At 35.1% G+C, this 69,703-nt stretch overlaps 8 protein-coding genes, 1 non-coding gene and 1 pseudogene across 13 annotated transcripts; 5 read left to right on the top strand and 5 right to left on the bottom strand.

The window, feature by feature from the left end:
• Window positions 1–2,499: 2,499 nt before the first annotated feature.
• LOC105125553 (probable LRR receptor-like serine/threonine-protein kinase At3g47570) lies at window positions 2,500–6,185 on the bottom strand. The gene is made up of 3 exons (XM_011026067.1): window positions 3,450–6,185; window positions 2,810–3,211; window positions 2,500–2,712 (listed from the first exon to the last, which is right to left on the bottom strand). The coding sequence occupies exons 1-2, from the start codon at window positions 6,115–6,117 to the stop codon at window positions 2,835–2,837; spliced, it is 3,045 nt and encodes a 1,014-aa protein (XP_011024369.1). The 5' UTR covers window positions 6,118–6,185; the 3' UTR covers window positions 2,500–2,712; window positions 2,810–2,834.
• A 3,086-nt stretch (window positions 6,186–9,271) lies between these two features.
• On the bottom strand, window positions 9,272–12,802 carry LOC105125554 (probable LRR receptor-like serine/threonine-protein kinase At3g47570; annotated as a pseudogene).
• An 878-nt stretch (window positions 12,803–13,680) lies between these two features.
• LOC105125550 (cysteine proteinase 15A) lies at window positions 13,681–15,538 on the bottom strand. Its single transcript, XM_011026064.1, has 4 exons — window positions 14,973–15,538; window positions 14,728–14,847; window positions 14,307–14,550; window positions 13,681–14,145 (listed from the first exon to the last, which is right to left on the bottom strand). The coding sequence occupies exons 1-4, from the start codon at window positions 15,477–15,479 to the stop codon at window positions 13,874–13,876; spliced, it is 1,143 nt and encodes a 380-aa protein (XP_011024366.1). The 5' UTR covers window positions 15,480–15,538; the 3' UTR covers window positions 13,681–13,873.
• Window positions 15,539–22,403: 6,865 nt separating this feature from the next.
• Window positions 22,404–25,932, top strand: LOC105125549 (uncharacterized). The gene is made up of 6 exons (XM_011026063.1): window positions 22,404–22,832; window positions 23,470–23,691; window positions 24,219–24,324; window positions 24,647–24,983; window positions 25,207–25,491; window positions 25,577–25,932. Exons 1-6 carry the CDS (start codon window positions 22,679–22,681, stop codon window positions 25,712–25,714), a joined length of 1,242 nt encoding a protein of 413 aa, XP_011024365.1. The 5' UTR covers window positions 22,404–22,678; the 3' UTR covers window positions 25,715–25,932.
• A 6,346-nt stretch (window positions 25,933–32,278) lies between these two features.
• On the top strand, window positions 32,279–35,938 carry LOC105125548 (probable LRR receptor-like serine/threonine-protein kinase At3g47570). Its single transcript, XM_011026062.1, has 2 exons — window positions 32,279–34,949; window positions 35,512–35,938. The coding sequence occupies exons 1-2, from the start codon at window positions 32,288–32,290 to the stop codon at window positions 35,898–35,900; spliced, it is 3,051 nt and encodes a 1,016-aa protein (XP_011024364.1). The 5' UTR covers window positions 32,279–32,287; the 3' UTR covers window positions 35,901–35,938.
• A 4,096-nt stretch (window positions 35,939–40,034) lies between these two features.
• Window positions 40,035–41,284, bottom strand: LOC105125593 (uncharacterized). Its single transcript, XM_011026106.1, has 2 exons — window positions 41,034–41,284; window positions 40,035–40,214 (listed from the first exon to the last, which is right to left on the bottom strand). Exons 1-2 carry the CDS (start codon window positions 41,268–41,270, stop codon window positions 40,035–40,037), a joined length of 417 nt encoding a protein of 138 aa, XP_011024408.1. The 5' UTR covers window positions 41,271–41,284.
• On the top strand, window positions 41,229–45,647 carry SPD1 (P-loop containing nucleoside triphosphate hydrolases superfamily protein). The gene is made up of 9 exons (XM_011026061.1): window positions 41,229–41,841; window positions 42,398–42,612; window positions 43,066–43,216; window positions 43,309–43,500; window positions 43,697–43,859; window positions 43,932–44,230; window positions 44,441–44,617; window positions 44,897–45,058; window positions 45,164–45,647. Exons 1-9 carry the CDS (start codon window positions 41,362–41,364, stop codon window positions 45,461–45,463), a joined length of 2,139 nt encoding a protein of 712 aa, XP_011024363.1. The 5' UTR covers window positions 41,229–41,361; the 3' UTR covers window positions 45,464–45,647.
• A 1,003-nt stretch (window positions 45,648–46,650) lies between these two features.
• On the top strand, window positions 46,651–51,551 carry LOC105125546 (glycine-rich RNA-binding protein RZ1C-like). Of its 2 annotated transcripts, XM_011026059.1 has the most exons (4): window positions 46,651–46,689; window positions 46,788–46,922; window positions 50,285–50,778; window positions 51,073–51,551. In XM_011026059.1, the coding sequence occupies exons 2-4, from the start codon at window positions 46,812–46,814 to the stop codon at window positions 51,308–51,310; spliced, it is 843 nt and encodes a 280-aa protein (XP_011024361.1). In that variant the 5' UTR covers window positions 46,651–46,689; window positions 46,788–46,811; the 3' UTR covers window positions 51,311–51,551. The 2 variants fall into 2 exon arrangements, with proteins under 2 accessions (XP_011024361.1, XP_011024362.1); XM_011026060.1 differs by lacking the exons at window positions 46,651–46,689; window positions 46,788–46,922 and adding an exon at window positions 47,508–49,395.
• A 6,851-nt stretch (window positions 51,552–58,402) lies between these two features.
• TRNAK-UUU (transfer RNA lysine (anticodon UUU)) lies at window positions 58,403–58,475 on the top strand. Its single transcript has one exon. It is a non-coding gene; the product is annotated as a tRNA-Lys (tRNA).
• A 414-nt stretch (window positions 58,476–58,889) lies between these two features.
• On the bottom strand, window positions 58,890–63,950 carry LOC105125545 (Pectin lyase-like superfamily protein). 4 transcript variants are annotated; one of them, XM_011026058.1, is made up of 5 exons: window positions 63,299–63,949; window positions 61,773–62,670; window positions 61,299–61,504; window positions 59,549–59,608; window positions 58,890–59,245 (listed from the first exon to the last, which is right to left on the bottom strand). In XM_011026058.1, exons 1-4 carry the CDS (start codon window positions 63,436–63,438, stop codon window positions 59,572–59,574), a joined length of 1,281 nt encoding a protein of 426 aa, XP_011024360.1. In that variant the 5' UTR covers window positions 63,439–63,949; the 3' UTR covers window positions 58,890–59,245; window positions 59,549–59,571. The 4 variants fall into 4 exon arrangements, with proteins under 4 accessions (XP_011024360.1, XP_011024358.1, XP_011024356.1 ...); XM_011026056.1 differs by lacking the exon at window positions 59,549–59,608 and adding an exon at window positions 62,938–63,067 and having other exon boundaries at window positions 63,299–63,389; XM_011026054.1 differs by lacking the exon at window positions 59,549–59,608 and having other exon boundaries at window positions 63,299–63,948.
• Window positions 63,951–69,703: the final 5,753 nt, after the last annotated feature.

Raw genomic sequence — 69,703 nt, 5'->3', positions numbered from 1 at the left:
AATAAAATTGATTTAATAAACCCACATTATAAAAAAAATATTATGCATGGCTAAATACATCATCAAAGTATAAGGAATGAACACATCACGATACAATTAAAAAATATTAAAAAAACACCAAGCAAACCCAATAATAAACTCAGGTCAATAAATCAAACACGTGAACTAGGATATAAAATTGAGATGACCCCATGAATAGAAAAGCAAAAAAAAACATTGAAAAAAAACACTTTTAAAATAGATCAAAATCGACTCAAATAAATCTTTTAAATTTATGATTAAAGTCATGATATCAGAATTACCCCATTACATGCAACCCCAGAAAAGCCAAGAAACAAGATTCTTAATCATACAAGCATTAAAAAGATAAAATTGAGATAAAAAATCATTAAAAATAACAATGGAAAATAAAATAAATAACAATTAAAAAAACTAGAACTAAATTCAATAAAAAAACATCAGTGAAATTAAATGTTTGTGGGGAAAATAAAATGTTTAGGGATAAAATTAAAAAAATAATTAAAATAACTAGGACCAAATTTGACATAAAAATTAAATGAAAAATAAATGTTTATGAATAGAATTGAAAAAAAATTAATTAAGAAAATAACTAGAAAAATAATTAAAAGAATAAGGACAAAATTTAATTAAAAACAACATAATCAAACTGCTAGGGATGAAATCAAGAATCAAATTCAATTATAAATAATCATTGTAAATAAAATAATTATAATTAAAAGGAAAAGGACTAAATCAAAAAAAAATAAAATTGAAGGGCTAATATAATTATTTGCATGGCCGTCACAGAATCCAATAAAACAGAAAAGGAAAAGAAAAGAAAATTGACATCAAATCATACTTAACTATAATACACACGTCATTCGAAAGAAAATATGATATCATGACAAATCAAATAATATGATGATATCATAATTATTATCATTGTAATCAGTTATACACGCCGTCTAAATATGATGGAGAGGTTAACATCCTAACATATGCAAGACACGTATTTATAACTTTTTGTTTTTGTATTTGTATAAAAAAAATACCCCAATGCTAAATAATAATAATGAAAAATACCATTATAAAATTACAAGTCACTTAAGTCGGATGAAAACATTGAACAACAAGGGTAATATAGTAATTATATTATTAATTAATTTGTAAAAAAAAACTCCTAGTAATAAATAACAAGAATAATAATAAAACTATTATGAAGTTATAATCAAACCCCTAGACCAATTTAAATAGTAAGGAAAATGGAGTAATTCATCTATTTATTAAATGTACCAAAAAATTTTATTGTTAAATTTTTAAAAATATTATGGTAATTGTACTATTAAAAAAATAAAAAAATATCAGTGCTCTGAACAAATAAAGAATAATAAATTGATAGTGTGAAGATTTTTGACCCATAAAATAAAGCTTTATAAATTAAAGGGTGAATGGTAAAATAATAATTTTAGTAACCTGAAATTCATTTTACTGTGGATTAAGGGACCGTAAAACACCCATGCTGTTCAGTTTTTTAGTTAATAGTTAATTGGATGTTCACCTGAACAGATTCAGCTGATGAGATATTCCTCCATAGAGTTTATTTGGCTTGCTCATGGCTGTGGTTAAATAACCTCCGAAAAGTCTGGAAGATTTAAATCCTATAAATCTTGCAACTAAAAATAATCTTCCAGTTATTAAACTTAGTTCGTTCGGCAAGTAATACATTAAATTTATGATTTAAAATCTAATTTAAACTAGATTTTAATTTTAATTAAAAAATATATCAATGCTCCTAGTTTAATTGATCCTACCAAACATAATCAATCATTTTTTTCAAAAAAATTATTTTAATAAATAAACGATTAATCCGAGTATTTTTAATAGTCATAGTTAATCTAACAACTCAATGATCTTGTATCCCGAATCCAGAGTAGGGACCGAGCCTGGAAAGTTAATTTTTTATAAAACAGTATTTTGTTAGGTTTAATGCTGCAGAAGCCTAGATGTCTATAGAGCTGGACTCCAGAATGGGCCTGACACGCCCACAGGTTTTGAACCCAGTCCACAGATTTAAACAACACAGGGTTATCGACTGCTATTAAAGTTCTTGGGCTTCAACGGGTGACCAAGAAAACCACGGATGGTGCCGGGGAGAGAGCGACGGTGAAGAGAAAAACAAGAAAGCAAATACCTGTTTGAATGAGCTCGAATGCAAACGAAACCTTTAGCAAAGAAGAGAGGTGGCTTCGTTACTGTCAATTCTGCTTTCCTCCATTTTGATCTTTTAATTATATATTAGATGTAACTAATAGCAAGAAAAATAAGGAAATGAGAGTGCAAGCCCTCACTTCTATCACACATATTCAGGTCCTTGAACGAAAAGGCACATAGAAACATGATCATCCTCATCCTCAACATAAATTTCCTCCTCACGTTGACAGAAATTGAAATGTAAGAATGGATTGTAAGAATGGTGAAGAAACCGACCTGTTTATTGCAGACAATAAATTCACAGCTGCAGGTTCAGACTTCTATTACACATAATATTAAAGTCCCCGAGGAAACAAAGATATGGAAGCATACAAAATAAGGCTAGTGTTTATAGATGGCCAGCGTGCACTTGCAGTTTTATTCTACTCCAGGAAACAGGCACCTCTGCTCCCTCTGGCCTGTTGAACAACCCTCATTTTCTACTTTGATCACCTCGGTCATCTACAGAGTGTGAAGTAGCAATCAATTTAAAGGATCATTGGTAAGTCTGGTTGTGAATAATCTTAGAATGAATATCAATACAATGACAAGGCTTTACCATCCGCTGAGACGAGGATATCACCCTATCCATGCCTCCTAGTTCCCATGAGAATGCCCCTAATTCGGTGCAGTTCAGCCACGACATTGCTAATGTTTGTCCTCTCTCTTGGCAAATCTTCCGAACACGAAACTCCTACCTCCATAATTGAAACCAAGCACTCCAGAACTTTGTCATTTCCAATATGCTTCATCCCATCAGAAGAATTAGCTTCTCTCAAAAGTATGGGATCGACAACCTCCACCACATGGTCAGGCAACGCCATTTTAACATACTTGTGCAGGTTCAGCCCCTCTTTAAACGAGCCATCTGTTGGCGTCTTTCCGGTAAGTATCTCCAACAACAGGATGCCGTAGCTGTACACATCCCCACAAGTTGACACCTCGTTTCCAATACCGTACTCTAAAATTTATACGCATGGTTGTTAACAAACCTGAAAACTAGTAATAAAATGACACTAATTTTACTGCTTCTTTAAGCATTTCAGGACGCTGAAATGTGCAGGGATGTTTATGACTTTGGCAGAAATAATTGTTATCATGTGGAAAATAGTTATATCAATTCGTCAATGCAAGCCAATGGAATATTATTCTAATCACTTAAAACTAAAATAAATCATGTAAAATCTGTCTGGCATTACCTGGGGCAGCATAGCCAACAGTGCCTTTTAAACCAATAGAGCTGTTCTGATTTGATGATAATTGAACTGAAGCTTCTGGACGGAATCTTGCTAATCCAAAGTCTCCAACATGAGCAGTCATATCACCATCAAGAAGAACATTGCTAGGCTTCAAATCACAGTGAACAACAGCCATCTGACAGTGGTAGTGCAAATAATCAAGGGCACTAGCTACATCAATTGCAATGTTTAACCTCTGAATCAGATTCAGGTTTCCTTGCTCGCGTTCCTCGTCTGATGTATGAACTGGATGCAGCCACTCTTCCAGGCTCCCATTGACCATGAATTCATAAACCAGAGCTTTAAAATCATTGCCTTGAAAATCAAGGCTTGAACATGCAGTTAAAATTTTGACAAGGTTTCGGTGCCTGATGTTTGTCAATGCTGCACACTCTGCCATATAGCTTTTGGAAGCTCCTTTGCGTAGCAGGTTGAATACTTTCACTGCGACAATCATTTCATCAGGTGCGAGAATTGCTTTGTACACAGACCCGAAACTACCTCCACCAATCAAATTGGATGAGGAAAAGCCACCAGTTGCTTGATAGAGTTCTTCGTAAGTCACTCTCCGAAATGAGACCTCCCATGAAGCTCCAGAAGCAGGCTCATTTTTTGTTTTTCTCCAGGAATAGATAAGCAGAGAAGAGATCAGAAAGAGTGCAATGATAAAGCCACATGGAATTGAAATTACCAGCTTCAACTTGGTAGAAAATTTTGGTTTTCTCAACTCATTGGACGTGCATCTGGACAAATTCAACTGAGATATTCCTCCACAAAGCTTATCGTTTCCCAAAACTGAGACTGCGCTTACATTCCCGAAAACTCCTTGTGTAGGCATCTCACCTTCGAGGTGATTAAATGAAATATCCAGACGCTGCAACAACTGGAAGTCTGCCAAAAACCTTGGAATTTGGCCAGTCAAGTTATTGTAAGAGAGATTAAGATATTGAAGTGCTCTCAAAGAACCCAAAAGCTCCGGAATAGACCCTTGCAAAAAGTTCCCCTCCAGATGCAGATATTCTAGCATAATGCAGCTTCCAAGACTTCCAGGAATTTCACCTGATAACCTGTTATGTGAAACATCTAGATATCCTAGGTTCACTAACCTGCCCACTTCAGAGGGAAGGGGGCCTATCAACTGATTATGAGATAGGTCTAAACTCACGGATAAGGAAGCCATACCAATTACTTCTTTGGTTAATGGACCACTCAAATTGTTTTGAGCAAGCTCTAAAGACATCAAATTTTGGCAGTTTGCAAGACTTGATGGGATGCCTCCTTGCAAAATATTCGCGGATAAATAAAGTTCGACCAATGAAGTAACATTGCCCAAAGATGAAGGGATACTTCCAGAGATTTTGTTTTCAATGAGGGTTAGACCGTGCAAATTTTTTAATTTACCAATGGAAGTTGGTATAACGCCAGTCAATTGATTTGTTTCCAACATCAAAGTATCCAGGCTGATGAGGTTTCCAATATCAACTGGAATGCTTCCCCGCACTTGATTTCTTCCCATGGACAATGTTGTGAACTGTGATGAGAAGTTGCTGATTATTTCTGGAAACATTCCTCCTAAATTGTTATCACTCATACCCAATTCTTCCAAATTGGTGTAGTTTGCAAGGCTCTTGAGAAAACTGAGATCACCTTCCTCCCCATTTCCAAGTTCATTGGAATCAATACCAAGATACTGTAGATGAGGCAGGTTTGCAAATGGGGGCACTATCCCAGTAAAGCTGTTGTTTCCGAAATCAATAACAGAAAGAGTTGAGGCATTGGAGATCGTTACGGGTATCGGTCCGTTGAATCGGTTGGCATAGAATACAAGCACTTCGAGGCTTGGAAGCTTTTGGCCAAAGTCAGAAGGAAGACTCCCATGAAATTGGTTAATCGCCACAGAGAAAAGTGTAAGAGAAGAGAGATTGTATATGGACGGGGGAATTGTACCACTCAGATTATTTAAGGGAACAGACAATTTTCTTAACCTTTTCAATTTCCCGATACCATAGGGAATGCTTCCTTGCAAATGATTATCCCCCACACCAATAATCTCAACAGACGAGAGATTTTCAAAAGAAAGCGGTATCTCGCCAACTAGATGATTAGTTGCTAAAAGACATGCTTGCAGATTTAATAACGACCCCAGTTCTGCAGGAATTTTGCCAATCAAGTTGTTTCCCTGTAAATCAATCAACTGAAGATTAGAGCAATTCGAGATATTGGCAGGGATTTCACCGCTGAATGTGTTGTTTTCGAGGTTCAACTGCTGTAGACGAAGCAGACGACCCAACTCCTGTGGAATATTTTGGCTGAAGCTGTTGTTGCTCAGGTCTAGTATCCTAAGAAAACTCAGGTTGCCAATGTGAGGAGAGAGGGAACCCGCCAGCTTGCAAGAGTGGAGGTCAAGTTCTACAACTCTCTGATGCCGGCGTCCACATTTAGCGCCTGACCACTCACAGAAATGCAAGGATTCATTCCACGAGCTGAGTGCACCGAGGGGGTCATCAGTAATTTGAGCCTTAAAAGCTAACAGGGAGAGCCTATCTGTTCCTCCTCCAGATAATGAGAAGGAAGAAGAGATCAGATGCATTATTTGCAGGAAAAGAAGCCAAAACATGCACGAACTCATGCTGGGTAACTTCAATTTTAATTTGATCTAGAGATTTTAGTGATGAAGATGTGGCTTGCAGAGTTCCTCTGTTGATACAAATATGTAGGAAAAGGATGGATGGAGGCTTAGGATTTGTTCGGACAGAAAACATTGTTCAGTTACGAATATTCAAAGTCATGAGCAAGTAAACTTACGAGTCAACAAAAGTAGTGCAAGTTACTTGTCTTGCGACTTGTGACTTGTGACAGGTGTTGTACAGTAAGACATGGATTGTAGTGTAAATATAAATTAGAGAACTGTGTTAGAGAATTGTCTTAGTCAAATAATAATAATAATAAAGGAGAAATTAATAAACTATTGCACGGACCGCGCTATTAATGACGCAAATCCACACTCCACGCAGGTCTCCACTTGCAGCGACTACCATCACCTTTTACTTATTTATTTATTGTTTGGGGTTGATTGCTAAATAAATTATAAGTTTATAATTTATGGGTATGTTATTTGATTTAGATATTTGATATTATTTTGTAATTGATTGAAACTTTGAAATAAACTTGGCCTTTAACATATCAAATGAAAATTAAAAATCTAATTCATTAAAAAAAAGGGGTATTCGAGCAGCCAAGAATCGTAACGTTAATTTTTATATTTAAAAAAAAAATCAAATTTTCACCGAAAGATGGGTCAAAAATCAATTTTATTCATTCTAAAAACTGAACAATATTTTGGTTTGTATTTGGTTTTAGTTTTTTTAATTCAAGTAACCGAAACCAAAATAAAAAATCAAATGCTAATACAACTCCTTATCTTTGGTAAAGATTGTATCTTTGGTTTGTGTTGCAACTTCTCAGTTGATGTCAACAACTCAGATCGCATGCATGTTCATTTGGTGGAAAACTAGAGCATGTAATGATGCAGGCGTGTTCTGTCCATTCAAAGTCGCAAGTGAACATGTAACAAAATGTCAACACAATATACAGAACTCACCTTTGAAAAGTTTGAGCCCACAGTGTGGTGGGTCGTCTTCAATTTGTTCGGTCCTAAAATGTATAGCGCGTGTGTTTTTTTTAAAGAAAAATATAATATAAATTCTATTTTAAAAATTATTTAATAATTTAAATTATTAGATTAATTTTTTTTAAATGGTATTAAAATTTTAATGATCAAACAGTCACAAATTAAAATCTTATTATTTTTTTATTTAATAAAAAATTAAATATAAAATAATACAAATCCGTAAAAATTTTAAATATAAAAAATATATATTAAAAAATAATATAAATTATATTTTAAAATTATAGTTTTTTTAACATGCTACTGTTTTTTTAGAGGTGCAGATACTTCTGGATCGTTTGGGTTTGATTTGGTATGTGCTGGCTTCTTGGTTTTTTCCAGCTACTACGTAGTGCATAATTCTGATTTTGATTACTCTTACCTGTTTATTTTGATTACGTAGTGCACAATTCATAACCTGTTTATGCTCATGGCTGTCGTTTGTAAGTAGCAAATCAACAAATAGCTAGCTAGACTTAACCAAATTTAGCAGACCAAGTTTAATCTTTATTTTCTTCTTCTTTCTTCCCTTTGGTTCGGCTTGCATGGGCTCGACCCTCCAGGATGGATGGGTTTAATAACTCTAATGGTTTCTTCTGGATTACAAATAAAAGAAAAGGTTTAGGTAAACCCCCACAAAAACAAAAAAAAAAAAAACATAGGTCAAGGTACTCCACTACTACAGTGATTGGTATGGAAAATGACTGGTCAAACCACTCTTATAAATGGTTACGGAAGCCATTGATTTTGTGTTTCAAAGATGTTTGTTAAAAAAAAATTGAAATTTTTTAATTATTTTTTATATGGTTAGATAGTTTTGATATTCTATATTAAAAATAATTTTTAAAAAATAAAAAATATTATTTTAATATATTTTTAAATAAAAAATAATTTAAAAAACTACTCCAAATAGATAATAACATCGATGATCCACCAAACGGGACTTTATTTAGATTTTTGACTTCCATACAGTAGTGAAGCCAGAGTTTTTTCAATAAAAAGATAAATTATTAACAAATATTATATTATATAGATATGCATTAGAAATCAATTCAAAATATATATACTAATTCATATCAAGTAAAATTAATTTTAAAAAATATTTTTAAATTTAAAAAATTTATATTATAATTGTTCTTTTTGAGTTTTTATATTTTAAAATAATTTCATAATAACTTAATTATCAATTTTATCAAAGATATCTTTCTCAATGTATATAACCAAATTATCATTTATTCACTTATCTTCATCTTATTCTGCAATCTACTCTTGACAATAAGAATATGTTTAATTTTTTTATTATCATTAGTATCTATATAATAATTAACACAACTACATAATAATTTATTATTAAATAAAAATCAATTGAGTTACACAATAATTCTAATTTTTTTATATGAAATTCATTGCAAATACACGTCAATTCATCAAAATCAAAACCTATTTCAATTTATATCTATATGCATATAATAAATATGTTGATTAAATTATACTTAATCATTTCTAGATATATAATTGAGGAGCAATTATTATGTGACCTCAAAAATAGAAACAGCATGTTGGATCAAATTCTTGCTCAGTGTATAACTATACAGCATATCCCATTTTAAAAAATTCTAAAATAACAAACATTAAACTAATTTGATAATTATTATAATCTAAATTATAAGTTTCTTTAAAGTTAACTTAATTTATTTTTTTAGATTGTTTTTATTTTTTTTAATTTCATCCTTTAATATTGTGTTGGTTAGAAATTAGGATATATAATTTATTTTGAATTATTTTTATATGGAATTATTATAATCTTATAATTCAGATCATGAATTTAATATATTAATTTGAGTTGATCCAAATTAATTTAATTTATTATTATCTTAATATTTTTTTTAAAAATATTATATTGAAGAAACAAAATTAATTAAATCATGTTTTCAAATATCATTCAAGTTATTTTTAAATTTGTAAAGTTAATAGAATCAATATCCACAAGGTTTAATTTTTTTCATTAAAAAGAAGTATTAGTAATATTCTAATATTTTTTATATTAAAAAAAAATGATACAGCTCGTAAAGCAACGCGGGTCAATTATCTAGTTCATGTTTATTAATAACAATTATATTACAAGTTCTCTCTTTGACTACTTATAAGCAAGTCCTTGAGCAAACACAGATTTTACAAAGTATTCTAAAGACTACAGATAAACCATAAGCATTTTCGATGTCAGTCTACATGACCGCAATTGTGAAGAAACGGGCACCTCTACTCCCTTTTGAACGGCAGCTTTTGTTCCCCCTTTTGATTGCCTCAGGCACCTAAATAGTGCATAACGGATATCGTTAATATAATAGTCTTGGTCTGAATATAGATTAGCATAACGTATCAACTGTACCTTCTGGTAAGACAACGATTTCGTGGTGTTTATGCCCTTTACCGCCTAGGAAAATGTCCCTGATTCGATGCAATTCAGCCACAACAGTGCTAATGGCCATCCTCTCTTTTGGGAGGTCTGCAGAACAAGCCACTCCTACGTTGATTATTGAAGTCAAACATTGAAGATTCTTGTGAGCTCTAGCATCTTGCTTCCTACGAGAGGCATCAGAACTTGTTTCCCCGACTTCTCTCAGAAGTATGGGATCCACAACGTCAACTACACGGTCAGGCAATGACATTTCAGCGTAAGTGTGAAGGTTCAGCTCGTCGTTAAACATGCCGTGTGTTGGTCTCTTTCCCGTGAACATCTCCAATAATAGGATTCCATAGCTGTACACATCCCCGTAAGTTGACACCCTGCGCTCCATACCATACCATACCCTGCAATCACATTCATGGTTGCAAATATCAGTGGTTGTTTATGAAATTTGGCAGGAATAAATGTAATCATGTGCCAAATATCTATATGTGACCTTAAGAATGGAACCAAAAACGAAGAATTACAATCAACCAAATAATGGGAGATTATTCTAATTTTACCTGGCGCTGCATAGCCAACGGTTCCTTTTATACCAACAGATCTACTCTGATTTGAAGATGATTGATGGGAGGCTTCTGGACTGAACCTTGCTAGTCCAAAATCACCAACATGAGAGATCATATCACCATCAAGAAGAACATTGCTAGGCTTCAGATCACAATGGACAACAGGCACTTGACAACCATGATGCAAATAGTCGAACGCAGCAGCCACATCAATTGAAATACTTAACCTCTGAATAAGGTTCAAATTTCTTGCCTCGCATGCCTCGTTTGATACATGAACTGGATGCAACCACTCTTCTAGACTCCCATTGACCATAAACTCATAAACAAGAGCCTTAAAATCATTACCTTCAAAATCAACACCAGCACATACGCCGAGGACTTTGACGAGGTTCCGGTGCTTGACGTTTATCGAGGCTGCACATTCTGTCATAAAGCTTTTGGAAGCTCCTTTACATGGCAAGTTGAATACTTTGACCGAAACAACTGCTCCATCTGATGCAAGAATTCCTCTGTACACAGACCCAAAACTGCCTGCACCAATTATATTGGATGAGGAGAACCTATCAGTTGCTTGAAAGAGTTCTCCATATGTGATTCTCCGCAATGAGATATCCCAAGAAGCTTCAGAAGCAGACTTATCTACTGTTTTCCGAAAGCAGCAGACATGTAGACAAGCGATCACACAAAATACTCCTAGACAACCACACGGAATTGCAATTAACAACATCAGCTTGGTAGAAGTTTTCGGCTTTTTTGACTCCTCCAACATGCATCTGGATAAATTGAACAGAGATATTCCTCCACAAAGCTTATTGTTTCCCAAAACTGAGACTGCACTTGCATTCCCAAAAACTCCTTGTGTAGGCATCTCGCCTTCAAGGTGATTAAATGACAGATCCAAGTGTTGCAAGAACCTGAAGTCTGCCAAAAACCTCGGAATCTGGCCTGTCAAGTTGTTGTAAGAGATATTAAGATATTTAAGTGCTCTCAAAGAGCTCATGGACTTTGGAATAGAACCTTTGAATAAGTTCCCCTCCAAAAGCAAATTTTCCAACACAACGCAGCTTCCAAGACTTCCTGGAATCTCACCTGATAAACTATTATGTGAAACATCAAGATATCCTAGGTTTACCAACATACCAACTTCGGAGGGAAGGGGGCCTATCAACTGATTTTGAGATAGGTCTAAACTCACTGACAAGGAAGGTATACCAATTACTTCCGGTGGTATGGGGCCGCTAAAATTGTTTTGAGAGAGATCCAATGACAACAAATCCTGGCAATTTCCTAGACTTGACGGGATGCTTCCTTGCAAATTATTTTTGTCCAAATAAAGCAAGACCAACGCGGTACTATTGCCAAGGGAAGATGGTATATTCCCAGCAATTTTATTTTCGCTAAGAGCCAGAGCAACTAAATTTTGTAACTTACCAATAGAGGTTGGTATGATGCCAGTCAGTTTGTTCGACTCAAAACCGAAACTCTGCAGGCTTATTAGATTTCCGATCTCATTCGGAATGCTTCCGCTTATTTGGTTGTTTCCGAATGTCATGAATCTAAGCTTTGATGAAAAGTTGCTAACTATTTCTGGCAGCGCGCCTCCTAAATAGTTATAATTCAAACCGATCATTTCCAAACTGGTGTTGTTTGCCAGGGGATAGAGAAAGTTTAGATCGTTATTCTCACCATTTCCGAGATCATTGAAATCAAGTGCCAGCAACCGTAGATTATGAAGCCCTGCTAAAGGAGGCACTTGCCCAGTAAAGCTGTTGAGTCCAAGATCAAGAAGAGAAAGATTAGAAACATTGGAGATTGTTACTGGAATCAGTCCACTGAATTGGCAGGTGTGAATTCTAAAGATTTCAAGGTTTGGAAGAGTTAGGCCTCAGTCACGAGGAAGACTCCCATGAAGTTGGTTTGCTGGCACAGAGAAATGAGTAAGGGATGAAAGATTGTATATGGAGGCAGGGATTGTACCGCTCAGGTTATTTGTGCCAAAAGAGAAGTGCTTCAATCTTTTCAATTTCCCGATACTCTTTGGAATGTCTCCTTGCAAATTATTCAGTCCTCCATGAATTTCCTCGATGTGTGAAAGATTTCCATAAGCAGGTGGAATCTCACCAAAGAGATTGTTCCTTGGGAAATGAAATGCCTTCAGCTTTGATAATGATCCAAATTCTGCAGGAAGTTTGCCAGTAAGATTGTTGCCTTCTAATTCAAGGCTCAAGAGATTTGAGCAACGCGAAATATTGGCAGGGATTTCACCACTGAACGAATTGTTTGTGAGGACCAAATCCTGTAGCCGAAACAAACTACCCAGTTCCTGAGGGATATTCTGGCCGAAACTGTTGTTTTCCAAGTTCAATGTCCTGAGGAAACTCATGTTGCCGACGTGAGGAGATAAGCTGCCCGAGAGCTTGCAAGACTGTAGGTCAAGCTGGACAACTCTCCGATGCTGAATCAAGTGTGTGGATTCATTCCATGAGCTCAGTTTACCTAAGGGGTCATCAGTAATCTGATGCTTAAAGGCTAGGAGGGAGAATAAATCTGTCTCGTTTCCTTGAGCTAAGGAGAAAGAAAAGGAGAGTTGAATTATTAGAAAGAAGAGTGGCCAGACTGTGAATGAACTCATGCCTGTAACCTCCATATTTTATGTCGCCCTAGAGCTCAGCTGTAGAAGATATGGTTAACTAACTTTGCTGTGCCGTTGGTAAATAAATAGAGGAAACGATGGATAGAAGGCTTGGACGCACTCGCAAGTTCATACATTAGTTCTCTTAAATATTTTCTTTAATGATGATGATTAGAACAAACAAATCAAGCATATAAAATACTATTCAGATTGCGTGCGCGTGGAAAAATTTAACCAGTAAGGATGCATGTCGTTTTCTTCATTCAAAAGGGCAAGTACAAAATGTCAAAAAATTCAGGATTAAGAGTTTGAAAAATTTCAGCCCGTAATGCTTCAAGTCGTACTCATTTTGATTGGCACCAGGGTGTAATATATAGTTTCCGTGAATTGATGCTGGCCATGACGTTTTTTTCCAGGTGCAAAGACTTCAAGATGACGGGTAATATTTTCTTCCTTGCAGTCAAACATCGAAAACAACTTGAAGTTTCTGAGGGTCAAATTTTATGATTGAATCAAAGAAAATCCTCTGTCCGGCCAGCAAGAAGATGGTTCTGGACAAGGAGAAGCGTGAAAAAAGAGCAAGTCAAAAATCTAGAGAGAGAAAGAGGGGACAAGATACTCCTGCACTCTAAAACCAAAGGACAATGACCTGACTAATTTCTCCCTTCTATTCTACAGTAAACTACATTGTCTTTTGTTTCCCAAGATAAATTTATAACATTGCTTGCAGTTGAAGCTGACAGCGAGATATTGCTTGGCCATTTGCCCAAAGGATCGCGTTTACTGAACAAATGTTGGCAACTGCTTAGACAATGGGTTTTTTTATCCAAACTCTATTTTTTCTCTGCGTTTCTGAAATGAAATAATATATTTTTCAACAGTTTCTTGGTAGGTCCAAAACTACTCAAGCTTAGTGAGGAAACCAATAGGCAAAGCATGGTATTTTGATTACGTAGTGCATAATCCATAACCCGTGTACACTCATGGGTATCCTTTTTAACTAGCAAAATAACAAGTAGCTAGCTAGACTTTAACTAGATTTGACAGACCAAGTTTAATCTTTATTCTTCTTCTTTCGTCACTTTGGTTCGGCTTGCACGGGTATATTTAGGCAACCTTGGTTACCACTGCAGAGACCATCTTGTCCATGCCACACATACCATGTCCCCTGCAAAGCCGGTAATATCCCTTCTCTCCCCAATGCTTTCCCCATGAGTTCTTGATGATCCAATACGGCTTGTAGCCAAATCTAAGAATGGAGTAGCCTCTTGCACCATACCCGACAAGCAGAACACCATGGTTGAGCCATTTCTTGCCGCAAATAAGTGGGCACGAGACTCCCCCGATATAAGTTTGCATGAATATTGCATTCAATCCAACTGCATTTTCCCAGATAAAATGTTTATCAGTATAGGCTATCGCTGACTACGACATACAAATGACAAATACGATGTAATGTCGCAATCGATGATATAATGTAATGGAAGACGAAACCATATGTATCCATATATGCTGCTCTTCATGATAGAAGGCAACTCACTTGCAAGAGGTCCATGGTGAACTAAATTTGCCGCAATTTGGTTCTCGTCAACAGAGATATTGGTGAAATTAGCAACTTTTACAGCTATCTTCTCAGGATCAAACTTGCATTCGCCACTTTTACCTGTATAAGGGTATGAACTCTCCTCTTGTAACCCCCCTGCTTCAATCAAATACCTGTAGGCATTGGTCATGAGTCCTCCACCGCAACCATCGTCGCATGAAGCCTTGTCTGTCTTATCACACTGCGCAAAAATCCAAGGAAATGACCAAACATATATAATAGAGCTTTCAGGCCTTGATCTATATGATAAAACCTCTTCAAATTGAGGTGATGTATGGAAACCAAAATTATTGGTGCTGGCTGTGATGGTATCTAGGTGATCAGAATAAGAGATTGAAAGGGCGAATCGGAAACTAACCACCCTGTCACAATCAACAAGCTGTTGTTCACTGAGATTGAGAAGCTTCCCTGTTGCAATAAAATTTGCTCCTTCAACGGATCCAGTGGTACTAAAAGCCCAGCATGATCCACAAGAACCCTGCATTAGACCCACAAGCACATAAACAAATGTAGAAACTATGAATTTGCACATCTCCCTAGCCCTTTCCAGCGCTGCTAAATAAAATTTAGAAAATTAGCCCTCCAATCTAGTAGAAACTGTACCTGCATCTTGACATCAGTGACAGCCCCTTTCTCTCTCCAGTCAAAACTATCAGGCAAACCACTTGCATCCATGAAAGAAACAGAACCTTTCTCCACTGGTACAGTACCTCCACCCAAAACACCAGCATACATTCTCTCGAATTCCTCCTCGGTCAAGTCCATAAACGGAGTGACCCCATGAATTGCAGTGGGGTCCAGTGCCTGATGCTCAACAGCTCTGATCAAGTTCTCGCCGAAGATCCCAAAGCGGTGCACGTACTCTTCTCTAGTTGCATATTCTTTGTTGTGCTCTTTTATAAACATCTTGAACTTCTCTTCAGTTCCCAGAAGGTTAAGACCATTTTTCATGAACTTCCTGTTGTTAAGGGTAGGATTGTCTGTGACTTGGAGGATTGTTGGGTCCTGTGGGTTGTCATAGAGATCAGTTACTGAAACTGTTACTGGTGAAAAGGTTAGGAGTAGTGTGAGGATCGCAGTGCATGTTAGAGCTGGGGTTTTATGGATCATATCTTCTTGTTGATTTCTTGATTTTCTTGCTCTTGGAGGGCTCTGGTGTAATGCAAGGAAATTTGACGTTTCTTTTTCAGTTTCTTGATGTGGCTATTCTAATTACTGTCTTATCCTTGTTAATCATGTGATATAAATGAGCAGCAAATAATAATAATATAAAAAGTACAATAAGATCTAAAAATAAAAATAAATCAAATAATTCAGTAAGTAATCTATTCAGGTGCGTTGTTATTATTTACAATTTAAGATTAATTATATCACGTTTATATCGATTTTTTAATCAATAAATTTATTTCCATCATATTTTTATAATTTGATTTATATAAAATAATTATTAGATAATATATTTATGAGTTTTTTTTACTGGGTTTTTCACAATTAGTTCTTTACAACTTAAGATTAACTATGTTAGATTATACCAATACCTGAATCAACAAAAACCCGTTTTTGCTTTAGTGACTCTATCCATGTGATGGTAATTTCTAAATAAGGTGGTGAATTTATTCTGGCTTGATGGAAATTATGGGAAAGGAGCAAGGGTGTTTGAGGAATTTAGTGAAAACGTTGTTGCATGCAAAGGTTATAGTTGCGATGGAAGACACGTAATGGGGTGCGTGTACTGTTTAGGATGGCATCAGCTTTGCTACGTCAATGGCTTGAATGGCCGCTGAACCTTGGAGGTGCCGAGTGAGAGCTTATCTCGAAGAAGTGCACCAACTTTTAAGGATCGCTGTTAAATTTGGTTTTATAAGTTGTTTCTCGGAATTCCATCTGAATTCAGTTTTAAATTGATTGAAAAAGAAATCGATTTAATGATAATCAGATTATCTAGTGCAATGTCAAGAAATTCAGAAAAACAAAATAATATTTTTTAATAAAAATATCATCCATGTTAATTTAATAACCTATGAGTTAATTCAGACCTTATTACAATATAGTTGAAAAAAAAATCCCATATGTATTAAGGTATTATATTATATTTGGGAATACGATTGAAACTATATTTTTAAAATATTTTTAAGAAATTATTTAAATTTATTTTTTTTATATTTAGATTTTTTTAATATGATGTTATCAAAAATAATTTTTAAAAAATAAAAAATATATTATTTTAATATATTCTTAAATAAATTAAATATTAATATGTTTTGAAACTAATAGTCTATCCATGGTATTATGCGCTGCAGGCAAATTCAGCCTTCTGGCTTGATCCATCAATAAAGAAGGGCCTTATTTAGTTCTTCTCTTCATCTCTGTAGACTCGGCTTTGTGAAAATCAGGAGGAGCTGGAGGTATATGCATTTTTTTATTTTCCCCACAGCTGGAGGTATTTGCAGCCAAATCTTGCGTCCAATTATCCTTCTGACCCAGTAAAAAGCAAACTGTGCACGCTGGAAGTAATGGATTTATGAGAATTTTTTTTCTTAAAGTTGATTAAGGAGTTAAATAAGACGTCTTGTTATTTGACTGTATAAATATTGCGTTTTCTATGAGGTCACAGATTAGCAGCTTGTTGGTGTGAGATGCCGATGTTGACTGGTAGCTAGAGCGTAAAGAAATTAGACAGGAGAGAGCTGGGCTATGAGAGTTTTAAAGCCCAGTACGAGGACTGGATCGGTCACCTCACTAATCCTTCATGTTAGCTGGTTTCCTTGGCGGTGTTGCGGCTCTAGCAAATTCAGCCTGCTGGCTGGACCCATTAATAGCTTTTCTTTTTCGTGCTGTCTAAGGCAGCCAGGATGTCAAGCTGTTCACTTCAGCAGTAGCAACTAGGAATTTCTCTGTGGACGTTAGCATCAATCTGTTGACTAATTAAGGAGATGCTTTTATCAGCAACTTGTTGGGGTGGGAATCATTCTTGCCTCTCCCGCAAGAAACCTGCACTGGTCAAGGAGTGCCAGCCCGTTCCGTGTGAGAAAAATAATATTGCCGACGTTGACTGGTAGAGTGTGATTTCTATTCTTGATGAGGAAGCCATGATCCAAGATCCAACGGTCCAACTCATAGGTTCTGCTTATATTATAAGATACCAGGCAACCAACCCCCCCCCCCCCCCCCGCCCCCCCCTCTGTCTGTTAAGCTAATACATAAAAATAGGTTGTCTGATTGTCCCCCATTGTAGGCAGCACCTTCTGGACTTGTTTGACTACATACCTTTTTTTTTTTCATGAACGAATGTTTGATTATAAATCCATGCTTGGTCATTATTTTATTGTACTAAAAACAGAAATACACGAGGTGCGTGGTTACTGTTCATACGAACAGTAAACCTAGCACCTCACTTTAGCGGTTGTGTGGCTCGAATTGTTAGTAGATTTATCATCATTAATATGTTAATTTAAAGGGATATTGCTGCACACCACGTCAGGAACGAGGCTTAAAGACAAAAGCGTACATGGAAATTTGGTGATAGCAAGATTCCCTCGCAGATGCCGGTTGATTTGGTTTCTGAAAGTTGGATCATGTGGTTTAATTTTTCCAGATTTTTTTTCTTGCCATGAAACTATGATCACTAACAATTTTATTTCGCTAGCTCATGGTATTTCTTTCATTTATTAGCTTGCGACGAAAATGGCATGGACGTAGCTGTTATATATAGTCTGATCTACAGATGGTTCCAGTGATATACTTGTATAGAACCTTGTGTGCGCTTCTTTTTTTTTCGAACCATCTTAAAATTTGACCAGTCAAGATCAATGATTTGGTTAGTGACTTGTTGATTTGATAAAATTTTGGATAATATTTAACTAGGTTAATTTTAATTTTTTATCAAAAAATAATATAATTTTATTTTTTAAAAAAAATTATTGATACTATGTTATTTTTTACTAAGCCAACTTGAAACCTTAATCCAATCAAATCTTGCAAGCACGGGTATATGTAATCATGCATGCAAGAGCATGGTCCTTGGAATATGCTTGTGTGTGCAGGCATGCGGACTTCTTTCCTTTTTTTCATTTTCTTCTCCTTTGCTTTTGAAATACTTATTAAAATATTGCTATGATTATAATAAAATATGAAAAATATATCACACAACTATTGAAATTACTTTTAATTTGGACCCCGAAGAACCAATTAAAAGATAGTCAACAGCTTGAAAATGTCATTGTAGCTAACAATTTCGTTGAGTGCTTCGGACTTGTTCCGCCGTGGTCGATTATAAAATTACAACATGGCAAATCAGTCAAAATGACTTGTCAAGCTGTGGAATTGCGTAATTATTTATGTGGTCGGTTTGAATTAAATCATAGGTTATAAAATAAAAAATAGAATTTAAAATCTGATAAAGGGCATCTTTCTTCCCATCTAGTTTTGTATTTCCCTGCCTATCCAGCAATTTAAATATCATTAACTAAATAGTTATTCCATTAATTGCAATTCAATGCACAAGTCATTCATGTATATTTTTTTAAAATACTCAGGCTCAACCTCCTGAAAAAAACAGGGTAACATTGCATCAGTTAGTAGTAGCCGAAGGACCAGATGGAACCCTACTCGACAGGTTGACCGTGGGGGTCATACTTTATTTTGCCCCAAAATCATACAAAGGAGTGACATGTCGCTATCTGATTGGTAAATCAATTACCTAGCAAAACGGGGGCAGTTAATAGGATATTTTAATCGAGCACGTGCGTGGACAATACAGAAGTATCCACGTGGCAGAAACCTTGCTGCGTAAGAAAACGGATGGCTGGTAGGTGACCAAATACCCACCAAATATATCGTGATACGATTCGTTTCTCGATTGTAAATATCGTATTCCAGGTTTCGCGGGAACGAGAATGTAATGAAGTTTTGGAATCTGACTGGAATATTCACATTGGTTTTCAAGGAGATAGAGCCAAGAACCGGCCGCGCCTTGCCTTACATGAGCCAGTCGGCTCCAGCATAGAAACTCGAGTCAAAATACAAAGCTTTGCCAGTTTATAAGCTTCGTCTGATACTGGTGGTTCTGTTCGGATAGTGAGTGAGTAGTTGGAAGCATGACAACCATTGTTTTTATTGGGTGTATTTTATTTTTAAAAAATATTAAATTAATTTTTTAAAATTTTTTTATGGTTTTTATTCGGTGATATTAAAAATAAAAAATCTAAAAATAATATTAATACACCAAGTAGAAAATATTTTTAAAAACACTGTATACCACACCATCAAATATAAACTTGTGGATATTGCTATTTCTCTTTTTAATTTATTTTTTATTGTTAATATAATTTGATAAAGATATAACTTTTTTACAAATATACTGGTTTTGATACAAATGAGATATTTAAAATTTGTTACGATTAAACTTAGTTTATTTATTTAAAATTCAACCATCATAATATTTATTTTAGTTGCATGTAATTTAATCAAGAATAAGCATTAAAACTAGAAAAAGGAAATCGCTACTGGTTGTTCAACCACTTCTTCCTTGCTAACCCCACACACACATATAGATAAATGGCTTGTGTCACGACACGGCCAGGTTAATTTTACGTAAGCATGGCAAATCATGTTCATACGATATTAATATTTTAAAATAAATTTTTTTGATAATTTACAGACGTCTTAGAATATTAACGTGGAAAGCAAAAAAACAAAATATATAATTTAATATTAACATTAATTTATATATATTTCAGGATTATTTTAAGATGCTGGTTTTTTTAAAAAAATAAAAAATATTATTTTAATATATTTATAAATAAAAAATATTTTTTTAAAAAATCACTATAACATTCTTAAACATCCGATTATGTGTCAGAGATTTATTATGTTTGCAATATAAGAGTTAGACCCGCCACTAACATGTGGGTGTCCGATAAATTCAAGACCGTTGGTAATTAGTTAGTTGCTTTGACAAGTATTGCCTAAAAAATGGGAATTTAAAGTTTGCTTTGACAAGTATTGCCTAAAAAATGGAAATTTAAAGTACAGGGAAATATATATATATATATATCCTAAAATAAAATGTGAATTTAGTATATCGACAATTTAGTTAATTGAGCAATTAAAAAACTATTATCACAGCACTGAAATTACAAGGAAATAATAAGAGCGCGCCTGCTCAAGAATGAGATGATTGCTTACTTCACCCGTGCGTGTAAAATCATTATATTATTCGCGCTGATCACCATTATAGAAATTGTAAAAACAATCAACGCCACAGCCCCAGCATTAAATTCAATCAATGCTATTATGCTAGCATGAGTTTATATCAAGTAAACAATAAATTAAATTCAATCTCTCTGGATGATCCTGTAAAGATCTTGCACTGCCTTTTTAATCTAGCACAACAAACACGTTGATCCGTGGATACTAATAGGAAAGAAAGATTCAATCACCTCAAAACACGCAGATTTGGCAAAGAAATTAGGGCCATGCAGTTCCTTTAAAATCAATTAAATACTGTTGACTGGATTTCAAAAAGATTTTGAAATAGTTTGAATAAAAAAAAATTAAAGGTCAGAGGATATATTTTCACCGAATATCATGAAATCCCAACTGGATCCAAAAAAAAATATCTCCGCCTGAATCGGCACGTTTATTGGACATTAATACATTGCTTAAAGTTAAATACCCTCCTTTTAACTTTGTATTTTTTTAATTTATTTTAAGATCGTAAAAAGGGATTTTCATGGTTTTAAAACGACATTGTCTTGTGAAATATTTCGATGGCACCCTGAATTGGATAATATTTGTTAGAACATGTGTTGAATTCTCATTTTTCTAATAAATTTGTTGGTAAAAAATTAAAAAAAAGGTGCAAATTTAAACCAGATATAAAAGGACAGTGCTTTTCTATATAAAAAAATAAAATAAGAAAGGGACTAAATCGTTTTTTAGATATAGAAAGGAATCTTCTAAGCAATGTAATTTAAATTTCCATTTTTCAGGCAATGCTAATCAAAGCAACTCGCTAATTACCATTGGTATCGAAATTCTCGGACACCCGCACGTCACTGGCGGGTTTGACTCTTCTGTTGCAAACATAATAAATCTCTAACTTATGATGGGGTATTTGAGAATGTTCTGGTTTTTTATTTTTAAAATATTTTTTATTTATAAATATATTAAAATAATATCTTTTTATTTTTAAAAAATAATGTTAAATATTATATCCAGCGAATGTCTCTCATCACATATGCAGTTTCAACATGTAGCAGCGGATAAAATGAAAAAAAAAAAAAAAACTCTCTTTCAGTACCTAATGTTCAGAAATTCCCAACTCTGTCTCCAATAAGTTTTTCAACTACGACGACGACAACAATAATTATACAATCACTATCTACACATCCCTAATAATACAAGGCCCACTAATTATCATGGATTATGTTATATTTGAGCGAAAATTGATGAGTAAGAAGTACCCAAAAATTCCCTATATAATTAATACTTTTGTGAAATAGTATCATATATAGTTAGGGTTTGGAATAAAAGTTTAAAATTAAAATCAGAAAAACTCCCCGAGAAAGGGATGAAAATTATTTAATCCATTTTGGTGAGTTCTAGATAACACATAGGATTGAAAACAGAAAAATTTTGTTGGGTATAATCATATTCATTAGGATTTAGGATAAAAATAATAGATACAAGCAGGGAAAAACAGAATCTACCTGGTCAATTTCTCTAGCTATTCATAGTTTGAGAGCCACAATAAAACCTTCTGAAAATTATAGCTATCATTGAAAAATGTGAAAGTATAAGAACTGAAATAATTATATTTGATAATATTGCTGTTCGACTTTAACGAGGAAACGAAAAGGGACGAGAAATTGAAACCCTATGAAAAGACAGTTGAGATATTATTTAGATTTTTATATATATACATTTTATTTTGATATATTTATATAAAAATAAATTTTAAAAAATAAAAAAATATTATTTTAATATATTCTTAAATATAAAACACTTTAAAATATAAATGTTACCGCACTAGAAACCAACATCTATTCATCAGTTCTCTTGTTGTTGAAGTACTTTGGTTTCTGCTAACTTTTTTGGGTCTCAAAAGTCTTGAATATCGCAGCAACAAAGAGAAAACACAGTAGCTAGAAACAAATACCGAAAAGGATGAGGGAAACTCCAAAATGTAAAAAAAACAAAAACAAAAGCAACCCTTCTTGTTAAATCTTGCTTTTTTTTTTCCTTCAAGGCAAAGAGAGAGAGAGAGAGAGAGAGAAGAGGGAGAATAGAGAGAGAAAGTAGTGAGAATGGGGATATTGCACGAGGATGTTGTTGTGATAAGTCAAGCGGAGAAGCCTGGAGAGCCGGCTGTGATTACTGTGAATTGTCCTGATAAAACTGGACTTGGTTGTGATTTGTGCAGGGTTATCTTGCTTTTTGGATTAAGCATCTGTAGAGAAGGTAACGCTTTTTTTTTTTTAATGTTTTTGAAATCATTAATCTTGAGTTACTTTAGTTGGGGACTGTGATTTGTAGGAAAAAGATTGCTGAGTGTTTTCTTTTTTTCTAGATTTTATTTGTAGGATTTATTTTACTGTCGGGATCTAATATTATTAATGAGAAAATAAATAACGATGGTTCTTATGTTTTTGTAAATTTGCTGTAGCTGAATGATCAATTTGGTGTTTTGATCGAATATCTGAAGGAGAACTAAATAAAAGGGAAATAATATATTTCTTGTTGGCACCCTGCCTTTATCTCTGCTTTGAAGGAGGTAGTTGGGATTTGCAGTTGAAAAAGTAGGTAGTTAATCTTACATTTTCTGTCATGCTGAAACATAAAATGTTCATATTTAGGTTGCTGATGTTTTGTCTGATATCAAAGATAAGGTTCACTGATATCAAATATAAGGTTCATGGTAAATTATACATGCATCTAACTGTTTTTTCCGTACTGTTTTTCCAATTTCATATCATTATTTGAGATAGTTAATGAAACATGAGATTGCTCCTGGAGTTTTATTGCTCGTACACGTTTTCCTTAATTTCTCCTAATCCGTAGTTGATTAGTTTTTTTGAATTGATTTTGTACGGTGAAGATGCACAAACGGACGGGAAGTGGTGCTATTTAGTGTTTTGGGTGGCGGGGAAGCCCAACACAAGGTGGAATTTGTTGAAGAAGAGGCTATTGGAGGTGTGTCCGTCATATTTTTCAACCTCAGAATTTGACTACTACAAGCCTGAGAACCAACAGCCAAAGCCGCCAGATGTATTTCTGTTGAAGTTCTGGTGCTCTTATGACCGTGAAGGCCTTTTACATGGTAACCCAAAATTTCTTTCTGGAGAAATTGTGCTAACTTTTAAATCTTCTCTGCCTACATGGGAGTTTTGCTTTATGAGTATATTATTCCTAAAAATGTATGCCTGTTGAAATCTTTTGAGAACTTCTGAGAAGGAGTCTTGCTATATGAAGTTATTGTTTCTCCATATGTATGCCTGTTTGACACCAGGAAGCATTGAGATTCATAACGTAGTTACTCTGTTCTGATAGGATGACTTTTAATTGGATGGAAAGGGAATGATTTAATGAATTCCTTCTTCCGGAAATTTTTTGCTATTGGAAATATAGGAAAGCATCGATCTTTCTCTTAATTTGCCTTAAAAAGGAAAATGACCTTGACGTTGCCCTGTACTGTAATTATGTTTGTTTCTTTTACCCCTATCTTCTATAAATGAGCATTCTTATCCATTATATGTGTTTTAGTATAGGATCACAGCATGTAGAACAATCTCCTTTTACTAATCTTTGCCAACTAGGTGTGTTTTTTATTTTTATTTTCCTTTTTAGATGTAACTGAGGTTCTATGGGAGCTGGAGCTAACTATAAAAAGAGTGAAGGTGTCCACTGCTCCAGATGGGAGAGTGCTGGACCTCCTTTTCATCACTGATAATAGGTTGGTCATTCTCCGAAACTTACTCAACTATGGTTATACATTTCTGTTTCTCTTCATTCCATTTCTGCTTCTGGAAGTGTAATATTTGTAATTATATGTTCTTATGGTTGCTTTACCTGAGGAAAAACAAGGCTACTTGGAATATGAAAACCACACTGCTATAACTTCTGAGTCCAGAAATTGTCTTCAGTAGCTGAAAAAAATGCTATCCACTCTGAATCTGCACTTATAAGTAATGGATTTGGGTGTTTGGAGAGAGAGAATCTGATGGTTTTCTTTCTTTTCACTTGCTAATCGATGGAATTTGACCATTTGTTATTAGGGAACTTCTTCACACCAAAATGAGACAGGAGGAAACAATTCATTATCTGAAGAATGTGTTAGGGAAGGCCTTGATTAGTTGTGAGATCGAATTAGCTGGGGCAGAAGTTACTGCATGTTCTCAAGGTTCATCATTTCTTCCTCCTGCAATCACAGAAGACATGTTTAATTTGGAGCTTCCCAATAAACACCGGAGTGGCTTTCTTGCTCCCAATCCTGTCTCTGTTACAGTGGACAACACCCTCAGCCCTTCGCACACTCTCATTCAAATTCTCTGCAAGGATCACAAGGGTCTCAGTTACGATATAATGAGAACACTAAAGGATTATCATATCCAGGTAAGTAATTTGAAGCATGAACTATTTATATGTACTTGGTGATTATAGCCTTTATTTAGACTAAAAAATCATCATGGTTTTGCTCATGGAACCTGGTGCAGAACTCTTAGAAAAAGGTTCTGGGTTTCATTGAGCAATGGAAGTTCCCTAATGCATCTCTTTCCTGGTGAGTCTCCCATTGGTTACCAATAATATTTATATGTGAAACATGAATTTATCTCAGATTTCTTATGGGCGTTTCTTTGCAAACCGAAAAGGAAACTGTGAGGTGGACTTGTTCTTAATGCAAGCAGATGGCAAGAAGATAGTTGACCCCAACAAACAGAATGCCTTGTGTTCTCGTCTGAGGATGGAGCTTCTGCGTCCTGTAAGACTTGCTGTGGTTAGTCGAGGTCCTGATACTGAGCTGCTTGTTGCAAACCCTGTTGAGCTGTCTGGCAGAGGCCGGCCTCTTGTCTTCCACGACATTACTCTGGCTCTCAAGACTCTAAACACCCGCATCTTCTCGGTACCATTCTTCTTCCTTTCTTTGAGGGCACACATGATTCTATCCAAGATTATTTCACACTCTGTGCCATCTTTTATTTTCTCAGGTAGAGATAGGGAGACACATGATTCACGATCGGGAATGGGAAGTGTACAGGATACTACTCGATGAAGGGGATGGCTTACCTGTGTCCCGGAACAAGATTGAGGAGGGTGTTAGAAAAGTATTGATGGGCTGGGAATAGATTGAGATGTTAACTTCAGTTAGGGCCCCTCACCGTCCCCGTACAGCTTGTCCTTTCGAGTCTCTAGTACAGCTAGGCGCTAACCGCATGCTAAATACAGATCAAGAAATTTCTCAGGAGTAATGACAAGTTCTTTTCTCTGTTGAAATGAAAAAAAAAAAAAACATGATGCAGGTGTGTTATTTTTTCTTTTAAGAAAGCTAATATCTTTTTCATGACTCCTTGTTTTTGGTCTTTGTTGTGATAAAAGCCATGCTATCATTGCCGCCATTACCCAACGGACATCACTAGCTCACCACAACCATTACTATTACAAGATTTATGACGAAAATGCTTAATGACATTACACTGCCATTTCTCAGGACACTGATCAATGGTTGATGTTAGGAACCATGTTGATGACGCTAGGTGGTTGTTGACAAGAATGTGTCCCAGAATAATGATGCCAGCAAGGTTATTCTCGCAATGCGCCGTAATATTACAGTGATCCGGTCACCAGAAATTACAGCCGCGGATAAGATATTTTTATTTTCTTATAAAAAATTTATATATATAACGCGGATAAGATATTTTTATTTTCTTATAACAAATTATATATATATATATATGTGTTTTAATGCATTTTTATAGTTTAAAAAATTTAAATAAATATTTTTATGGATACATGTAATCAATCCACAAAGAGAGATTGTTTTGGAAAATAAGATAATGCGTTAATTAATTGTTTGTGAAATGCAGTAATGATCCAGAATCGTTGGCATCCCATTAAATTGTTTTGAAAAGTGTCACATTTACTTGAGAATAATAAATCCATTTCGAAATATTTTACAGTTGATTCAGAAAAAAAAAACGCAAACAAAGTGATATTCCCAAAGCATAGTAGAATTTAGAGAGGCCACTAATGTTGAGTTCTTTAAAACAAGCATGTTGAATTTTAAAAAAAAATTGAGTTCTTTAAAACAAGCATGTTGAATTTAAAAAAAAATAATAAAAAAATTAAATTATTTTAAATTGATCTAAATAAACCCACTCATCCATAGGACTTGAGAGATGAACCAAATAAAATTTAATAAATTTGCTATAAAAGACCGGCTTCTTCCAAGTTTTCCTAGCAAAGATAATCTTTGATGCTTAAATTCAATTACTATCCGTGATTAATATTTTTTATCATTGTTTTTTTATAACTATTTTAACATTGATTCAATTTGATTCTTTTTAATTTTTTTATTAATATGATTGTTCAGTTTACATTTATCTCAACTAGTGTTATAAACTTTAAAATTAATTACTTTTAAGTTTTTAATCATCTTAAAATTTATGATAGTTAAACTAATAACTAAATTCATGACTGATTAATTAAGCTGCAGATTAAAAGTATATGGATGAGTTGGAATTGATTGAGATCCTAGCATCAGCTAGGGGCCCTCGCCATTTCTGGACAGCATATCTTATCCTTCCGATTCTCTAGTACAGCTAGGCGCTAACCGCATGCTAAACTCAGATCAAGAAGTTTCTCTAAGAGAAACGACAAATTCTCTCATCTTCTCTGTCGAAATGTAAAAAGGCACAATGCAGGTGCATTATTTTTTCGCTCAAAAAGGCTAAGATCTTCTTGACGACTTCGTGTTTTTGGTTTTTGTTTCGATAAAAAGCCGTGTAGTGTTATCACTGCCACCATCACACTACGGTCATCACCAGTTCACCACAACCGTTGCTATCACAGGATAAATTACGAAAATGCTTAATAGCGTTGATATTTCTGTTTTTATTTATCAATTTTCTCTCTGGTAGTGACAGCAGGAGTACTGGGGATCGGCTCCTTTCAAGTTCCATTTACAATGGTAATCTTATCAAGAGATGGCCCAGCAAAACAAGCAGCCCAAAGGACCACTAAAAGACAGATACATCAGAAGAAAAGAAGGGACCCACACCCCAAGAGATGGCCCAGGAAAACACTAGACTGTAATTATAAAACAACCAAATCTCCAGCCCCAGCCATTTCCTTCTCCAGAATCCCAGTAGCAATCAGCTTCATAAGAATCAAATCTGTTCTTCCCGTAGCTTAAGCAAATCGACAGCATCATAAGAAATATTCATCGATGTTTCGAAAGGAAGATTGATGTGGCCCGCTTCATACATCTGCATCATCAACTCATTCATCCACTTTAAAAAACGTTGATAAACATATCAGGTCGTGGCTCAGTGGTGTTGGCGCAACTTTTCTTTCTTCGACTTTTGGTTCGAGTCCCAGTGGGAGTGGGGCTGGAGAGCAGTTTTCTTTGTGTCTCTACTGGGTCCTCTCTATGTGGTACGCATGTCACCCTCGCGGTGTCTTACCTGTTCACTGGACTTACAAGATGTTTGATAAGCCATGAACTCGCGGTGTCTTACCTGTTCACTGGACTTGCAAGATGTTCAGTGAGCCATGAGATTAGTCATGCTGCGCACAAGCTGACCCGGACACCCACGTTAATAAAAAAAAAAACGTTGATGACATTTTTTCTTTACAAAAACAATGATTTATAAGCTTGTGAATATTCTTTTTATAATGAAATATTTATTATATTTTAATTTATTTTAAATTTAGATTTAGAAGTCTTTCTCGAATGGTGAAGTTGTATCTTAAAAAAAAATTAATTTTAAATTTAGATTTAGAAGTCTTTCTCGGATGGTGAAGTTGTATCTTAAAAAAAAAGAAAAGATAATTAAGATCTAGAATCCAGTTCTAAAAAAACTATTCTATAAGTGAATTGAAGAATTAGAAATTAAGACTTATATTTTATTAATATTCCAACAACAATCTTAATTGAATTTTGGAATCTCGTGGACTTTGATTCAACTCTGAGGCGGTCCCTTTCCATTAGGAAAACGCAGGTTGTCTTGTTTAGTGCAGATAGAAGAAAACGACTTCAAGGGCCCTCTATTCTCACGCACAGTTGACAGTTTCTGGGCCAAAACTTTCACTAGCTTTTCATTTAGGGTATAATTTGTCTGCGTTTATTTTTGAAGTCTACCCATTCCTTATATATTTGAGCATGCTAACATCCCTTCCATGTCGAAGCAGAATTGATACCACGTAAAAAAAAAAAATTATTGTAAAAACTTAAAATATGAGATAGAACTTGAGATATAATTTATACTATTTTAAAAAAATCTGTATGTATATTTGTTCACTTGATCAATGTTGCGTCTAACAAAAGGCACAAATCCATGTCCTCAAATACCCACGAATGTAGTAAAACTACAATATTGAATAATTTCAATTGACTCTATTTCTGTTTACTTCTAATTTCAAATGTCATAAAAAATTGATAGTATGACTTTAAAGCCGCGGATTTGAAGTTTGAATGCAGAGAGTCTAAAATCAAAGGCCAGGCTTATAAAAACAAACCATTTTATACGTTAACGCGTCGACAAGGCTGAAAGTCTCGTCTCTTAGGGACACTGGGTCCTATGGTGTTCTTGGAAAAGAGGATCAGATTTTTTTGGATTAAATTGTTTTGAAAATTATGAAATATTTCGAAAAAATTTCAGTTGATCTGGGAAAAAATTGCAAAATTTTAAATACCCATATATTTTGCATCCAGATGAAGAAATGGTGATATTTATTCTGCAATTCATCAGTGATATTTCCAGAATTTGAATTAGGTACGTCTGATATCATGTAAAATATTTATTGCAGTTCACACTTGCTCAACGAAAAAAAGAGTAGAAGGAAGGAAATTCTCTTACACGCATATAAACCATAGTTATAAGACCCTACTTCTGCAACCGATACAAACTACTAGTTATTGATCATCGAGAGTAACACACAGACACACTATTTGGCCTCCCAGGAAAAATCATCCACCCCTGCATCTGATTTCACCTAAGCGGTTTTTCCTTTCATGATAAAATTTATTTATTTATTTATTTTAACTAAATCACATGGATAAAAACACTTTATTACTTTTCCAATACAAAAAAAGTAAAGTAGCCATGATTTAGAAGCCGTTGTAGCAATCACCCATTTATGCAGTGCCCTTGATGATTGCCCGGAATATATGCAGCGAGACCTGGGTGGAACAGGATCCCCATTTCAGAGATCATAATCTAAGATTTTTACCTAACCAATGCTCTGCTCCTTGACCGAATGGTCTCGCTGCTAATATATTTTCAAAAGATGATGCAAAAATAATTGCAACGAAGAATATTATTATTGTCAAGTACTGATTTACTTCTTTGAGACCCCATTTGTGACAAGAAAAAAATCTGGGAATTATAGATATAGGGAGAGACATGTGATTCACGTGGGGAACGGGACGTGTACAGAATACTAGTCGATGAAGGGGAAGGTTTCCCTGTGTCCAGGGAAGATGAGAAGGGTGTTAGAAAAGGATTTGTGGTTTGGAAATAGATTGAGCTGGTAACTTTAGTTAGGGGAGCTCACCATCTCTGTAAAGCATCTTTTATCCTTGTGAGTCTCTAGTACAGCTAGGCGCTAACCGCATGTTAAATTCAGATTAAGAAATTTCTTAAGAGAAACGACAAGTTCTTTTATCTCCCCAGTCGAAATGTAAAAAAACATAATGCAGCTTTTTCTTTAAAAAAAGTCAATATCCTTTTCACGACTTCATGTTTTTGGTTTTTGTTTTGATAAAAGCCATGTTATCATTGCCGCCATCACACTACGATCATCACCTCTTCACCACAACCATGACTATCACAAGATTTTTCAACTTTTGATCAATAACGTGTGCATATTTATGACGAAAATGCTTCACGGCATGCGTTTCACGACATTGCCATTTTCTCAGGACACTGATCATTGTTTGATGTTAGGAATCTTGTTGATGAAGCCTGCTTTGGTTGTTGACAAGAATGTGTCCCAGTGTAAAGACACCAACAAGGCTGTGTCTCACAGTGTACTGTAAAATTACAGTGATCCGGCCACCAGAAATTACAGGTACTAAGGTATAAAGAAACAGATATTGCAGTAATTTCAATGAATAATTTCCCCACTTTCATTGATAAGAATTCTATCCTATATAGACAATAGTTGAGAAGCTAATTTAGGAATTATACAAATGTTAAGGCTAAATCTATGCTACTGTTACGTTGTACAGATATAGAATTCCACTTAGAATCAGCTGCAAATATAGAATTAATGACAGAATATTTGTCATGATTTTAAGCTATACATGCTTTGTTTTGGTTTGAATGTGATCCACGCATTACGCCCCTGTAAGATTGAGCTGCCATCGGGCAAGACCATTCTTGTTGCATGGTAAAGCCGTGAGCTGTCTTGACAAGGGCTTCGTTAACATATCAGCTATTGAGCTAATTGATCTCGAGTATGGACATGTCTGACTCGGATTCTGCCTTTTTCCACTAAGTCACGCACAAAGTCAAGATTGATCTGAATGTGTTTCATGCGCAAATGATTGATTGGGTCGAAACTGAGATGTGTGGCTCCGAGATTATCACATAACAGCTGGGGAGATTCATCCACCGGAAATGCTAGTTTTATTAAAAGCCACATTGTTTCGGAAACCTAGTGCCAGGTATATATTTACCCTCTGTTGATCATGCGACGGCTCTTTTTTTCTTTGAGTTCCAAGAAATAGCCTTAAAAAACTGATGTATGCAAAGGTTGATGTGCGGTAATCAATGTTTCCAGCCCAAGCATCGCCGGAGTGTGTCCTTAAGACCGGAGTTCCAACATTGATGATCTGGATTCCATGAAAAATGACCAGAGGGACACAACAAGTTGCTATTTTCTATTAATGAAGCTGAAAAATATTCTAACAACAATCTTCGTCAAAGCTCGGAATCTTATTGACTTCGAATTTAGAGTTTTCTCCTGCAACTTCACAAAAAAATACAAATTTTCAAATTAGCGCAACTGAAAAAATAATTCTTAAATTAGTATAATTGATAATGAAATAATAGCAAATGAGAAGTTGTTGTTTTTAAACTGCACGTGTGACTTAATATTAGTTTCAAAGTTGGTTTTTTATATTGTTTAAGAATTTATTTTATTAATATTTTTTCGAGTAATGAAAATTGTATTATCGAATTTCAGGTTTTTTTTAATATTTAATTTTTTTTTCTCTCCTTTCTTGGCTTTTTTTTCCATGTCATCATTTTTTCTAGCCATTAGATTATTTTTGTTTCTTTTATGTCAATAAATCTTTATAAAAATGAATAATGTTAACTTTTGTATGGTTTAATTATTCGAGAAATGCATGGAATAATGAAAATTTCTTAGTTCCGCATGTGCTACATGCGCAGCCTTCTAGTTGACATGTGCACAAAACACCTAGGTGCGCATGCGCAACTAGGAGTTTAGAAATAATACGTGTCACGTGCATAACACGCTAGGTGTCACATGCGCAACTTGCTAGTTGCTTATATTCTATATGTGCGTGTTAATTACTACGTTAGTTCAGAAAAAAAATTGATTCCGTTGTAATAGTGTGGGAAATATTTTTTCCAATGAATTTAGAGTCCATCCCCATTAACCGCTCGAGCATCGACCCAGGAAGAAGATACCCTCCACGCTTAAGTTAAGCTCTACGATTTCCATAAAAAATGGAGTTGCAATGGATACTGTCTCCGGTTTTCCTGCTAGTAGTTCAACTCCCCGTTTCCTTCTCACTGCCTATAAGAGGAAACGAGACTGATAGACTCTCCCTACTAGGTTTCAAGGCTCAGATTGCTGACCCCCTTGGCACACTGAGCTCGTGGAATGAATCCTTGCACTTCTGCGAGTGGTCAGGAGTTACATGTGGAAAGCGGCACCAAAGGGTCGTAGAGCTTGATCTACACTCCAGCCAACTGGTGGGCAGTCTATCTCCCTACATCGGGAACTTGAGTTTTCTTAGGGTGCTAAAAGTGGAATACAACAACTTCAGCCATGAGATTCCTCGAGAATTAGGTCGTTTGTCTCGCCTACAAACCTTGGTCCTTGGGAACAATTCATTCACTGGTGCAATCCCAGTGAATATCTCCCAGTGCTCGAATCTTGTGAACCTTCGTTTAGAGGGGAACAATCTTAGGGGCAAACTTCCTGCAGAGCTTGGATTCTTATCGAAGCTGCAGGTGTTTGTTTTCAGAATGAATAATCTAGAAGGTGAGATACCTTCTTCTTTTGGAAATCTTTCATCTATTGTGGAACTTAGTGGGGCAGTGAATAAATTGCAAGGAAGCATTCCAGATAGTATTGGGAATTTGAAAAGGTTGAAATTCTTTTCTTTCGGCATAAATAGTCTGAGTGGTATAATCCCTCCCTCCATGTACAATATATCTTCTCTTGTTCGTTTCTCTGTGCCCACAAACCAGTTTCAAGGGCAGCTTCCTCCGGACCTAGGCCTAACTCTTCCAAATCTTGAAGTTATTCGAATTCACACCAATCAATTCAGTGGACTGATTCCAGCAACACTCTCAAATGCCTCGGAACTTACTCATGTTCATCTTTCATCCAACAACTTCTCTGGGAAAGTGCCCAATTTAGCCATGCCTTATCTACAGTGGCTTTCGTTGCAAGCCAATTATCTCGGAGATGGCGAGGATGATGATCTGAACTTTCTCTATCCCCTCGCAAACAGCACCAATTTGGAAGCTTTGGGTATAAATGACAACAATCTAGGAGGAGTGCTGCCTGAAATAGCTAGTAACTTCTCAAGAAAGCTCAAGAAGATGATATTCGGAAGAAATCAAATACGTGGAAGCATTCCAGCTGAGATAGGAAATCTGGTAAGCTTGGATACTTTGGCTTTGGAGGCAAATCAATTGACCGGAATTATACCAAGTTCTATTGGTAAACTACAAAATTTAGGTGTTTTGTTTCTTAATGAAAACAGAATATCAGGCAGCATACCGTCTTCCTTGGGGAACATCACCTCATTGATTGAAATTGATTTAGGATACAACAATTTACAGGGAAGCATCCCACCAAGTCTTGGAAATTGCCAGAACTTGTTGACCTTGGCTCTCCCTCAAAACAATCTGAGTGGTCCGATACCGAAAGAGGTACTTGGTATTTCATCCTTGTCAGAGTTTTTGGTCCTCTTTGGGAATCAGTTGTCTGGTCCCCTTCCCTCAGAAGTGGGTAAGCTGGTGAATCTTGGAGAACTGGACATCTCCAGAAACAGGATATCAGGGGAAATTCCGAGGAGTCTTGGCAGTAGCGTGAGTTTGGAATATCTGTACTTGGATGGGAACTTCTTCCGAGGCCCCATTCCCGAGTCTCTGCGTTCCTTGAGAGCACTTCAAGATCTTAATCTCTCTTACAACAACTTGACAGGCCGAATTCCGAAGTTTTTGACAGACATTAAGTTGCGGAGTTTGGATCTATCATTTAATGACCTAGAAGGCGAGGTGCCTATGCTTGGTATCTTTGAGAATTCAAGTGCAGTTTCGATTTTGGGAAACAAGTTATGTGGTGGAATACCACAGCTGAACCTGTCCAAGTGCATCTCCGATAAGTCAACAGAGCCAAAACCTTCTACCAAGCTGATAGTGATAATCACTATTTCTTTCAGCATTCTTGGATTAATCTTGATGATATCTTTGTTATTTTTTTGTTGTTCAAGAAAAAAAGAAAATAAGCCTGCTTCAGGGAGTTCATGGGAGACCTCATTTCGAAGGGTAACATACGAAGACCTCCTTCGAGCAACTGATGGATTTTCTTCTGCAAATTTAATTGGTGCTGGTAGTTCTGGGTCTGTGTACAAAGGAGTTCTCGCGTCAGATGGAACGATTGTTGCGGTGAAAGTATTCAACTTGCTACATAAAGGAGCTTCAAAAAGCTTTGTGGCAGAATGTGTGGCCATGATAAACATCAGACACCGAAATCTCGTCAAAATTTTAACGGTATGTTCTAGCATTGATTTTCAAGGCAATGATTTCAAGGCTCTTGTTTATGAGTTCATGATCAATGGGAGTCTAGAAGAGTGGTTGCGTCCAGTTCATACATCGGAGGAAACACACAAGCCAAGAAATCTGAACCTCGTCCAGCGGCTAAACATTGCAGTTGATGTGGCTAGCGCACTTGATTATTTGCACAACGATTGTGAAATGCCTATTGTTCATTGTGATCTGAAGCCCAGCAATGTTCTTCTGGGTGGTGATATGACTGCCCATGTTAGTGACTTTGGATTAGCAAAGTTCCCTTCAGAGGACCCGAGGCAGTTACCTTCGGGTCTGACAAGCACTGTTGGAATAAGAGGCACTCTCGGATATGCAGCCCCCGGTAACATCAGAAGGATATCTCATTGTTTATAGTCTAGATTCCGGGCTCTAGTTTAAATTTAAAGCTCATTTTCTTTGTTTGTGTTTTATCTCGAAATTAAATTATGAGGTAAAGTTTGAGATATAATTTATATTAATTTTTAATATTTTTTTTGGTTGAAAACTTTTTAAATTTGAAATAAGCATATATTATCTTATGCTATTAATTAAATTTTAATTAAAAGAGAAAATGAAAATAATAAAATTCAAACTCATGACTATTTAATTATCAAAACTTTAAAATCATATAAAAAACCTCATTTCAAAAATTTAAGATATTATATAAAATTCAAAATATAATTTATATTATTTTTTAAAAATTTGTGTGCGTCTTCACTTGATCAATGTTGCGTCCAACAAAAGGCACAAATCCATGTCTTGAAATAACTATGAATGTAGTAAAACTACAATATTAAATAATTTCATCTGATTAAATTTATATTTTTAAGATTGACTCTATTTCTGTTTACTATTAATTTCAAATGTCATAAAAAACTGTGATTGACCACGCTGACAAACTGCAGAGTATGGTACGGGAACTGAGGTGTCAACTTGCGGGGATGTGTACAGCTATGGCATTCTGTTGTTGGAGATGATTACAGGAAAGAGACCTACAGATGACATGTTTAAAGATGGACTGAACCTTCACAGTTACGTTAGAATGTCATTGCCTGACTTTGTTGGGGAAGTTGCGGACCCTACACTATTTAGAGATGTTGAGGAAACAGATGCCGATGCCTCTCATATGATGAACCATATCCGAAATGACAAAATTCTAGAGTGTTTGACTTCAATTATCACCCTAGGACTTGCGTGTTCTGCAGACTCGCCAAGGGAGCGTATGGACATCAGAAATGTTGCAGCTGAATTGCATCGAATCAGGAGCAGTTTCCTGGGAACTTGGAGGCATTGAGTTTAATCAGTTTAGGAACACGCTTGTGCAGTTGTGTTGTGCTTTCAATTCTTGAAACAGACATTGCTTTCTCTGCAACTGTGTAAATGTGGGAATCAATTAGAGATTGGATCATTGCAGATTATATGATGCCAGGATCTTGCTTGCCTTGTGTCATTGATAAACAACAAAATGTTGATATTTTAAGAAATTAAGGGCTTTTTGCTCCGTATTAAGAGTAAACTTGTTGCTATGAGTAGATGAAGTTGGAGGGTCCTATCTATTGATTCTTTCTGTCGTAACAGTTTTATCAATGACTGAGCGTAATCCTGTTCTGTTTGGGTTTTGATTAAACAAAAATTTATTTTTAAGACCAAAAAAATAAAAAATTGAATCACTAGGTAGCCTTTGGATTTTGGATGCTTGGTGCCTGACTAAAGCCATGCATTGTTCTTGTACGCCTAATCCTTCATCTTTGATGCATGAGTTTTGTGGAAACATAAATATATGTTCTTTTTTTTCAGTTTAGAAATTCTATTTTTTTTATAATTATGAAGTTTTTTATATTTAAAAGTCGCAACCGCTGCTGTGTCAATAGCTGAAATGCAACATTTTCAATCTTTCGCCCTATACAAGGTTTACCCCCATGATCCCACATCTATCTGTATGCTAAGATTAAAATGACTGCAGAGGGAGGCCATTACCACAACAAATATATCTATTAGCTTTCTTGAATCCCAATCAAATAATTATTGTTTACGAAGAGCAGATCATAAGTTTGAATGCAGAGGATCCAAAATCAAAGCCACGGAGCTTGAAAAGTAAACAATTTTTTATGTAAATGAATAGTGTTGAAATAGTCTTAATCTCTTAGGCTACTTCAATTCATTAGTGATATTTCCTATGCTCAATGGACGAGGCATCAAGCATTGGAAATATTAATTTTCAATCGGATTTCCTTCAGTTCATCAGTGATAATTGCAGAAATCGCCAGAATTCATAAATATGCTCAAAACTACATTTTAGATTGATAATCATGTAAGATATTATTGCAGCTCACAGATGTTCAAGTACACATGTATTTTCAAAACCAAAAGCAATAAAATTAAGGAAATTCTCCCGAGCGTGAAGCCAAGAACTCGCTGGATTGCTTATTCATAACTTTGACTTTGAAAATTTAGTAGATGAAATTGTTTATAGAAGCAGACCTCCAAGAAAAAATCATCAACCTCGGCCACTGATTTCACCTAAGCACCCTCTGCCTTTATTATAGCATTGACGACCCGGTGGAGGTTGAACTGAACGCCTTCGAAGAGATTGAAGTCTAAGATTTTTCGCTAACCATTGCTCAGCTCCTTGATCTAATGGCCTCGCTGCCAAAGCAAGTCTAGAAAATGATACAAAAATAATTGCCACCAAGAGTATTACTGTCAAGTAATTATTATTTCGTTGAGACCCCATTTCTGGCAAGACAAAATCTGGGATTTTCAGGGAATAAGATGTTTTAGGCTTGTGTAAAGAGGTAGCTAGTTAGCAAGATGGGTGGGTGGTTATGGAGATGAAGAGGATTAGCTCTCTGCCTGTCTGGTACGGTTATGAATCATAGGCAAAAGGAGCAGATGTATCTTTATATTTGCCAAAAGGATAAGCATTTTTTTTTTATTATTATAGTTTGACTGAAAGCCGCGGATTTGAAGTTTGAAAGCGGAGAGTCTAAAAGCAAAGGCAAGGACCTTGAAAAACAAGCCATTCTGTATGTCAACTTGTGAACAAGGCTGAAAGTCTGGTTCTTTGGGACATTGAAGGTCCTATGGTGCTTTTGGAAGGTAAGAATAAGATCATATTTATTTGGTTGTTTATGAACTACAGCTCCATATTTATTTGGTTGTTTATGAACTACAGCTATGGTCTACTACAATGGCTGGTTCCCCTTTCTTGAAGAGATCGAAATTTAAATTTTTCCTCTGAATTGCTCTGTTCCTTGATCTATTGATCTCGCTGATGACATATTTTTTGAAGATGATACAAACATAATTGCAACGAAGAGTATTATTATTGTCAAGCATTGATTACTTCTTTGAGACCCCATTTGTGGCATGAAAAAAGTCCGTCTTGTAGGGAACATTCCCTGGTATATCTCAAGAGTTGGCTAGTGAGCAGGATGGGTGGGTTTGGAGAAGAAGAGATGATTATGATAATTGAGGGGGGGGGGGGGGGGGGGGGGGGGGGGGGGGGTATATATATTTTTTAAAGAGTTTTTAACCTGAAAATATATTAAAATAATATTTTTTATTTTAAAAAATCTATTTTTAATATTAATATATCACAATAATCTAAAAATACTTTAAAAAAATACAGCATTATCCTAAAAATAAACAATGCCAAGGGCACAGATGGAATCCTCTAGAATTTGGGGAGACGTGGCAAGCAATGTATAATGCATACTTTCTTGCTAGCATGCACTTCTAAGTGGTGGGGATTAAATATAAAGGGTTAGTTTAATGGTTAGAAATGTTTGTCATATTATTTTATTTTTTAGATTAAAACTTTAAATTAATATTGAGAAAGATTTATTAATTTTTTAAAATATACCATACTTTTATGAGAAAATAAATAAAATTTTGTTTTAGTTAAAACACAAACTAATTGAAAAATACCATCATGGTAGTAATAGTAATAACGGGGATTCGGTCCTTCCAATCTCTTCTAAGGCACTAAAGCTGGTCGGACACAGGAGTCCATTCTCTCCGCACCCAAAAGACTCACACACACTCACACACACACACACAGACACACAGGTTGGATACAACCACTTCCTTTTGGAGGTCGACTCAATTGTAGGATAGAGAGAAATGAATTGATGACTTTGCATCACTCTTGCCAGTTTTGCCAAGCAGCTCCATGTTCTCCTCGGCTGGCTTGTCAGTCAACCAATTAATTTTAGTCACTCGAGGAATCTAATTAAAATTTACTTTTAACCTTTAAATTTACTGTAGTTACTTTAACTAAGATCCTACATGTATTCACCTTGAAGTCCTTGCAAGTTTCATTTCATTCAATTGTCTTTGCAACTTAAAATTTATTCATTATTGGGATTTTTTACTAGAAAAAAGAGTGCATCATTTGGGAAACAGTAAGAGATGGAGGCTAAATGGAGAGGATTATTACTTCATTTCTCTTATCCTGGGGAATAACTAGATCATTTTGACGAGCTACAGGTCCAATTTACAATTAACTCTTGAGCTATTGATGGTCGGGTTGGGTAGGCCTGAAACTCTCGAGGTGGCCCAAATCGGTCGGATGAGGGCTTGAGGCCCAGATAATGAAGAGGGTGGGCAGGGGCGTCCATGTTTGTTTGTTTTAATTTTTTTATCATTTCCTGTGGGCTGTGGCCATCTTCTTCGCTGTCAGTGTCTGTTCCTTGGCCTCTTTTGAAAACCGGTCCATGGTCAAAACCTTCAAGAATACAGAATGCTTCGTTATTGTTAATATTAAGTGATGAAATACGAGAGCTATCATGTGATGATAATGGGAATTCGACTTCTGACTTAAAAAACTTACTAAATTAAATGAAATATAATACATTATTTTATAAGTAAATGTTTGATTAGTATTTAAAAAAAAAAGTGTCCAGATAAAAAATAATAATTGGTTGAAAAGACTGAAAGATGGATATAAAATAAAATTATTTTATAATAATTTTATCTCTTTTTAAAACACAAGTATAAAATGACATGTACTCTCTAGTTTTATTGTTTCTATATTTTTTTTGCTTTGAAAAATATAAAAAAATAATATATAAGATATTTTTGTTTATTTTTATTGGTATATAATTTAAAGTTTTTTTTAATGCAGGTAACATATATTATTTTATTTTTTTATTAATGTAAATACTTGAATCAGTTTTTACACATCACAACTAATTATATGATCTTAAAATTAATAATTATATAAATTTTAAATAATTATCTTACAAGGGACCACGGGATTCAACCTAAAATTATAAAACCATAAAACAAACTTTTTAATTCCAAATCCTTCTCACTGTAACAACTCCCAGATGATTACAGCATCTGCTATTGCAATTACAGAAGTTACTGAAAAGGCCATGGGAAAAAAATATAAACAACTAAAAAAAATTATTTTATGTCGCTTTTATGTTATTAGCATGGCAGTGAGTCTTTTAAACACGAACTCTGACCAGCCAGCCACCATACTTAAAAATCCCTTTGCATTAGAAAATATCTCATTGGCTGAAAAGGAATTATGCTTCAAGCAGACGGAAAATCCCCCTTGTCCTTCCCTCATGTTTTCCCTTGCCCGCTTTGAAGATTGCTGTTTGAATAAAAAGGAAAGAAAAGTCTCTCAGCACTCGCATTTAAATCCTTTTTATTTTTAAACACAGCGATTAAAATACTTCATGTGAGGCTTTATATATTCAAATAAAGTGCATATTTGATACTGTTTAACATATATTCTAGTGAGTGTTTATAAGTTTGTTAGCTTTTATTTTTTTATGTGTTTTATTTAAAAATAAATTAATTTATTTGTTTATATTTTAATATGCTAATGTTAAAAATAAAAAAAAAAATTATATATTTTTATATAAAATATAATTTGAAAAAATATAATGTACTAAAATACCAAAATACTAAAAACGCTATTTTGAACAAAAACTATTTCAAAAAAATGAATTTAATTTTGAAGCAAAGTACGATGACCCTTGCTTGTAAACAAAAAACACATCTACTTCTCCGTGGAGTTTATTATTTAATGGAAATAATAGTTTTTCTTGGTATTCTTTAATCACACAACAAGTATTCTATATTTATTTTTATGAAATTATATTTCAATATTTTTATACAGCTTATTTTATCATATATATTATTATTCTAATAATTTTTTATAGTTTTTTGGATAAAAAAATCACTTTCACAGGAAAAACGTATATATATCACATTTGTTTAAGAAATAAAAAATTACTTTATATATATAAGAATATTTTTAATAATATTTTCATGATAATTAATAATCATTTTATATCTTAAAAGTACAATTAAATAATTTAATAAAATACTAGTTAATTTAAAATATTTATAAGCATAACAAGGTAACCGATTATAAAAAACAAGATGGCTTGAAGAAGGGCCTCACCTTGAGAGTTCCATTCAACGGAGCCCAGTCTCCAAACACAACACGAAACCAACTTCCTCTCTGCCAGAACATGTGGTCCGCAGCCACCACGTGTCCCCTCATTTCTCTTACACGAGCGGTCGTTAGTTGTTCGTCCCGTAGTGTCTTTCTACCTTTGTTTGTGGACTCCACTCTCTTCTCCAATCCAAGAGGAGATCCCTTCGAATCTTCCTCCGTTACAAATCCCCCCCTCTCCATTCTGCTCCGCTTCAAAAAAAGCGAAAATCAGAAAACACCGAACAGAAAAACAAGAGACGACTCATAACAATAACAGAAACCTTGAAAGAAAATGAGATCAATGAATTCGCGTTTTTTACTCATTGATCTACAAAGCTCATGTTATTCAGCTCGGCAAATCCCACTATCAACAACCCTCACTTACCTCTCAACAATCACTTCATCATTTCGTCAAACACGTGGTGTGCAGCGTCGAATTGCCTCCTCAAAGTCACCCACACCGTCGTTTGTACGGGCTCCGGAGATACGGAGACCGGGGGATCGGTACAGGACAGGAAATGAGTCGGTGATCGATTTGGAGAATTCCGCTTCTACTTCGAGTTCAGTGAATAGTAATAGCGAGTTGGATTTGTTTCTTGAATTGTTGCCGTGGAGAATGAAGAGTGAGTTATCTCGGCACAGAGAGATTGGTGAGTTGATTGAAGTGGTAATGGATTTGGGAAGGAAGCCTATTGCCAGATTTCCATCTGGGGATTTTGTCATTTGTGAGCAGCCAGTGAGGCATGAGGATTTAAAGCATGCTATATCAAAGGTGATAATTAAGAAGGAATTTAATCGTTTGTTTTTCAAGGTTTTGATTTGATTGAATTTATACGTAAGTTTATTTATTGGTGTCTTTATTAGTTTGTCTGTTTTGAATGGAAGATTATCTAAGCAAATGATTTGATTACTTTTTTTATCGTGACATTGCTTTATTTGCTAGACTTATTTTTTTATTTCTATCCTATGGTTGCATTATTTGTGTGAATATATAATTAAATATTACCTAGTTGTGAGGTTTGACACCCTTTTAGCCTTTTTATATATGAAGCTTCTCTGTTTGTGTTATAGCTAATTAGTGACACTGTGTGCATGTGTATGCACTTTTTGTAGTGCAAATCCAAAACTGTATGTTTTAGTTAAGCTTGTGTAGAATGAAAGTGATCCAACAATGCCTTTCTGTCGAGGAATCTCAATAGTGACATTTGTGTGATTGGCTATGCTGGTTATTGATTCATCTACATGAAATATGGTGTTAGCGTTAGGATTTTGTTGGGAGGAAACTGCAGTAAAACTCTTGTCTGAAGTTAGTTGTTGTTTGTGATTAGGTTGGTGATTTTTCTGATGACAACCGTTCGGGTATTGATAGTTCTTTGCATCGTATAAGTGCCATTCGAAACCGTAAGATGCAAATTATTGGCCTTACTTGTCGGGTTGGTCGTGCTATATCTGGAAGTGCTGAAATTATCCGTGACTTGGTTGAGGGGGGGAGTTCTATCTTGGTCATAGGTCGTCCAGGAGTGGGTAAAACAACCTTAATCAGGTATTGGTGTTTTCATGTTTTTAGAATTGAGATGCTGAGATGATTTTCATTTTGGAGTATTATTTAATGGATGTTAGATTGGTACTGCTGAACACATGCATGTGTATAGTTCTTGTATAACTCTTCCATTAAAAACTATGTAATATTGAGAATTCTTTATACTAGTTATGATAATTTATCCCATTTCACTTGCCATTTTTATTTTTGTTTCCTTCAACTTTATATGTTATATCTATCATGAACTTGGATCCCCATATGTTATGCTCTGTAATGGGAAAACTGGAAAAAAGAGAATAAATGGAGATAGTCTAGTCATTCAAGTTTATAGAAACTCTTAGGATAAATTTGAGAGATTGAGAATTCAAATCTTTTGAGGTGCTGAGAATTCAAATATTTTCATATAACCCTGTGTTAATGCCTGCTTTCTTTTGTTCTTTTTTCTGGTGTGCACAGAGAAATAGCCAGAATGTTGGCAGATGACCAGCGAAAACGTGTTGTAATTGTAGATACATCAAATGAAATTGGGGGTGATGGGGATGTTCCTCATGCAGGAATAGGTTGTGCAAGGAGGATGCAAGTTCCAAATGTTAATATGCAGCATAATGTGAGCATCAAAAAGCCTCATTGCTGTGATATTGCACAAATCACTAGAAGCTTCACTTGTTTTATACCATCACTCTATGAACTTCCATGCAGATCATGATTGAAGCAGTTGAAAATCATATGCCCGAGACCATCATAATTGATGAGATTGGAACAGAGCTTGAAGCCTTAGCTGCCAGCACTATTGCTCAACGTGGAGTTCAGCTGGTTGGAACAGCCCATGGAATGACCATAGACAACATAATAAAGAATCCTTCTTTGCAGATTCTTGTTGGAGGCATAGAGGTATGATTAGACCTTTTTTATTTAATTATACAATCTCATGTTGATGTGCTTATACTTCTACCAAGATTATGCTGTCTGTTGACTGTGCCATCAACATAATTTTTACTTGGTTCCACTTTGTATGGTGTCACATACATATGGGATCCCTGTGCACAAAAGTTTCTGATTAATCTGATGTTTATTCATTTGTGTGCAGAGTGTAACTCTCGGGGATGAGGAAGCAAGGAAAAGGAAAGTGCAGAAGACAATTCTTGAGAGGAAAGGACCTCCAACATTTACATGTGCTGTTGAGATGATAACTAGAACAGAGTGTCGTGTTCATCACAGATTAGATGCTACAGTAGATGCTATATTGGCTGGTATGTCATATTTTAAATTGGGAAGCTCTTATTACACAATGTTGTACCCCCATAACTTCTTTTCTGTAATAGGAAAATCTCCTCTGTTTGAAATCCGACACGTAGATACTAAGGGTGATGATTCTCTTAAGTTAATTCCAATACTTCAAGAGAACCTTATAGAAGAAAGTGATGATTCTCTCAAGTCCATTTCAATACCTCAAGAGAACTACGTAGAAGAAACTGAGGTGATAGCTAGTGATAAAGAAAGATGTGATGAAATTGAGTCTGATGAGGAAGATGAAGATTATCGTCCAAAACGATCCAAAACATGGAAATCCAGTGGAACTGAGCGCAAGAGGAATTCACCAGTATGCGTATACACTTGCAAGGTAAACTAGTCAAAGTTTCCTTCCTGAAGTTTCTTTGCTTTGTGACTTTTTCGAAGTTGCTTTTAGGGAGTAAAAAAAAAATCAGAGCAGGTAGTTTTAATCTTTTATCAGATTTCAAAAGAATATTTCCAAGAGTGACAAACTTCCTGGTAATATCAAAATTGAAAGATGGCATTGACAATTATTCTGTTGTATTTTGTTGTGCCTTAGATTGTTGATTCTGATCTACTACAAGTGGCAAAAGTAATGGCGATAGAGAATGAGATAGATGTGACTGATGACATTGGAGCAGCAGATGCAATACTAGCATCCAGTTCAGAAATGAAGCAGAACCCATGGATCCGTGGTGTTGCTAAATACCACCATTTACCTGTATTTGTTATCAAGGTATTGCTCATCGTTTGTTCTCATTCAATTGTGAAGTAGTTATACTTGTTACAACATGATATCCTAACAACTTTGACTATTTATGTTCGAACTTGGAACAAGCTCCCATTAATGATGATATATTTACTTGCACGCCAGCTTTGCTTTAGGATCAGAAATGTTCCATAGAAGGTTACGAGTTGCGATTAAAATTTTACCCATTGAAAAAATATTGCAAGAATATTGAAATCTTCCTCTATTAACAGATGGTGTATATTTAACGTTATCATGGTTTTGCAGTCAAATACCATGGCACAAATGGTGAAGGCACTTCGTATGATTCTTGGAATGGAATCGCTTGGCTCTTCATTACAACAGCCACTCAAAAGTTCTTTCGACATAGAAATTGAAGATGATGCACCAAAAAGGAAACCTACCTTGGAAGAGATTGATGCCTTGGAGGTGCAATTCCTTTGAGCATTTTGCTTTCTGTCTTCTCAATTTGTTTCATAAAATCCAAGCATTCAGGTGTTGCATTCTTGTATGAACTCCTCTCCTCTCTTACAGGAGGTTCGCCTGGCAATTGAGTATATTGTCATCCCTGGCGGAGAGCCAGTGGAGCTTCTTCCTAGACGCTCTGAAATAATTGCTCGGCAGCTAGAGCTCGTGGAAAGCTATCAGTTAACAGCAGAAAATTCAGGCACTGAAGTTAACCCTAGGTTGCAGATTCTTCCCATGAGGACAAACAAGAAAACAACATCTAGACGTCCAAAATCTAGTTCAACTTCACAGGCAGTGACAAGCTTGGAATCATTAACTGGAAGCAGTGGCACTAGTGTCACCAGGCTGCCCCTTCTTCCTGAATAATCTACACCACCTTCCTAATTCTTACAAATTTCATTGCAACCACTGGTTGATACATGTTCATTTCCTGTACAGTCGTGTAAATTATGTATCTCTTGAGATGCAATTATTTAACGTTGTTAATGTGTAATTCTATTATTGTCACTGTTTCATCAAATGGAAAATCATAATCTCTCATTGCAATTCAGACCATATGCCATGTTGTCATTACAAAATCTATTTCACATACCCGAATCAGATGCATCTTATCTCAAGTTGACCATGTAATCGAAATTTCCTTCGAACCAACAATTATTGCTTGTTTTATATGAACAGGGTGTTTGGAAACATGATGTAAATTATATTTTTTAAAATTTTAAATTTTTTAAATATTTTTTTTTATGTATATTTTTTTATTATTTTTATATTTTAATGTTAAAAGTAGTTTATTTAAAAAAAATTATTTTAATACATCTCTCAATAAAATTTTGTTGAATTATCACTGTTACAACTTCAAATGTACTGTAAATATGAACAAAAACATTGAGTAAAAGAAGCCTATAAAAATTAATTCTTACTAAAACAAAAACGAGAAGTTCAAGAGAAATAACCTAATGTTGGAACACATGAGGGTTCGAACAGACATCAACGCTGTTCCATACACCATCATGTCTCCGTGTCAAATTCCTGCAAGAAAAAACCGCCAGTTATGACATTATTTTTTTTACAACAGGAGAAAAGGAGAAATATATTTAGATTAACTTATATCAATTTAGATGAAAATACATTTCCTAAACAATAATAATAAAGACAGAGTCCCACAACATTAATCTTATAGGTTATTGATAAATAAATTACATAATGAGATGTTAAGTTTAAATTTCAAATTCGAGAATCAGTGGAAAAACTAAACTTATCGAATTTACTTCTGTTTAGTGATGAATAATTTAAATTAGAACTAAAAGAATTTATTATTTTAAATTCAAATTCCATGTACAAAACATGAAAAAGGAGAAATTATCGTGTTTATAAATTTTATAAAGTTTGTATGAATTTAAATAAAATCTGTTTTTTTTTTATTTACATCTAACATGCTTTTATTATTATGTGGGCCATGAGTACAGGCCCGCAGTAAATTGAATATAAGCCCACGGTCCAGGGTCCATCTTTAGGAAGATGCTGATAAGGTCTCTCTCAGAAAACAAAAAAGAAGATTTTTTTAGGGTTTCCACGCGATCGCACAAAAAAAGGTAACAAATTTCTTCTCTTTCCTTCTCTTATTTCTTGTTTCTTGTTTCTCTCTTTCGCCTGTTCAATTTCTTGCCAAAAAGGGGATCGTTTTGCGCAGTTTTTATATGATATAGAGAGAGAAATGGCCGGAAAGGAAGAGAACCGGATATTTGTCGGAGGTTTGTCATGGGACATCACTGAACGGCAGCTCGAGAATGCGTTTGATCGCTTTGGAAAAATCGTTGAGAGTCAGGTACGGTTCTTTTTTGTTCTTTTCTTAAGAGATTCTGTTTGGCTGGTGAGAAAACGAGGGAAAATAAGTTGTGAAAATTTGAAATTTTATAGGTCATTTCAATTAAATAAATAAAAATCTTAAGAGAGATAAAGTGTGTTTGTCTCTGTGTTTTTTTAATTATTTATTAAAGTTTCTATTTGTTTTCTCGTTGATTTAGAGGATAATAATTATAATTTCTCTGAATTATCTTTATAGTTCCATCTTATTAATTCTTTCCCTTTGTTGTTCTTGGTTTGCTGATTTATGATCTTTTGAGATGCTGTGTGTTTAGAGATATTTTTCCACCAGAGTGGTTGCTGAAGCACAGCGACATTTGTTTGATGGGTTAGATTAGTTTGGTCGGATCCTTATTTTAATTTTGCAAGCAAGGATGTAGCAGTGGTTTCTGGATATGTGGAATTTTGAAGTTAATACACCTGGCTTTTTTTAAAAAAATGGCTATCGGGGTAAAGAGTTGTTTTTTGAGGAAGATATGTTGTTGGAAAAGGTGGGAATGAACATGATTGTGGTTTTTCTGGTTAAGTGATTGATTGGCTTTGACAGTTACAGTAGATCTGGATTCATGGATGATGTACTGAGGAGTCTACCTGAAATGTCATTTACACGAAGAGCTTTATTTATCAAGGATCACGTACATTCTCTTTCAGATGGTGTTTCCCATGCTAGTTGGACCAGAACCAGAACATCAAAAAGGTTTTGGGAGAAGATTTTTCAAGCTGGACACTTGTCTATGCGGTTCTTTCTTGGATGTTTCTTAATGGGCTTTTATGTCATGCTTTCATTCTCTGAGATGCTCGATGGTTACCTAGTGCTGTTTGATTATCACTCTATGGTATAGCATCCGGGAAATTTCTGTTAGGACTTCTATGTCATCTTGTCTCTTTGCCGTTTGACTTGACTTTTCCTCCACTGATAATCAGAAATGCTGCATCCCTTACGTTCTGACCTCTTTTGTTATGGTGCGCATGTGCAAATTTTGACTTTGATATGTAATTTGGGTGAGATACATTCATGGTTGTCCCAAGTATAGAAACCTAGTTCTGATGCATCATCATTCTTGATGCTGCAACTCATGTGAAGCAGTTAAAGCTGTCTCTTTCTGCATGGAAATGGATCCTTTTACCATGTAGTGCTGTTCGAGTTGAGGTTCCAGCTTTTCATCCTTGCATTTACTCCTCATCTTTGAACTGCATTCAGCTTCTTGCTTATTACCGATAACAAGATTTCTGTTGGTGGACTTATCCATTCAGTGTTCAGGATAATTTTTCAGACCATGGATATGGCTCGTTAACATTGATTAAATCACATACTGCATCCTGCATTCCAGCATATGTAGGTCACCCTGTTCGTGGGCTTTGTTTGTTTGTAAATCCCTTGCATTTACTTGTGTCTGTTGGAAGCCTCAGGACTCCTATATTGTATTTATTGCTTTGATGTATCGGAACTGCATTCTGCATGGAAGAGGACAGATTCAGTGCCTTCTTGGCAATACAGAATTGGGTGCCTTGTAGCTTGCCAGTGACTGTTTTGTTAATCTAAAATCTGCCTTTAACAGTTAGTAGCAGAGCTGTCTATTCTTGGAAACTGGAAATGCTTATATGTGGATCTTTTCAGACCTGCACATTGAATATATTTAGTTTTTAGCTGCTGGAGTTGTTTCCTCTCTCTCTGTCTCTCTCTCCTTGTTTTCACTGTTCTTTATCCGCTTTGTAACTCCAATGGAAGGAATGGGCATAGGCCACCTGCTGGCACAAGCACTGAAAGTTTTCAACATTAAAGCACCTGACAGTAGTCCTAGTTCTCTGGTTTACAAGGTTTCACCTGAGTGGACTTGGACAAATCCTCGACTGCATGACTGACTATTTGAAACAAGTTTAAGAAGTCCTGCTGTTTGTCCATTCATTGCATGGCAGATGCATTGACAAAAAAATGTTGTTTCTTGATTGCATGGTTGAGTTGATTCTTTTGTCAGCTTGCCAACGGAATGATGAGCTACTGAAGAAGGATCCAGAATGATGGAAATGGTCATGTCCTTCGGTTTTGGTGAAGGATTGATTAGTTTGAGATGTTTCATGGTGGATAATTTGGTTTTATGAGAGCCATTAGACTGATATGATGTTTAAATTATATTTTGGGATTTTGTTTTAGTGAGATTTGATGACCTAGGCTGGAACACGATCATATTCAGTAGAATACTTGCTGGGATAACCATATTTAGTGGGATTTTTGATGAAGATTGATCCATTCAAGTTTATGGAAGTTATGCGATGGTTATTATGGAACCCCTATCTTGGATTCTGTGGAACATAGTGGTCAGAGGTCTACTTGCTAGATATCAGTTACTGTTTTGAAGATTCTTCTGATTTCCTTAAGAACTCTTTGCAAAATCAAACATTTGGGATCCCTTACTATTCCATATAACAAAGTGAAAGTAAGTTATCTACCTGACTATCAGTCATCTTGTTCCTGATTATTTTTTCATGCAAATCAATCTCTTGCTGTTTATTTTTTGATCCCACCTTTCCCTTTTTGTTGAGAGAAGATATCACACATTTGATAGCACATTCTAAAATCAATCACCCAGTCATGTACTTTAACTTATGTGCTTTTGCATCAGTATTGCAGGTTTGCTTACAGATGGTGAACTGAAGTTATTTTTGTGTTCTGTAGTTTTAAGTTGGAGTGATATTCGTCACCCATTATTGTTACTTCCTGAACTGTTTTGTTGTCCCAAATCCACTTCCTTTTGTTGTCCCAAAATTTTTCCATAGTTGATAGTCTAATGTCAAGATTTAAGAATAAAAATGAGTACTTATGAAGTGTATTCAATGCTGGTCCTTGATCATTGTGCTGAAAGGAAAATGGACCAACATAGCGAAATAAAGGGAGTAATGTACTGTGTTGGTACAGTCCAATCTAAAAGCTCTCTCTAGTCTGATAATTGTTTTAAGAGAAATAGTATCTCCTAAATAGCATGAGACAGCATATAGGATCCTCTTATTCTCTTCATGTAATAATCCAATCGCATCAGCTGGTGTTCTCCAGCATGTTTCACCTGAATTGATTGATCTTTCATCATCTCCTGCTTCAAGTATGCACAGCTTCAGGTTTTCCTGACACTGCTAAAATGATAAAGTGAATTCACTGTATAGCAGTATATATATACATTCTAGCCCTTCATGTTCAATATGCATCAGATAAAAAGTGTTTTTGCATCATCCTTTGCATAGTATGATTATTGCACTTCAGCCACTGCCTGATTTTCTTACATTCATATAATTGCCTGCCGTATCACGTTTTCCTATTTGGTGTTTCTTCAGGTGATGTTGGAAAGAGATACAGGCCGTCCACGTGGATTTGGCTTTATTACATTTGCGGATCGTCGAGCCATGGACGATGCTATCAGAGAGATGCATGGACGGGACTTTGGCGACCGTGTCATCTCAGTGAACAAGGCCCAACCTAAAATAGGAGGAGATGATTCAGATCATGGCTACAGGGGAGGCTACTCATCTGGAAGCAGGGGAGGCTATGGGGGAGGAGACAGACCTGCTGGACAAGATGAGTGCTTCAAGTGTGGGCGTTCAGGGCATTGGGCTAGAGATTGCCCTTCAGCTGGTCGCCGAGGTGGTGGTGGAGGTTTAATCTCTTCGCGTTCTAGGTTTGGAGGGGCTGGAGACCATGGGGATCGTTTTGGAGGAGATCGTGATCGATATATGGATGACCGCTATGATGGGGGACGCTATGGTGATAGGGATCGTTTTGACAGTAGAGACAACAAGTATGGGGGCCGTGATCGTTATGCTAGCGACAGGTACCTTAAGTTTTTGAGGATTTGAAAATGCTAGAATGGTATTGTGTGCTTGGTCTCTTTATCCTTAGTATTCAAGTAATTGCTTGCTTTTATCATTCTGTCACCCCTAATATTTAATTTTGTCGTTTGCTTTAAATATGTGTGTTGGAATTCGATTGTGAGGCTTTACCCTTTTCGTATTCTAGGGACATCCCTGGACGAATTCATTTATCCAGTACCTTATGTAGCATGATGAACTAGTTATGCCTTTTACTTCTCATAAACAGTGTGGTTCTTAATTCGTAAAACATGCAGGTACCCACCAAATGGAGATCGATTTTCTGGGGATAGGTATGGTGGGTCAGATCGCTATGCACAAAATGGTTATGGCAAAGAGAAAGGCTATGATAGGGATGTTGGACCACGAGGGGGCAATGATAGGTATGGAAGTGGAGGGCCTCAACGCAATGATAGGAGTAGCTACAGAAACAGGCCAGGACCTTATGACCGCCCCAGCAGAGGTGGACACCCATCTTCTTTTGAGCGCTACTAATTGTTTGCTTGTGGTTAGTGTTATCAAACTTGTAGATCTGTGCTGTATTTTATGTAATCAGTTTGAACAATCTGTGATGTAGGATGGATGGCCTGTCTTTAATTTTTAATCTGTCAAGTCTTGTGTAGGATGTCGCAATTGTTAAAGGTATGGCCGGGTTAATAGTTGCATTCAGATCTGATTTTTTGGTTGGCTTCCATTTTGAACTTAATCGAAACCGAATGAGTGCATATGCAAACTATATCATCCTTTTACTGCTGCTTTTTTACCTGAAGGGACCAAGTTACCGTGATGCTTGTTTGCTTGGCTAATGACTGTTTGTTTTATAAAGTTTATAATATGTGTGTTAACAATAATAATAATAATAATAATGGTAAAACTACCATTTGGAGTGGTGAGCTCTTCACTGAACTCTGTATCTTGCCACAACGAGTCGGGTTTGCATCTGACTTTATTTTTCGATCAGTGGAAGCCTGATCTGATCAATGGTTATGTGGTGTATTAGTGCTTTCGGTATTCGATATTGCTTAATGTTTTTTCGCAACTGATAAAAATAGATTGGCTAGCTAAATAACATTATGTATTTTTTGCACTGGATTTCACGGGTAACTGTGTTTTAAATTTTAATTTTATAGAAACTAAAATAAATTTTTTTTAGCCGGACATTAATTCTTTTAAAAAAAAACCTCTGTAACTAGAAGTGTATTTTTAAAATTGTAAAAGTTATTACAAAGCTATATACAAAATAAAAAAGTTATTTAAAAAAAAAGAAAAGAAAACCCTTACCATGAGCTAATGATCTTTTTGGCCTTCAGAGAATTGAACTAAATTTAACAGTCATCTTAGGTTTTTAATTAGCTTAATCAGTTTATTTTTTCTATTAATTTATTTCTTTGACTTCGATTGGTTCGAGTTTCTGATAGATTGGGTCTGGTTACTATGGGTCTTACAATTACACGTATGAATGTGTGTCTGGTATCAATATCAAGATATGAATATGTTATGTTGTATTAAAAAAATTATAAATTTTCTATAAATATATCTATATAATATAAAAATATATTTGGAACCAGGTTCAATTAGGTTTTGGATTGTTTTTAATAATATCCATACTTTATTTATTACCAATTAAATAACATAACTGTTCAAAAAATATTCACTCATTCGGTTTGAATCTGAACAAGTCGTATCTATAAAATTTGGATTAAATTGACATTTTTATTGGGTAGGTTCATGGGTAATGATAGTTTTAAATTTTGTTGAAGGTATCATCTTTTTATCTTTTTTTTTAATTCAGTATTGTTTATTTTTTAATTTAAAATTATAATTTTCAGTTAATATAAAGAAAATAAAAAAATAAAAATTTTAATTTATTTTTAAATAAAGATTTTAAAAAATATTTTACACTAATAATAAAACTTACAGTACGAGGGGAAAATCCCACCGTTCTATCAATCCAAGATATTCAAACTTATCTCGTCAGTCACAATGGATTTTTGAGACTTTTTTTATTTTTTATTTTTTTGTGTACAGATCGATCGAGAGTACAGCAACTAATAGCAATAAAAAAATGGGCAAACGAATGAGTTATGCTTGCTGCATTTACAGGCCCAAAAGTTCTCTTAAAGGTGAGAAATTCACTTTCCTTATGTTCCATCGAGCACCGAAATAAGCGATTTTTTCCAGATGAAGAAGGAGAACTGGCAATTGGCATGAATTGCTGTACCGAGGGTAGCTGAAGTGTCCTTCAAATAAGATAAGATCATGGTTGCTTGTTTTTTTATTTTAAAAATATTTTATTAAAATTAATATTTTTTAATTATTTTAATATATTAATATTAAAAATATTTTTTTGAAAAATAAAAAATATTATTTTAATGTATTTCCAAACAAAAAAATTTAAAAATAATTATAATCATACTTTAAAAAACATTCTATAAAATAATGTCTACAAAAACTTAAAAATTCATTGATCTATCTATTTACCAAGACTTAGAAATTACATCAAAATTTTTATTATTATAATTTTAAAATATAGACAAACTTCTACTATCCATAAATTTATGTTATCCTAGTTTTAATGTGTCCATTGGTTGTTTGAATTATATAATTTTTTTTTAAATAAAACAAATAATTAATCTTGTTTACTCTTGCAATTCAATTCATCCCAGTAAAAACAGTCACAACCATGTTGATTTTTTTTTGTATAAAATAACATTATTTATTAAAATTAAACCATCAAATTTATGACTTGAACCAACCATGTATCAAATTTTAAGATTATAAATTTTATAATTTTTTAAATTATATAAAATTAAACCATCAAATTTATGACTTGAACCAACCATGTATCAAATTTTAAGATTATAAATTTTATAATTTTTTAAATTATATAAAATTAAACCATCAAATTTATGACTTGAACCAACCATGTATCAAATTTTAAGATTATAAATTTTATAATTTTTTAAATTATATAAAATTAAACCATCAAATTTATGACTTGAACCAACCATGTATCAAATTTTAAGACTATAAATTTTATAATTTTTTAAATTATACATTAATTTTTTTATTTTTAAAAAATAATTTTTAATTTTAATATATCAAAATAAATTTTAAAAAATTCACAAACTTTTAAAATCACTCTTTCTACACAAAAACAAACTCTTGTGACGATCAGCCATGAATAGACCTGTTTCAAATTTTAAGACATCTAGCTAACTGGTCACTCATTTTTATTCCTATTTTGCCCATGCAAAAAGGTCAAAAAAAATGAATACCATCCCTGAAAGGAAGGTCACTAGTGTAAATCAATAAATATTCCTTCCAACAATTATAACTGCCGGAGCTCAGTGACCCTCACTCACACCAGACACGCTTGTACGTTGTATACAGAACCCAAACAGTCTCTCTGTTTTTCTTTCTTCTATGCAAATCTTTTTCTCCGTATTTGTTTTTCTTAAAACGAAAAAATAAAGACAAAACCCTGACTCCTTGACATTGTCACGGCAAAATGTCGTCGAATGGGAAGGGTAAGGCCGTTGCTTCCGGCGGAGGAGAACGGAAACGTGGCAGTGGTGGTGATGACGATAAGACTGGTGGTGGAAATAAGAAGAGGAATCGCGCGGTTCTTCGAAGATGCAGCTGATTTTAGTGATCGCGACAGTGATGATAGTGATCTTAATTTCGACATTTAAGGTTTAAAAAAAATTCTCATTTCGGCTTATTTTTATGTTCGACTCTCCTGGGGTCTTGAGCTGGTAAAGCGGTGGCGTTTTTAAGGTTTTTGAATTTTGATTGGTAAAGTTTGACATTTTAGGGTTTTGACTGAAAATGAGACTGGCACTTGGTGGCTTAATGTGTTTTTTTATGGCGGTGCATGTTGAATTTTAGATAATCTTTGTTTGAGTTTTAATTTTTCAGGTAAGGTTTAGGGTTTTGAGTGGAAACGTGTGTTGTTGTTACAATTCTGAGATGGTATAATGGGGTGTTTCACCTTTATTCTTTGTTACTTGTCTTATTGGTCTTATATGAAAGTGATGTTGCTTTAAGGTTAAAATAGAGTGTTTATGTAAAATATGAAATATATGGGTGCTTTTTACCTGCTCACAGAAAATGGAAAGTGCCTGTGTTTTTAAAAAGTTGTCTGTGCAAATTGGTCCGTGTAGTTGTAAAAATGTTCATTGAGGATACCGGAGTATTTACTTGTTGGAACTTAAACGGATTTGCTTGATTTTGCCACAGATCCACTGGAAAATTTAAAGAGATAGGATTTAGGAATCAATATTACAGAAAATCCAATGGAAAGATGGAAGCAGTTAGGATTTGTTTTGCATTGCGGAGGTTCATTTTGAGATTTGTGTGCGTAAAATGAGTAGTTGTGTCACCTTTTTGGGGGGTCATACTTGTACCATGTTCCTTTTCCATTTCCAATGATACAATATCATTCAGTTTACCTTGCTTTTCTGCTTTGGATCAGGAAAGCATATTTTACTAACTTTAATCTTCTCTTAATTGTGGAGAACAGATTTTATGGATGAAGAATATGGTGTAGAGTTGAAAGTCAAGAATGATCCACCAATATCCTAAAATGTTCCAATTGTTCCCAAAGAGGAGGATATGGATGAGCAAGAATTTGATAAGATGATTGAAGAGCGTTACAAGAACAATCCTAGATTTTGCTATGCCGAAGATGCTGATGAAGCTAAAAGATCCATGGAAAGAAATTTTCTCGAGCCTTCTGCAAAGGACCCAACTGTCTGGGAAGTCAAATGCATGGTAGGATGTTCATTATATAGGCAAATAGTTTGGTTCTTGCCATTGTATTTTGAATTGCATTCCTTAACATTCTCCTGCCATTGCCTTTACATGTTTTATTTGACTGACTTCTTGGTTGTAGGTTGGACGCGAGAGGCATTCAGCTTTTTGCCTCATGCAGAAGTTTGTTGACTTGAAATCTCTGGATACCAAACTTCAGATAATATCTGCATTTGCCATTGACCATGTAAAGGGTTTTCTTTATATTGAAGCTGGCAAGCAAATTGATGTTATTGAGGCAAGGCACATTTTTTTGCATCGAATAAGCAATGAGGAATTTATCCTTTTTAGAATGTTTTTTCCAGTAAACTAATATTGTTCTAATAATTCTGATCTTAGGCATGTAAAGGGCTTTGCTGCATATATTCTAGCAGAGTGGCACAGTTCCTAAAAATGAAGTGTCTCATCTGATCTCCATCCGGAGAGGTTGTAATCAAGTTACTGAGGGCACATGGGCTCTTGTAAAGAATGGGAACTATAAGGGTGACCTGGTGCAGGTGCAGTGCGAATGAGCTTGTTAGCTGATTCCTCGCTTTGTTCTGAAATTGAATCTGTCTTCGCTCTGAATTAATTTTGTTTCTGTAGATTGTGGCTGTAAATGATGTGCGGAAAAAAGCAACAGTGAAGCTGATTCCAAGAATTGATTTTCAAGTGTTGGCACAAAAATTTGTAAGGAGACTTTTAAATAGCAGAGCTGATATCCTCTGCCTGTAATAATATAGTTTAGAATTTTGTTTGTTTTGTTTCGGGTCTTTAAGGTTAATGGTGGTTTCTTGCATTATTTTCCAATGGTAAAATAGATATAAATTTGGAGGTAGAAATGGTTCGGACAGAGGAGGTTATGGAGGTAGAGGCAAATCTGACGGGGGTGGATTTGGAGTTAGAGGTGGTTTAGACCGAGGGGGCTCTAGAGGTAGAGGGGACAGAGGCGGCTTTGGTGGTAGAGGCAGAGGAAGGAGAGATCAAAATGGTGGTTGGAGTGACAACGGTTCTGCTGAAGATAGAACCTTTGGTTGGAAGAATGGGGCAAACAATAGAAGTGGAGGATGGAAAAATAATGGTGGTGGAAGCAGTTGGAACCAAGGAGGTGATAATAAGAGCCAACATAATAGCTGGAATTCTGGTGGTGGTGGAACAAGCCATCGAGCTGGTTGTTGGAGCAGCCAAGATTCAGACTGGAACCAGTCAAGAATGGCCAAAGATAGTTGTAGTAATGACCTTGCTGGTGGTTGGAACAAGGGAACTGGTGCAAATATTGATGCTGCCTGGGGTCAAGGAAACAGCTGGAAGTCATCAAATTCTTCTGGTGGGGACTGGAATTCAAACAAAGAAATTAAAGGTTCTGATGATCAAGGAAGTGGCTGGAACAAAGGATCTGGTTCTTGTGTTCCAGGTGATGGCTGGGGGAACAAAGGAGCTGGTGCAGGAGATGCAGGGACACTGGAGGTGATGCTAAGTCCTGGAATCAATCAAGTGCTAGACTGGAATCAATCAAGTGCTTCTGGCGGAGGCCAATCATCTGGCTGGAGTCAATCAATGGAGGTAAAGGAAGGAACTAGTGCTGGTGGAGAACCAACCGGTCCATGGGGTAAAGCATCGACAAATTCTTGGAATCAATCAAGCATAGACATATAAGGTTCTGATGATCGAGGGAGTGGCTGGGGGAACAAAGGAGCATGTTTGGGAAGTGCAGGGGCAACTGGAGGTGATGCCAAGACCTGGAATCCATCCAGTGCTTCTGTTGGAGGTCAATCATCTAGTTGGAGTCAATCAACAGAGGCAAAAGGAGCTAATGCAAGTGGGGAACAAACTGATACATGGGGTAAAGCATCATTAAGTTCTTGGGGAAACAAAGAGAATGATGGAAGTTCCATAGGAGGGTGGTAATTGCTTTGCAAACTAGCAATGTTACTTATTTTTTGAAGATTAACGGTTCTGTATGTGGTAACTTATTCACCACTAGGAAGGATCCAACACCTCTTGAAACTCTGCACCAGTGTCCAATAATTCATGTATGTTTCCTTGAGGCATTTTGAATCATGGTACTCCCGAAAAGAAGCTGCTCTTGGAGCATTGATCATGGAGATGGTTTCTAGTTTATGGCAGTATGTGCATAGTTATGTTATCCTGTACGCGCGCATTATTTATATATTAGTTTGTATGTCAAGATGCTAATCCTAGTGCCAGAAAATGCCTTTGTAGGTGAAATTGCATGGGTATCCATGTTTTTATGAAGCGTTCCGCTTTGTCCACTTCAATAGACTCAACAGAAAGCAGTGGAATCAATTTTTTGAATGCTTATGTTGAACAGATGATAAAACAGGTTGTGTGAAGGAAATAAATCAACATGCGTGGCGAGCTTCATTCTTAAAGAAACTCGGTGAGCTTAATCTTCATTTATGGATGATGCAGGGACGGAATCTGCCTCCCAGGCTTGCATGTGAATCCACAATGCATATCTCGGATCCGCCAATGTTTCCATAAACCGGCCTCTTTGATTGCACTTAGCACATAGCATTGCTAATACAAGTCCCAATGATAAACATGAATGAAGAACGCCTGAATGATACAAATCTGCAAAGCAAGCACTCATGCATGAAGCAAGAGAAGAGGGAGCCCTGAAAAGGATCTCGCTATTTTCGCTAGAAAACTAGTCACGGTGCCCTGAAAAGGACTCGTAGACACGTTAGTAAAGGACTTCTTGAATCTTTGCTTTAAGAAGCTTGAACCAAAAGATATTCCATATTTTTTGTATTGCCCTCAATTCAAGTTGCCGTCTTAGCTCAGCTGGTAGAGCGCATGGCTTTTAACCATGTGGTCGTGGGTTCGATTCCCACAGACGGCGGTGATATGATTTTCTTTTTAAATTCAACTTTCATATTTCTATTTCTATGACGGTAAAGTCTCTCTCTCTCTTACATAGAGATTCTTAAAGTCATATAAAATCTGCTAGGACGGTTTGGCAAGTTTCTCCGACAAGACAGTCCCTGTTAACTCAGGAAAATTACAGACCAATGGCAAATAAAAAGACTCGACAAAAGAAAAGAGAAGGAAAAAAAAATAGCAAAAATATTCGACAAAAGATCCGAAACGCCACCTCAGCCACCTATATCCTATCTATCCGTCGCCAAAATTTTATTTCAGTCACTTCTTTAGCTGAGCAAGAAAGGACTAATCCACATGCATAGTTTGTATTCTTCATCTTGACCCAATATGACGGGGCTCGTATTAGTGAAAATTTGATGTTATATCTATACAATTGTAGCAATCAACAGGGCTTGCAATGGAATCCGACTGGATGTAATGACATTGTCCCCTTTAAATCTTTAATATTGATGATGAATTTTTCTCTCCTTAAATTTAGACGTCTATAATGATAATAATGGGAAAGATTCCAAGGCAACATGGCCGGTGCTGGTGCACAGAATTAAAATAATTAGAAGGGACAAAAAGATTATGCTGGTAGATGCTGGTGGTGGCGCACCGCTCCCGAATATCATTCCGAAGTAATCGCCATCACCACCGCTGGACCCGGACCCCTGGACGCCGGTGTTGGTTGTAGAGCTAGTCCCACCTCCGCTGAATCCCGGAGTAGAAATGCTCCCACTGTCATCTCTGTGCAAATGATTGAAAACCAACTAGTGAATACATTATTTTGAAGATCAAATGATGACATGATTCAATAGAAAATGATGCTTATTAACGAATCTAACATTAGAAGCGTTTAAAAAATTGGTGGCCCTAATGCTTGGTGGCCAAAAGGGTTGGTGTGGGGGACGTCGTATACGTGGAGACTGTTTGGGCCGTTGAAGGTCTATATGGGACAACCACAACAGAAGCGACCGCCCATGACATTAGAAAAACAACAGCAGATAATTATTATGGAGTAGACAAACTAGAACTGGAGTGGAGTCTCACGTGAGATTAAGGGGTTGTGGGGCTTAAGCTAGAGCTTCTCTTGACATGTTTGAATTGCAGCTACATTTTCCGGCAACAAAGGGAAAGGGAACACAACTCATAAAGAGGATAGCCTATTTATGTTTAAAAAAATGGAGTAATAGAGAACCAGAGAAAGTAAGGAGGAAATTTAGAGAAGCTTAACGGGCAAAAGTCAAGCATCAGGAAAATGCAAAGCAACTAGGCCACAAGGAAAGCTCCTTTTCCAATACTGATGATGCACACCTACATGTCCATGTCCAGTTAAAACCCCCACCAATTAATAAGTGGGAACCACAGCATGTTGAAAGCCATGGACTTGGCCCCATACATATTTGCTGGAAAGCAGATCAAGAGAACATAATTGCGTCACCTTCCCATACAAAACACTGAAACACACCACCACACTAGCATATGTCCTTTGCCCTGTGTGGGTCACCTAAAATTATCTCTAAAGGAAAAGGCCGGACTTTGCAACTAAGCTCATTTTTCTTCACGATTTAGGCACCTCTGATTGACACAGACATATAAAGCCTAGACGGTACATGGCAACTTAAAACTACCACATGGCAGTGACAGGGAAGAATTTCTATTAACAGTTTCATTTTCTGGACAATTAAGAGTTCCCGGAGACAAATTGCAATCGGAGTTTATTCGAGTACATGTTTAATTAAAAATCCCTACCAGAAGCCCCTTTACGTGAGCTCAGGCTCAAAGGGCTACAGGTTCCAGTAATGCAAGCATGGGTTCCCTCATACAAGAAGTTCATAATACTGCTCGAGGGCAAAGAACAGCGACACGGTAGCGGATCACATGCAACAAATCTTGTGCCCGATTCACACATTCGGCTAAGATCCACAAATGCTAGCAAAGAAGTAGTGGTAGCTATTGACTGAAACCAAGTTTTTAGGCCTAAACCCTAAAGCGAGCAAGTCCAAGAGGGTCCACCAACACGAGATACAATGAGATCCAACGGTAACCAAAATGCAGAGGCACGGAACTTATATAATAGAAGACCCTATTTGCCATGCAGTAGCAGTACTGGAAAGGCACAGGAGAGAGTGGAGACCAACAAATGAACTGTAAGACTGCTTTTGTTGGTACTAGCTAGATTCCCAATGCAATGCATGATCACGTGCACCAGTGTTCAAAAAGTGTTTTATAAAGGCGAGGACTCTTGCTGTCAAGACGCGTTTGTTTTTGCGCATGGAGGTTCGCATGAAATAAATAAATAAATTTATATTTACTTTTTTAGTATTTTGATGTGATATTGCCAAAAACAAATACGATAAAAAATCATTTTAATATATTAAAAAAAACATTTAAAAAAACCATGCTACCAAAAAACTCCTATCAAATTTTTTGGTTGGATCCAAAAGCCATCTTTGTAAGCACAAAGCTAAGCTAACAATAAAAACACAGAAAGCTTTCCCTCGACAAAGATTAGGCATGGATTACCAAAAAATCAGACTACGAAATGTCTACTTTCATTCACTCCACACAGAACAAGACTGATCAAACCGAAAGATTTTCCCAGAAAAACTTTCAGCACGTAAGTTTCTGGAATAGTGACGCTACAGGGAATTATTTCAACACCTAATAAAATGCAATTAATTAGGAGAAAGGTAATTAAGAGTAACAGGTAATTCAGTTGATATCAGTAATACGGACAAAAGGCGCTCAAAAAGTTGAAAAAGAGAACATAAAGTGGGGTCAAGTTAGTAAGGTTTACCTAGGGTCACCGAAGACACCAGCATTCAAGGTGAGTTGTTGAATTAAACCAGCAGACTTTGGTTCCACACTGGAGGCTTTACTATACTGTGTACTCAGACCGGCTCCTGAGGGCACAAAGAACGCTCCGTTTACCATTATGTCCCCATCTGATCTCCAATTCCAACCTGCCCAGTCTCCCTCGTTTGTGTCCACCCTCTTTGTTACCTGTAAAGATTTCATGAGGTCACCATCAGCGATTGCACTCCACGTTCCGAAAATGTGAGTGGGAGTATGCACAGGGGATTTTGTACTGCATTTTAATGGCTGGCAGGCACCAAAGAGATCACTTTCATGCTGATAATGGTTTAGATTTAATTTTTATGGGGGTAACAGCTTGTTTTTCATGGATGTTGCCATCAACTTCACTTAATCGATCATGAATCAATCATATATTCTACCTTAAATGATGAGAAATAACTCGGAGCAGACTAACCTCTTTGGCATTATCATCAGTTGGTGCGGTATATCGATTCCCTTGACTATTTATGGTAGGATTCGCACTACCACCGATAGCATACATCTCCCAGGCTGTAAAATCATTGTTCACCACATGTATATACCCTCTTCTACACCTTGGCATACGTTGGACCAGCCCTTGGCCAAAGTGATTAAAGGCTATGGTAACTTGCATACCTGTGTCCAATGCATACTTATCATCATGCCCCAATAGCATCACTTCATCATGGTGGGTGAAATGGTTGTTTGATATGGTAATCCCGGTGGACCCCATTATAGCATCAATCAAACCATCAGTGCAGTAAGATAAAGAACAGTGATCGATCCAAATCTTCTGGGCCCCAAAAATGGAAATGCCATCACCGTCTGATCTCCCTCTCCATCCAACATGAGTTGGTGATGCTGCTATGTTAGTATTACCAGAAGGCTTGCAGTGGTGAACGTGGATGTTGTGGATAATAATGTGTGATACGTATTGAAGTGTTATGCACCCATTTCCTGTAATGTGAACATTTGCGCCGCGGCCATCAATAGTTTTGTAACTATTGAAAATAAGCTCATGTTTGAGCTTGATGACCATATTTGAAGAGAAGATGATCCACAGAGGTTGGTCTTGGATGACACCGTAACGTAATGTGCCTGGTTTTGGGTTGGCTGGATCATAGTCGGAGGAGTCCGTGACCACATAGATCTGACCACCTCTTCCACCTAACGAGCCTTGACCAAATCCAATGGCGCAGTCAGCTAAACGTTGGCGGTTGTTAGCCCAGTTAGAGTTGCATCTCCAGCAATCGTCGATGGGGTTTCCAGTTTGGCATTGGTCCTTCTCTTGAATTGACATAAGGTGCCTTCTTGATAGAGATGCATTGACTCTCCTGCCAGATAAAATATAAAAAAAAATATCAATAATGTGATAAAAGTATGGAAATAACATTTGGTTGGCTTGGAGAACATGTAAAATGGGGGAAGATAAAATAAGCCATGCAGCTAAATGACTTGGGGTAAAAAGAAGGGTTAGAAAAACAGGGGAAATAGGGTATGCTCTGTTTGTTTCCCGGGAAAATGCAATGACAGCAAGAAAAATGACAACTTTGTTTTGTTTTGGTGTTGTAGATCGGTAAAGAGTTGAAAATGAGAGGCACCCGTGAGACAGAAGCCTTCAATGAACAGAACCCATACGGGGTTTTGTTTGACTGTCCCCTGTTTGGTTGCTGAGAAAATATGGCAAATCAAGAAAATGTGGTTTTATTTTCCATTTCCAGCTCAAAATCACTGCAAAAGAGAGATCCTCCTAGCAATGAGAACAGCCCAGGTAAGAATTGTTCAAAATCAGGAAAACAGAAACTACCATAAACACCAGAAGCAAAACCCAAGTTAGCATTTTTCTCTAGCTAATAGGCTTGAAGTTGGAAACTACAAAAAAACCACGATGCAAAACCAGAAAATGAGCTAACACAAGATGGGTTTCTAGCGAATTGTAGCGGAAGGCTGTAAAGGCCTCACCGTTTTACATCTTCAGCAACAGCCTCAGGGTCTGGATGTTGGTGTGGAAGGGTGAGATTGAAGGCAGTAGTTTCAATGATGAATCGAGTGAGAGAAGTAAAGAGGCAAATTGAGAGAATGTAGATACTGGGAAGCTTCATCGAAGTAGCAATTAAAATGGCTTAGGTTATTAGGTCTTCGTTGTTTAACCTCGTGCTTCTCTGTAGAAGAAGATTCTTCAAAGAATGGGTGGATGTGTGTTTCTTGAAGAACAACCAAAAGACACTTAGGAACCTTTAGATTTTGGGAAAATGTGATGTGTTTGCAGTAGCTTATATCATGAAACAAGATTACAATAATGACATGGCATAAATAAAACTGTCACTTCCTCGGCAGGGCTCTCTGGTTTGTCTTTTCAATTGTGCCAACAACGAAGGAAGGAAGAACAGGGAGGAGGGGCGTGGTGGCTGTGACAGAGATAGACATGGAGAATGGTTATATGGGAGGAAGAGAAAATGTTACTCTCCCTTCTTTCTCTTTAGTTCTCTAGGGTAGAGAGCCTCTCGGTCACTCACATTCCTACCTTGCTTTCTAATTACTCTGGGGGGCGAAAAGAAAAAATTCATTGCAAGAGGTTAATTTTTTAAGTGTGGGAGAGCTTATCCAAAAAAATGCTGAGATTTCTTTCTTTTCCTTGTTTTGGTTTGATTTTTTTTCTTTTCTTTTCTTTTTATATTTTGTCTTGGGATAAAGATTCTTGCAGGAATGGCTGCAAGTAATTTATGTTCTGTTCTAATCTGCTGGTAAAGCCTATTTCTCAGGTGGAGACAGAACCCGCTTCTACGCTGGCTTGGCTAGACTAATAAAATGGAGATTAGAGTAAATTATGCTATCAACGTTGCAGCTTTTCAGTAATTTCTCTGTGCAAGTTGAAAACTTAAAACAAAGAGCCTTTACTTTTTTATCAACTGTCTAGGGTTCTCATTTGCCTATGAAGCAGAAAAGGTGAAATGACACCAAAATCTTTAGGATGGTCCCAGTTATTTGCAAGATGATATAAACTGTCTGGGCCTTGCAGAGATAGCATGTGGGCTCAAGTGTCTCCTCTCAAGGAATAGGTGACAGGTGCGGAGGGCAATTTTTGCAACAGACGAAGTGGGCATTCATTGGAAGGTACTGTTTATTTTTTTGTTTTAAAATTTTTTTAAAAAGATTTAAAAAATTATTTTTTATTTATTTTAAATTAATATGTTTTTAATATTATTATTCTAATATTAAAAATAATTTAAAAAAATAAAAAAATATTATTGACATGTATTTTAGTATGAAAAATTATTAAAAAAATAATAGCAACTATACTTATAAACAAGCTCTAAAATGAATATAAAATATTTTTAAAAATAATATAATAAAAAATACTTTAAAAATAATATATTTTTAACTTAGTTCAGATAATATAGTTTTATTAATAATAATTAATTATATAACTGTTGTAGACACTTGTTATTATTGATAAGGGTTATTAGCAATAGTTAATAATAATAATGGATGTTTATAATTATTAATTAATTATTATCGTTAATAGTAATAGTGTCAAGCAGCATAATTTACTCTGGATTTTTAGATAAAATAAAGTTTAAACCATTGTGACCAAAATCTAAATAAAATCACAAAGTTTGCACCGTCACAACTAAAAGCTAAAATAAATCATAAATTATCAAACCTCGAGTCTATAATTAAAACAAAAGTTATTTTAACATCATTTTTATTTGTTAATTATGATCCCTGGTTATTGTCTATGTTTTTAAAACATTGTTTTTATCCATATATATTTTTATAACTGTTAATAGATGATTTAAAATTCTAAACAACTTGTTTACATGGTTATTTGTTAATTAACAATATTAAAAAATAAAAATATATAATATGCAAGATAATTTTAAAATTAACATGACAATTAACAAAACAATATTACAAAAATAGTAGTAATAAAGATAATCACAAACTAAAAAATAACATAGTATAATAATACATTTGGATCTATTCATATCTTTTGCAATGATAAAACTTCATCAATAGTATAATTTTTACCGATGTGCGTGGTCTCCTTGTCAAAGACAGTATTATATAGGCTTAATATCTCTCCTGACAAGTCAAAAAATTATACAACATATCTTGAACTAAGAATATGCACAATAACAAGTAAATCCATCATCATCACCCAAATCATAAAGATTAACCGCAACATATCTACTATCAAGTAACAATTGTCAAAACCAACAAAAAATAAATAAAAATTATTGATTAATAAAATAGGTACAATGTTTTTTTGTCAAGATCTATAAAAAATAACAAATACTTATAATATTTTAATTCCAACATGTATGTGGCTCATATTCCACCTCCTCGTATTAAGGAACTTGTGCTGGGTTAATTATGATGATTCAATGTGTTATACTCCAACGTATTTTTTCTTGTAAATTACATGACATGTCTCTTTATAAATAAAATTTATTCGTGTATCTCATATCTATACATATTGAAAATGATAAATTATTTAATTATAAGTAGAGTGTTTACCTAACAATTGATCAAATATAATTAAATGTTTGTATTCGTGTTAAACAAGATGCATTGCTTTAAATTAAACTATTGCACTGCACCATCAAACAAACAAGCAATACTAATATATTGTCATGTTTTTATGATGTGCAAGTGGTAATTTTACTAGTTGCGGTGGAGGAAATGTTAGACACTAAAACATAGGCCAATAGCCTACGATATAAAAGTGGTAAAAATATTTTTAGCAATAATACATGGATGATTCTGATATTTTGACAAGAGATTATTTTGAGGGATTGAAAGCTGTTTTTTTTTTGGATTTTTTTCCCTGATTTCTAGAGTTTTTTTATTTTATTTTATAAGTAGAGGCCATAAAAAAAAAAAAGAGTGTTTATAAATGCACCGTAGACACAACTCAGAATCAAGATCTTGTTATAAAACTGTTATTATAAATTGTAATTATTAAAAAACCACCAATGAGAAGAACAATTGTATTAAAACTGCAATTTTGACTTATAATTTTTATTTAAATTATTATTATTTAACAATCATGATTTTTAACGGTGATTCTTTGCCCAAAAATTTTCAAAACCATGTCATTTTCTATTAACTTTCTTGAATATGTGTTATTTAAAAACAAATCCAACAAGAGTGGCAACTGCACGTCACGCAAGTGCAATTATATCCCCACCTGAACTAACTTGTGTTTGTTTCTACAACTATATATATATATATATTAAAAAATTAAAAAATATTATTTTAATATATTTTTAATTATAAAAACATTTTTATAAATAAAAACACGCTAACACATGCAAATATCCCAACACTGTATCATGTAATAGCTCTCGAGCACATTATTAATTTCGGCCACAAATGTGCTGATGATAGCGCGGCTAGATATCCCGGATGGCAAGTTTACTGTTTATTTAAATGTTTTAAAAATATTTTAAAAAATAAAACATTTTATTTTTTAAAATTATTTTGATATATTAATATCAAAAATAATTTTTAAAAAATAAAAAATTATTAATATATATTTTAATATAAAAAATTATTTAAAAAATACTCACAACTATATTATAATACGAAGACACCTCGCCCAATTCAATAATAACCTTCTTATCTTGCTCGAAACACCGAGTGATGACAAATTCAATCACATCCCCAATGTTTTCGGTGGTAATTCTAAAAAATAAGTTTTAAAAATATTTTAATTATAGTTTTAAGAAATTTATAAATGATTTAAATTATTATAAGATGAATTTTTATATATAAAATAAAAATAAATATTTTTTGACTAAAAAACATAAATTTTAAAACACATTAAATGCAAGCCCCGGTGCAAAAGACAGCAACCATACTTGGGCATTTGGTAAATACTATTGAAATTTAATTTTTTTATTTAAAATTAATTTTTATATATTTTTATTCATAAACTAAAAATATCCTGGAAGACAATCTTTAATCAGTAATCAAATAAAAAGCAGATGCTATCATTATAACAAGCTCCTTAAAATTCAAGGTGATCATGACTAAACCTTTCAATCATTTCTTGTCATATACTCATCTTCTTAGCGATATATTCAACCCGTCACCGGGCCAGGGACGATTGAGCTTCTTCCATGTTTCGGAATTCCATGGGACCTTTTATCACGTCATTTTAATTATCAACCTCGGCCAAGGAGCATCAGAAACTTCGGTGGCTTTTCACCCCGAGGTTAAGAAAAGCGTGTGTAGATCAAGGTTTAGGTAACGAACGCAAATCATGTCTTAACCTTTACAGACAGTGCTTTCAAATTTTCACCTCGTTCCCTGTCATGTTGCGGTCTACCATTTATTTTGGTGCCCTGCACCGTGGAACCAAACGCAATGATTAATGGCAATCGACCACTGATTTTACGCTGAAAATCTCTACACGAGGTTAGGTGAGAGGGGGTACAATTATTTTTTAAAAATGATTTTTGACATATTAAAATTATTTAAAAATATAAAAAATATTAATTTAAAACAATTTTTTAATTTTTTTTAATATAAAAGCAAACGTGTCTAAAGTTAGCTGCTCTAGTAACAGTAATTTATATGATCTCTGCCATTAGCGATCGAGCAAGGGGAGCTAGTTAAGGAGTGTAATGATAAGCATTAAGCACAGGGGTTGTTTTCTCTGCCTTTACACACGTCATGCATGTTTGAAATTCTATGAATTTAGAAATTTTAATTGAATCTCACGTTAAAATCATATAATTTTAGAAGCTCATAATTTAATTTTAAATACAATTCAACATCTAAAATTAATACAAAAATAAATCAAAATTTAATTATTTGTTTACCACGCCAAATACTATGATGTTTACCTCTATTTTTTGTCAGAGACATGTAAGTGATTAAAAAGAAGACAGCGAGGGCGATATAGAAATTAAAATGAATAAAATTATATATATTTTTTTAAAATATAAATTTAATTTATTTATTAATTGAATACTATGATTGAATTCAAAAACATGACTGATGTAATATCAGCAGAAGATTCTTCACAAAATCACCGTTAAATTTATGATATCTATTAATTGAAGACATACTCACACAACACGAGTTTTTTCTCAGGGGAAAATAGTAAAAATAAAATACAAGGACCAGAGTAAATTTTTTAAGAAATACAGGGATTAAAATATATTTATTATAGTACATTTTTTATTTTTTCACTGATTATTTTTTCCCTCAAGACATGGATGATAATCAACAATTGACAGCCCTCGTGACTAGATAAGACTGGAATAGCATATTTTCTTTTGCACAAAAGAAACAAAACGATGACGAATTTCAAGACGTTTTTCATTGATCGGTTTAGAAGAGGAGAAGAAAAGTTATACAAAGCAAAACGGCTGCTTTTCAATTTTCCTGGGTGGAATCGGATGAAATAAGCATTTCAATTTATCTTTAGCATCTCTATAACTCCTTTTTTTATTTGCTATTAATTTAAATATTCAAATTAATTTACCCGTGTCTCAATTAATTTTATAAATTTCAAAATTAATAATTATAAAAATCTTTAATGGGCCTTAAAAAAAACTCAAATTCATATCTATTAAAAAAACAAACCCAAAATCTAAATAATTAAACTGCTTCCCAATATTGCATCCCAGCAACTCCTTGATTACTGGGGCGGTGGCCATGGATGCCAGTCCGGAGATATAAAGCTAGGTGTGTTATGGATAAAAAGAAGAGAAGACTCTGAGAAGGGATCCCGTGACCTTTTGGGATGTGCAAAACCAACTTTCACTTGCAAGGTATAAATGCTTTACGTGAGGTTGGCCATGGCTAGAGATGTCCTCACAACTTTTTATATGCCAAAAATAAGTGTTTTAATTTTCGATCTTTTCTGCCTTGTACATGTTTCAGGATTTGTTTCAGCTCTAGGTATAAAATCCATACCACCCACATGCGAGTTTACATGGGACTCAGTTAAATTTAAAGCATTAATTAATCCGGATTAAAAATGGTATTATGGTTGAAAAAGAAAAACATTTATCTTTTAAAAGAATCAATCCCAAGAGTAGAGTAAAGTTCTCTTTTCTTCGCCTAGTATTCACGGCCTGCGTGAGGCATGCCCGCTCCCTTTGTAGCTCCACAGGCCTCACGTGGCAGAACTTTTTTTTTAACAATTTTCCAGCCCAAAACAGTTCCTGTTCAAGTTCTGTAAGCCGAAACAAAAAAAAAAGTTTAAATTTAACTATTTAGGTGGCGGACAAATGATAAAAACTTGAGATTAAGGGGTTTGTTCCTTCTGTGATCTCAGGTTCGAGTCCTTGGTTGCTCATATGATGGCCACTAAAAGCTTATATAGTCGTTAACTTCAGGGCCCAT

The sequence above is a fragment of the Populus euphratica genome, unplaced genomic scaffold, assembly GCF_000495115.2.
Source record: "Populus euphratica unplaced genomic scaffold, PopEup_1.0 scaffold22.1, whole genome shotgun sequence".
In the NCBI taxonomy this organism is placed as follows: domain Eukaryota; kingdom Viridiplantae; phylum Streptophyta; class Magnoliopsida; order Malpighiales; family Salicaceae; genus Populus; species Populus euphratica.
Note: the sequence above shows the minus strand (reverse complement) of the source record. Positions and strands in the feature narration are given on the sequence as shown.

Excerpts from the sequence above, each read along its gene's own strand:
- LOC105125553 (XM_011026067.1), bottom strand. The coding sequence starts at position 6,117 with ATGAGTTCGTGCATGTTTTGGCTTCTTTTCCTGCAAATAATGCATCTG. Across the intron at positions 3,212-3,449 it reads TGTTGGCTATGCTGCCCCAG|AGTACGGTATTGGAAACGAG; the intron begins GTAATGCCAGAC and ends TATAAATTTTAG.
- LOC105125550 (XM_011026064.1), bottom strand. The coding sequence starts at position 15,479 with ATGATCCATAAAACCCCAGCTCTAACATGCACTGCGATCCTCACACTA. Across the intron at positions 14,551-14,727 it reads TTGTTGATTGTGACAGGGTG|TGTGATAAGACAGACAAGGC; the intron begins GTTAGTTTCCGA and ends ATTTTTGCGCAG. Across the intron at positions 14,146-14,306 it reads TCACCATGGACCTCTTGCAA|TTGGATTGAATGCAATATTC; the intron begins GTGAGTTGCCTT and ends GGGAAAATGCAG.
- LOC105125549 (XM_011026063.1), top strand. The coding sequence starts at position 22,679 with ATGGGGATATTGCACGAGGATGTTGTTGTGATAAGTCAAGCGGAGAAG. Across the intron at positions 23,692-24,218 it reads CCGTGAAGGCCTTTTACATG|ATGTAACTGAGGTTCTATGG; the intron begins GTAACCCAAAAT and ends TTTCCTTTTTAG. Across the intron at positions 24,984-25,206 it reads TAAAGGATTATCATATCCAG|ATTTCTTATGGGCGTTTCTT; the intron begins GTAAGTAATTTG and ends AATTTATCTCAG.
- LOC105125548 (XM_011026062.1), top strand. The coding sequence starts at position 32,288 with ATGGAGTTGCAATGGATACTGTCTCCGGTTTTCCTGCTAGTAGTTCAA. Across the intron at positions 34,950-35,511 it reads TCTCGGATATGCAGCCCCCG|AGTATGGTACGGGAACTGAG; the intron begins GTAACATCAGAA and ends GACAAACTGCAG.
- LOC105125593 (XM_011026106.1), bottom strand. The coding sequence starts at position 41,270 with ATGGAGAGGGGGGGATTTGTAACGGAGGAAGATTCGAAGGGATCTCCT. Across the intron at positions 40,215-41,033 it reads CGTTGAATGGAACTCTCAAG|CAATCTTCAAAGCGGGCAAG; the intron begins GTGAGGCCCTTC and ends TTATTCAAACAG.
- SPD1 (XM_011026061.1), top strand. The coding sequence starts at position 41,362 with ATGAGATCAATGAATTCGCGTTTTTTACTCATTGATCTACAAAGCTCA. Across the intron at positions 43,501-43,696 it reads TTCTTGTTGGAGGCATAGAG|AGTGTAACTCTCGGGGATGA; the intron begins GTATGATTAGAC and ends ATTTGTGTGCAG. Across the intron at positions 45,059-45,163 it reads AAGAGATTGATGCCTTGGAG|GAGGTTCGCCTGGCAATTGA; the intron begins GTGCAATTCCTT and ends CCTCTCTTACAG.
- LOC105125546 (XM_011026059.1), top strand. The coding sequence starts at position 46,812 with ATGGCCGGAAAGGAAGAGAACCGGATATTTGTCGGAGGTTTGTCATGG. Across the intron at positions 46,923-50,284 it reads GAAAAATCGTTGAGAGTCAG|GTGATGTTGGAAAGAGATAC; the intron begins GTACGGTTCTTT and ends GTGTTTCTTCAG. Across the intron at positions 50,779-51,072 it reads GATCGTTATGCTAGCGACAG|GTACCCACCAAATGGAGATC; the intron begins GTACCTTAAGTT and ends TAAAACATGCAG.
- LOC105125545 (XM_011026054.1), bottom strand. The coding sequence starts at position 63,438 with ATGAAGCTTCCCAGTATCTACATTCTCTCAATTTGCCTCTTTACTTCT. Across the intron at positions 62,671-63,298 it reads GTTGCTGAAGATGTAAAACG|GAGAGTCAATGCATCTCTAT; the intron begins GTGAGGCCTTTA and ends TTTATCTGGCAG. Across the intron at positions 59,246-61,298 it reads GGTGTCTTCGGTGACCCTAG|AGATGACAGTGGGAGCATTT; the intron begins GTAAACCTTACT and ends TCATTTGCACAG.